The sequence below is a fragment of the Rattus rattus genome, chromosome 5 (genome assembly GCF_011064425.1).
Source record: "Rattus rattus isolate New Zealand chromosome 5, Rrattus_CSIRO_v1, whole genome shotgun sequence".
NCBI classification, from domain to species: Eukaryota; Metazoa; Chordata; class Mammalia; order Rodentia; family Muridae; genus Rattus; species Rattus rattus.
The window spans coordinates 62,689,617-62,761,705 of NC_046158.1; the positions used below are offsets into that span (position 1 = coordinate 62,689,617).

General features: G+C 38.2%; 4 protein-coding genes and 1 pseudogene across 4 annotated transcripts in view; all 5 read right to left on the bottom strand.

The window, feature by feature from the left end:
• Positions 1-7,086: 7,086 nt before the first annotated feature.
• Positions 7,087-8,016, bottom strand: LOC116900234 (putative olfactory receptor 5AK3). The gene has a single exon (XM_032901985.1). It carries the CDS (start codon positions 8,014-8,016, stop codon positions 7,087-7,089), a length of 930 nt encoding a protein of 309 aa, XP_032757876.1.
• Positions 8,017-25,766: 17,750 nt separating this feature from the next.
• Positions 25,767-26,748, bottom strand: LOC116900852 (annotated as a pseudogene).
• A 7,238-nt stretch (positions 26,749-33,986) lies between these two features.
• Positions 33,987-34,916, bottom strand: LOC116900235 (olfactory receptor 5AK2-like). The gene has a single exon (XM_032901986.1). It carries the CDS (start codon positions 34,914-34,916, stop codon positions 33,987-33,989), a length of 930 nt encoding a protein of 309 aa, XP_032757877.1.
• Positions 34,917-51,196: 16,280 nt separating this feature from the next.
• LOC116900237 (putative olfactory receptor 5AK3) lies at positions 51,197-52,144 on the bottom strand. The gene has a single exon (XM_032901987.1). The coding sequence runs from the start codon at positions 52,142-52,144 to the stop codon at positions 51,197-51,199; it is 948 nt and encodes a 315-aa protein (XP_032757878.1).
• A 19,899-nt stretch (positions 52,145-72,043) lies between these two features.
• Positions 72,044-72,089, bottom strand: part of LOC116900238 (putative olfactory receptor 5AK3) — a 945-nt gene continuing 899 nt past the window's right edge. The window contains exon 1 of the mRNA XM_032901988.1: positions 72,044-72,089. This exon is cut by the window's right edge and continues 899 nt beyond it. Within this exon, the coding sequence (XP_032757879.1) occupies positions 72,044-72,089 (46 nt within the window).

Consider the following 72,089-nt stretch of genomic DNA (forward strand, 5'->3'; position numbering starts at 1 on the left):
AGAACAGGACCCCCTTGGGGGGAATTAGAGGAAGGATTGAAAGAGTTGAAGAAGCCTGCAACCCCATAAGAACAACAATGCCAACCAACCAGAGCTTCCAAGGACTAAACCACTACCCAAAGACTATACATGGACTGACCCATGGCTCCAACTGCATATGTAGCAGAGAATAGCCTTGTTGGGGCACCAGTGGAAGGGGAAGCCCTTGGTCCTGCCAAGGTTGGACCCACAGGACAGGGGAAAATGGCGGGGCAGTAAAGGGGATGTATGGGGGGAATACCCATATGGGGGAGGGGGAGGGAGAGGGGAGAGAATGGGGGCTTGTGGACAGGAAACCAGGAAGGGGAATAACATTTGAAATGTAAGTAAAGAAATATATCTAATAAAAAAATTAAAAAAACAAAACAAAACAAAAAGAAAGAGTTGCCTTTGTCAGGGTGTCTCTTCTCAGCAATCTAAACCTAAGACATATGGTTTTAAGGTTCAATATTCTGTATTGGACAACCAGTAAGGGTGTTCATACCTGGGGGAAGCCAATTTCCTTTTATCAGCAATCGATAGATGCCTGTAGTTCTTTTTATAAGGTTGGGATCTCATAGGAATTTCTCTTTTCATGTTAGCATGTTTATTGATATTGCTATTGCTCTGGTCTTGTTTCTGTAGCCATTTCTAGGACAGACTGTTTTACAGCAGACTTTCTGGTGCTCTTGTATTCTTCCTGCTTCTACATTGTTCCTTGAGCCATGGATGCAGGATATGTGATATAAGTATATCTCTGAGGGCTGGGTTCCCCATGATGGGTTGATCTCTGCATTGTGCAAACTTATTATTATTATTTGTGATGATCTCCAATGGCTGTAAAGAAAAGCTTCACTCATGAGGGAGGTAAATACTCTTATCTATTGGCATAAGAATAAGATTTAAATTATAGTAAAGAATTATACTGGTCTAGCTATAGATACAATTTTTAAATACAATGATGAAGTGTTTGCCTATAACCTACCATTTATATATTTTAGTTAATTTCTGGATTGCTTAATAACACAATATACAATGTTTATGCCATAAAAACAGCTGATATAATGTATCATTTCAAGAAAAATGCCAAGAAAAAAGTGTAGATGTTCAGTAGATGTGCAATTGTTTCCAAGATTGAAAATAAAGTTTTTTAATACAACATATTCTTTTTTCCTTTTTTTTTTTTTCCCATTGATTTATTTATTCATTTTACAACCCGATTGCCGCCCCCTTCTCCTGGTTCCCTCCTTCACAAATCCCTCTCCTATATACCCTCTACCTCTTCTCTGAGAGTGTAGGGCCTCTGGTTAACCTCCCACCCTGGCACATCAAGTTTCTGGAGTGTTAGGCCCACCCTCTTGCACTGAGGCCAGACAAGGCAGCTGAGTGAGGGGAATGGATGACCCAGACAGGCAACAGCTTTAGTAATAAAATATATTCTGATCATGGTTTCCTCTCCCTCATCTCCTCAGAGATCTCTACTTTCAACCCATCCATAATATCTGAATAAAAGACCAATAGAGTAAATGGTTTCTCTAACAACTCAGTTGTGTCATGTGATGTTTTCCTGGGAACTATTTTATGAGAAGGCATGTGATGCTTTGCTGAAGCAGACATATGTGAGGATCTTTTGCTGAGAACAGACATGGGGTGTTTTTCTGGAACTGTCTCGTGAGAGGGCATGTGATGCTTTGCTGAAACAAACACTTGAGAGGGCATGTGTGTTTAGAAAGAGTATAAATAAAATCTCACAGACAATGAGGGATGCTCTTGTACTGGCTCACCTTGCAATGCTCTGCTGGTCTTCACTGATCTTCATGAAGTTGTGACTTCACTGAGAAAAAAATCAGCAAGGAACTTCATGTGGTTTTCCAGCTGCTTCTGGCTGCTTCTGAGTATTCACGCAGTTCAGCAGAGACTCATGGTTTTTTTTCTGGATTGAATCGCTGTTACTGATTAGTGCTTGGTGTTGGATGATTGGACTGGAATGCCACTACTGATTCATGGTTGATTTTTTGGACTGGACTGCTGATAGCCTGACAACAAAGATAGAAACAGTTCCAAAGAACTACTTCTAAACAGGCCCACATCCTCCTTGTCCATTAACCATCTTCTGCTACCTCTGCTCAGTGGGCTAGAGGGGAGGTTGAAGCATTTAAGAACCCTAATTATTTCATGTGAATGCACTGTTGATGTCTTCAGACACACCAGAAGAGGACACTAGATCTCATTGCAGAAGGTTTTGAGCCACGGAGGGAGGGGAATAAAATCTGGAGTGTAAAAATAAAAAAATTTAAAAAAAGAACTCCAATTAAAGAAAAAATTGGAGAAGCTAAACCTGCAGTGAAAAGCGTCAAAGCAATGCAATAGGAGACCAAGGTACATCTCTGAGATACCCATGGGCTCATTGTGTGTTGTCTGTCTCCTGCTGGGCTTGGGGCTGCCCTTAGGTGTGGTTTGTATACCCAGTAAGACTTAAAGAAGCTAACTTTTTCCTTTTTGAACAATTGTCAATTAGAAATGGCATCTTGGTTGGGGATAGGAGATTGTGTTTATTTCCTACTTCAGTGAGTTGACTCTATCTGATTTAGACCTGTGCAGGTCCTATTTATGATATTTCAGTCTCTGGATTCAAATGTATGTCAGTGTAGTTGTTTCTAGAAGGCCTTGTTTCTCGGTGTCTTCCATTCTCATTGACTCTTTTTTTTTTTTTTCAGTATGAAAATTTGCTTTTAGTTTTTTTTTCTCCATCTTTATTAAATTGGGTATTTCTTATTTACATTTCAATTGTTATTATTACCTTTCCCAGTTTCCAGGCAAACATCCCCCTAAACCCTCCCCTCCCCTTCTATATGGGTGTTCCCCTCCCCATCCTCCTCCTATTACCGCCCTCCCCCCAACAATCACATTCACTGGGGGTTCAGTCTTGGCAGGACCCAGGGCTTCCCCTTCCACTGGTGCTCTTACTAGGATATTCATTGCTACCTATGCAGTTGGAGCCCAAGGTCAGTCCATGTATAGTCTTTGGGTAGTGGCTTAGTCCTGGAAGTTCTGGTTGGTTGGCATTGTTGTTCATATGGGGTCTCAAGCCCTTCATTGACTCTTAAAATCTTTCTGTTTCGTCTTCTGCAAAGTTCTTTGAGCCCTTAGGGGAGGGATTTGATGAAGAAATTCCTTTTAGGACTGAATGTTCCAAAGTCTCTTTGCAACTGTCTAGCTGTTGGGTCTCTGTATTACTTCCCATGTATTGTAGGAGGAAGCTTCTCTGATGATGGCTGAGTGAGACACTGATGTATGACGGCAGCCTAATGTAATTAGGAATAATTGTATTGCTTTAGTAGAACAATAGTATTTGCTTTTATCTCATGTCCTCAGGTCTCATCTTAAGTTCTTGGCCACTCTAGCAGTGCCAGGCATGGGTTCCATCTCATGAAGTGGGCCTCAACTTCAGTCAGAGTGTGGTTGGCCCCTCCCAGGATGTTTATGCCATTATTGTACCACTGTGGTATGAAGGTAGGTCATCATTGACAGACTGATGTGTAGATGGGCTGGTGTTTACCTTTCTTATGTAGTAGTATGTAGAGTACCATGAACCATAGTTAGTAAAGATGAGGCTCTAATTAGGCTCCAGCTCAACATTTCCATTTTTAATGAAAGTGTTGTCTTCAGTAATAGGGCCTTGCTATCAGGTTTTGGAGAAAGCCAGTGGCTTTGGTTTGTTTGGGGGTTTCCATGGGCACTTTTGGACAACCACTCAATTAGATGTAACCCATTCCTCGCACTTGAGGATTCACTTGGCAAGATATGTCTAGTTAGGGCTTTCTCTTCCCTTATTTGGTGACTCTATTTAGATACCTTTCATGCATGTATATATTTTAAAAAGCTTCTATTTTAGTAGGTTTCTGTAAGACCCCTCAAATGTGAGTCTTTCCCAGGACCTGACCAATACAGATGTGAATGCTAACAGCCAACCATCAGACTGAGCACAGGGACCACAGTGGGGGAGTTAGGGGAAAGATTGAAGGAGCTGAAGGGGTTTGCAACTCCATAGGAAGAACTACAATATCAACTAACTTGATCCCCCAGAGCTCTCAGAGACTAAACCACCAACCAAAGAGTGGACTCATGACTCTAGCTGTATATGTAACAGAGGATTGCCTAATCTGACATCAAGGGGAGGGGAGGCCCTTGGTTCTGTGGAGGTTCAATGCCCTAGCATAGGGGAATGCTAAGGTGGTGAGGCGGGAGTGGGTGGGTGGGTAGGGAAGCACCCTTATAGAAGCAGGGGGAAGGGGAATGGTACAGGGGTTTACAGAGGGGAAACAGGGGAGATAACATTTAAAATGTAAATAAATAAATAAAAAAACAACAGAAAAGACCTCTTACATATCCCTTTGAGTTATCTGTCCATCCCTGAACTACCACTCTTCTGCTCATCTTTCTCTCTCTTCTCATCCAATCCTCCTGTTCTAGTCTGTCTCCTGTGTCCCTCTAACTATTCATCTTATTTTCCCTTCCCTGAGAGATCCTCACCTCCTACCTTGTTCTTTATACCTAACTTTTATGGTTACACTGATAGTAGCATGCCTATTGAAGGCTTAAAAGCTTAGCATTCATGTATAAGAGAATATATGTATATTGATCTTTTTTGGTCTTGGTTACCTCACTAAGGATGATTTTTTTCCCCTAGCATTTCCTTTCCATTTACTTGTGAATTTAATTTAGAAAGGATGTTAATAAAGGTGAATAAAGTAACATTCCATTGTGTAAATGTATTACATTTTCCTGATCTATTTATCTGTTGAGGCCAAATTATTTTTATAATCAAGTCTAGTTATTTTCATCTCCAAAAAGGACCAATTTTGAAGAAACAGTAATACATGGTTTTAAGGCTAGCTAATAGCAGTGCAGTAGTAAATAAAATTGCCTCTCAATAAAACAGAACAGGCATATTTGCTGATGGAAAAATGGCAGGAAAATATGTCAACCATAACAACAAATTGAGTTTTTAACTAAGAATATTCAATTCAGAATATTCAATGATGAAGTGACTATATTTTCAAGACTGTATCCGTAAGACTGGATAGCAATAAAGAAAATATTTGGGAGCTGGGGAGATGGCTCAACAGCTTGCTACTATTCCAGAGGAAAGGAGTTTGGTGGCTCACAACTGCTTGTAACCACAGCCCCAAGGTATCCAACATCTTCTTCTGGTAACTATAGGCACCTGCATAAATGTGCCAATACCCCCCCCTCTCAAATACATAACAGTAATATAAACCTTAGAAAGGAAAGCAGCGAAACTGAACACTTATTCTGGCCTACACACCTATATTAATATACTCCAATTGGGAGAAAATATTCTAAATTGTGTGTATATTGCATGAATATTCTGTGTAATATCTATGTTTATGTCTGAAAACAGCATATTTAAAACACATAAATAATTTCACAGCCACCAGATGGCTGGTGGTAGACTTTTTCCAGTGTGCTCAGTCCTGGGATCAATTCCTAATACTGCTTAGAGAAGAATACTTGTTACAAGGGATCATAAGTGAATAGTAGAAGCTGGTGATGTCTCCCTCCCCCAAGATGTTATGGTTAGGGCAGTCTTGTCTTTTCCCATTTGGAGAAAGATTTATTTGCATGTCAGAGAAGAAACAAGGCTTATGTCAATAGACAGGCAAACAAGTTTCCAGTAATATTATGTAAAACTAGAGTGTCCTAATTTTGGAATTGATTTCCTGGAATGCACTCTGCTTCATTGTCCGGTACCAGCTGATTTATCTGGTTAGTGGTAGGGTTGTGACTGACTTTTCCACATTCCTGCCTCTGCTTATGAGTTTAGACCTTCTGAAAATATTGGGAAATGTAACAAGCCACACCCTATACTCCTCTTGCCACTCCCTGTGATTTTACTTACTACTAAGACCCCAGAAAGGAGTTAGAATAAGTGTTTTCAGTTACTTCATTGAGTTGCTGGGTGGCCTGACGATTGATAACTATTCTTCAAACTCTACTATGTTCCTTTTTCCAAATGCAAGAACACCAGTACATATTTTACTTCCATATTTAATCCTGGTCTCCTATCTATGTTATACTTTTTGGGAGACGATAGTTAAGTGACAGAAAGCATCAGTTTTTGGAAAATACTTCTGCTATGTAGCATCAAATATGTATTTAGTTTTGTTTTCCTACAATGTAGACCCTTCATGGTGTATGTGGGTAGATTGGTGGAGACTTGAACTGTATTCATCAGGAATGAAGTTGATATGCATTTCCTTGATGTTTATGTCAGTTTCCTAATTTCTTACAGGAACTGTTAGGAAATAGGAATATGTTCCTCTAGTATTCCAATATCTGTGAGGACCTATTCTTATATCTCTTTTTCCCCCTTTCCCAATATATATTTACCAAGGACATGATTTCACATTTCACTTTACGATATCAAGCAGAATAGTTGTAGGAAAATGTGAACAGTAACAATGCACTCAAGAGAAGAGCACATGACCCCTTTGAACATCAGTGTCTACATAATAGGAATATTCAGGCAAAATTGATTAAACACTTCTCATAAATTTGCTTTAACTTTATTGTTTGATGGCAGATGCTTAGAAACAGAAAACTCATTGAAATGCACGAAGGTGGGGCTGGAGAGATAGCTTAGCAGTTAAGCAGGCATTTGCAGAACACTCAAGTTCAGTTTTCCAGCACCTACATTAGGTGGCTTACAGCTTCCTTTAACTTGGGCTCCAGAGGATCTGATGCTTTTTCCTGGCACCTTTTGGCATCAGCATACTTGTGGTATACAATTTCCCACACACATACCTACAATTACAATCAAATAAATCTTTTCACAAAGCACAAAAGCAACACTGAACACATTTTTCAGAGAGCATGGATGAACATTATTTTATTTATTTGAGTTTTTTTTTATATCTGTTAAGTACAATTGACATAATGAAATAATGCCTTTGAGCCATGTGCCACTCGACATGTGCCATGATATCTGAAGCTGAGAAATAGGTTGCTTGATAAATTTTGTTGAGTTATAAATAGATGTTCAAATTATAACCATTTCTTACTCATCTTTTTAAAGGCTTCTATTACATCTTGGTTCCTCAGACTATAGATCAAGGGGTTCAACATGGGAATAATTATGCCATAAAATACAGAAGCTGCCTTTTCTTGCTCTTGAGATTCATTGGTATGCGGGTGTAGATACATATAGGAGAGAGTCCCATAAAAAATGGTGACTGCAGTCAGGTGGGAGGCACATGTGGAGAAGGCCTTTTTCCTTCCTGCAGCAGAAGACATCCTTAGGATAGCAGCCAAGATATATATGTAGGAAAAGATGACAACCAGCACAGTGCTCATGAGGTTGAACCCCACAAAGACTGTCAGTAGCAGGATACTGAAGTCAATACTGGAGCACGATAGGGCAAGAATGGGAGGTTCATCACAGAAAAAGTGATTGATGGCATTGGAATTGCAGAAGTTCAGTGAGAATGTAAAACTTGTGTTTACAGAAGCATTTAGGAAGCCCATGGTATATGAACCAACCAGCAGCAGAATGCACAGTCTCTGGGACATGATTATGGGATAGCGCAGTGGGTTACAGATGGCCACATAGCGGTCCACAGCCATAGCAGCCAGGATGAAGCAGTCGATGGTTGCAAAAGTACCATAGGCTAGCAGCTGTAACATACATCCTATGTAGGAGATGGATGCTTTTGTCTCTATGAAGTTTTTTAACATCTTGGGGGTAATAGCTGAGGTATAACAGAGATCGACAAAGGCTAGATGTTGTAGGAAAAAGTACATGGGGGTGTGGAGGGAAGAATCAAATTTGATGAGCAGGATCATGCCAATGTTACCCATGAGTGTGGCAACATAGATCATTAGAAATATTATGAACAGAATGTGCCAAGATTTGTGCTGCCCAGCAAATCCCAGAAGAATAAATTCAGTCACTCTGGTGCCATTACTTTGTTCCATGGTTGGTAAAACTAATATAAAAATCAGCTGAAGAGTTGCAAGAAAGAAGAGTAGAGAAGGCTGAGGACATTATCCCTGAACATATCCCACAATGTTTAGTTTCAAAATAAGATTAAACAACTTTCTGTGATACAACACATGCTGGTTTTAAAGGACAACATGAAGATCTAGGTGTAGTGGCTCAGATCTGCAATCCCAGAGCTAGGGAGGTAGAGGTAGGAAGATTCAGGACCAACTGGGACCCTGAGACCAAACAACAAAGCAAGAACAACAAAACGAAATGACTAATATGTGGTGTGTCAGCTTATACAGTTCCATGTAGAGTCTGGAGAATGGTCACCTAGAACACAGTGTCTGTGTTTTCAGGGGCAGACAAGTGTGCCATAATGACATCAGCAAAGATAGAAAGAATAGCTTATTTAGTTATTTATCTAATAGAGGGTAAGTTATATATGTGGTTGTTGTGCATGTGTGTTCACTCCTGTGGACACATGTGGAGGCCAAATATTGACCTCTGGGGTCTTCTTCCATTGCTATTCTCATTATTATTTATGCTATGTTCTCAATGAACTCAGAGCTTGCCAGTTTACATAGACTGGGAGTAACAATACGCTCCTAGGACCAGCTCCCTAGTGTTAGGATTATAGAGGAATGTTGCTATTCTTGGCTTGACATTTTTTTTAATTAAAAAGTTTAAATTGTGTGTACGTGCATGTGTGCATGTGTGTGTGTGTGTATCTGCATGTCCAAGCTTCTCTGTGTGGATGTGGAGGCCCGAGGTCACTAACAGGTGTTTTCTTGTATTGCTATCCAGCTTATCTTGTGACTCAGGGTCTCTCACTGGATGTAAATCTTGTTAGTTTGGCTACATTACCTGTCTAGGAAGCCCCTAAGATCTTCTTGCCTCCACTCTAGTATCAAGGCGCATCATTGTGCCTGGCTTTCATGTTGGTGCTGGGGATCTGAACTTGAGTCCTCATGCCTGTGCAGCAAGCACTTTAACCAGGTATTCACATCTCCAGCCCCAAAACATGCTTGTATTTAACTACATTTTCTCTTATGTTCTTTATATTTTAACCCAAACACTCTAGTTTACTTATACCTTAACTTTAGATCTGAGAACTCTGACTTCTTAGGGTTCTATGTGGTCTTGATTCTCTATATTCTCTCATCCCCCACTTTCCTTCTGTTATTGTGCTCTGGCAGTCATGACTCATGGCATGTCAAGTAGTTTATGAAAGTCTTTATACATGTCATGTGCTCATATTTTCTCTCATTCTCAATGTACTGTATCCAATATTTTCATAGAGTAATAAAAGGTGGGTTTCAGTGTTGTTAGAAGTCTACCATAGTTTTAAATGGTCTGTTCCAATTCCTTATTCACACCATAGAGGTTTGGAAGCACAGTGGGATGCTGATCCATGGACCAATCTTTGAGTAGCTCTGCCTAATGATGTCTCTCTTTCACAATTACCTATATACTTTCCTAGGGATGGAGAGCCGATCACAAGCCATTCTTTTTCTGAGACATGTTCCCAAAGACAAAGTTAATTGCCTTTGAGTGCAATGTGCTTGCACTGAGCTTGGCTGAGCATCTTCTGATGACTTTTGTTATTGGTGCACAGGTTACCAAGGGGTCTAGGGAGTCTCATGGTCTCACTCTCAGGTGGACATAGGTTTTTGCTGCTTCTATTCTGGGGTTGAAAAATAGGTAAATTAATGTCTCATCTTTCTCACTTTAAATATGAATTAATTTGCCCACTCTCATATTATTCTACTTTTCTACAAATTGGCCGATGACATTTAAGATAATATCTAACCAGAATGTTATCTATAAAAAAATCCTTGATTTGAGTTTCGCATGGATTAAAGATTTTCAGAGATTATATCTTTCAGATCGTGTGTTTAATGTGATTTTTTGTTTCCTTATTTTTTTTTAGTATCTACATGTGTGTGCATGCCTTCATGCCTGTGCACACATATGGAAGCTAGAAGCAGATCTTGGGAATTGTTTATCGGTCGCCATTTACCAATTTCAGAGACAGGTTTTCTTCTCTCGTTGGCCTGAAGCTCTCTGAGTGGTCTAAGTCAACTGACCAGAGAGCTCACGGATCTGTGTGTTTATTTCCCTATCCCTGAATTACAGGTTTGTACCACTATACCTACCTATGTGTTTTTTCTTTTTCCTGAGGGTTGAACTCACATTTTATACTCACATAGCAAGCCCTTTACCTTCTGTGGTGGGCCTTAGCAGCCTCAGTATTTATTTGTTATTTTAAAGAAAGTGGACATTGAAGAGAGGGAATGATAGGAGTTGGTATGTGTGACCTTTTTATTTTCAATTAATTAAATATTTTTAAATGATTTTTTTATGTATAAGTATTTTGCCTGCATGTATGAATTACAAGCACATGTGATGTTCACAGAGTGTTGGATTCCCTGAAACTGGAGTGATGGACAGTTGTGAGCCTTCATGTGGGTACTGGCAACCAAACCTGGGTCACTTGCAAGAGCATTAAGTGTTTTTTTTTAATTGAGTCATCTTGCTGTCATCACTTGAATATGCTCAAAATACTGAAGGATTCGACTTCATATTTAAAAATCTATTCACAAAACATTAATATTACTTATTTCAGTAAAGATATGGAAGAACTAATATTAACATTTTTATGTATATAAGTATCTTTTGTGTTTCTATTGATAATTTAGGTTTTTGGGTAATTATCTCACTATGTCATCTGTAAATTTTTTTCTTGAGATTCATTTTCAGAAATAATTTCTATGTCTTGGATACTAATCCTTTGACATTTATGTATGTCACAAACAAATTTCCAGTTAGAATCCAGTCCTTTGGTAATACACCCCCCCCCACATACATACATACATATATACATACATACATGTCCCTAAAAATCTCAAAGGAAAACCTTTTTAAACTCATTTCATAAGGTGAATTTAACCCTCATAACAATGTAAGAAAATTGAATCACAATTGATTGATATAGTATAGATGCAAATATCTTTAAAGTACACTATTACTCAGAAGATATATCTATGGAGAAAACAAAGTTTCAAAGGAAATAGAGGATGTGTCAGAAAATAGCTGTTTCCTTTCTTTTTCAGTATTTTTTAACCAGAGAAAGAAAATAAACTGTATTTAATGGAGAGTGTAATATAATATAATCTACAGACACCTGGAAAAAAATGTAAACTTTTTAGGTAAGTTAGTTGTTGGCAACAAACACAGAAAGCAGACAGGTTTACCATCTACTCTTGTCAGCAGTGTAATGTCTTTTGGAATTGCAGGACAGCACCTCTGGGGCGCAGAGACTCAGAACTTTAGTAGGACGGGAGCTCCCAGGAAGCTTTGGGTAAAGCAGAGCAAGCTGGGCTGTTTTCAGATTCTGCAGTAAAACATCTCATTCCACTTTTCTAGGAATGAGTGCATAGAATGCATAATAACTTCCATGGTAACATAGTAAAAGGAAGACAGCCATTTGATCTTCTCAGCACATACTAAACATTACTTGGTAACATTCAGTAAACCTTCATGATAGACGACTAGAAAAATGGAAACACAGGCAGGGGCAGGGGGAGGAATTGGGTTAAATTGGTGTAGTGTTTTCTACCACACTGGTGTACTAAATATTATTATTTGAAAGTATGAAATGTAGTGCTTATAACTGAAGGAATATGATGATAATGCCTTCTATCCCTGAAACTATTTAACATTCACCTTAAGTCTTAGCCAGGGCAGAAGGGCATGCAAGGGCCGCAAAGGGAACCTTAAGTATATGGAGAGACCCATAGCGGTTACTACTTTTAATGATGTATTTGTCTTGCATGGAGCATCTTAGAATTAACGTATAAATTCCTAGTGTGGTTAGTGATACCATTAGACATTATTCCAACATATACAGGCTAATTCCATTTGTATTGATAACAGACAATGCTTTTACTAATTACATTTGCACAAATTTATAATACATATAGTGAATTCTGATTGTTCTCACTCTCCATCTTCTCTCGTCTCCCATTCCGTCACTCAACCCTCAGCTCCTCCCTGTAGGTGTCTTTTCCACATTCATGTCTTTTTGTTCTGTATACCTCTGAACTTAGTCAGGCCATATGTGTGAGTTTGGAACTCTACAATGAGCCTGGTAGCCTCCCTCATGGATATACAAGTAGAGAAAATGACTTGCCATTTCCCTAAATCAAGACATATTATTTTTTATTTAGAATATTTAGAGGTGAGAGCACGAATTACTAGTTGAACACTTACCTAATATCCTTGAAGCCTTTGGCTTGATCCTTATCTCTGAAGTAAAAAAACAAACAAAAATGAAACACGAAAAACAAAATACTACAATAACATCAAATATAAACTACAAAAGTAGCAATCTAGCAAAGAGTGTTCATAATACTTACTGAGGAAAAACGTCAAAATTTTTAAGGGAATAAAGAAGACTAGAACTGGGTTGTGGTTAAGAACATCACACTGTAAACATTACAACTCACATTAATTTACTAATTCAATATAATTCCTATCAAATGCTAGATAAAACTTTAAGTATATGTCAATGAGTCTATTCTAAATTTTATATGGAAGAAAGGAGCCAAGGATATCTAAGATAGTTTTAAATGGAAACAAGGTGGGAACTTGTTCTACCAGACTTTAGGCATTCTCATAAAGCAGTTATAATAAAGAATGTCTGGTACAGGTGACGGGGGGGACTATTATATCAGTAGAACTTGTGAATGAAATGATGAGCAGAGCATTAGTCTGGAAAGGTGATATTTGAAAGCAGAACACTTAGGCCCATGAAAAATGATGCAATATATGTGGTTCTGTGAATGCCTATGTATTCACATTCACATAATATTGAGTTCCTGCTTTGAATTTTACACAAGCAGCTGCAGATGAAATAAAGATTTAGATTTTAAAGCTTTGATATCAAGATACAGCAGAATAGATATGACTTACATGCATAGATGAAATTTAAAGGAATCAGAAAACACAAACAAAAAACATTGTAAACATTACCAAAGGACAGGATACTAACTGGAAATTTGTTTGTGACATACTGAAATGTCGAAGGATTAGTAGCCAGGATATAGAAATTATTTCTGAAAGTGAATCTCAAGGAAAATTTCACAAATCACATAAAGCAGATAATTACTATAAAGAAACACTAAATTATCAATAGAAACAAGAAGATACTTGTATTAAAATAGTTAGTTGAAAATATATAACTACATGGCCTCACACATTTCTGCTAGAGAGGTGAATATCTTATCTGGAGACAAACTCAGAAATGTTAGTAAAATGAAAACCCTCCTTTCCTGTGATTTGGAATTTTCAGTATAGGTACATATCTGTAAAAATTGATTACCATGATCAATATGTATGTATGGATATATATATGTACATATATATATATATGTACACATGTTCATTCATATATACACTCATGTATAAGAAGGTTCACATCAGAAATACCATACTAAGCAACTGTGTAAGTCAGAGCAATCATTTGAATTAAATATGCAGCTGGTGCTACTACATCTACACGGATACATCCCTCAAGTTTAAAAGTGAGTAATGAAAGAAGTGAGTTGCTGAATTAGATTGTAATTATGGGGATGTGTATGTATGTATGTATGTATGTATGTATGTATGCATGTATGTATACATGTATGTATGTATAATACGTTCTCATGTAGCTATTACCATAGCCGAGGATGATCTTGAGCTTCTGATCACTCTGCGTCTGCCTCTTCAGTGTTGGAATTATAGGCGTGCACTATGCTGTCCGATTCGTGTGGTTGTGAGGATTGAACCCAGGGCTTTGTGAATGGTGGACATATACTCTATCAACTGAGTTACATGCCTATCTCACATTAATTTAAATATATCCTTGAACATTTTAAAATATGGAAATTTGAGAATAAAAATCCACATCCTGAAGATGTAAGCGTTGGACTTCTTGATCAGGTATCAGTGATGTGTGGTGTTCCAAACATGAGATGACCAGTTTTAGGTAAGGATATACCTTTGGTGATGAGGATATAGTGAATAAACCTGCTATCATTATGGGTTGTCCTGCTTCTTTCCAACATTGTGAGAATTAGCACTGTGTGGTAAACAGTGATGAAATGAGAACAATTCTGCTCTATATGTATTGAAAACTAATGGCTAATCAGCTGCCAAAGTTGCCTTCTCTAGAAAAATCTATGATAAAGTATACAGATACAGGCTTCTTTGGGAGATTTCCATCCCGTGAACAAAAGCATTGATTTGAGGGAGCTACAATAGGTCAGAGTTTATGTAAATTAAAGTTCTGAAAGAATACTGACAATGATTTCATTTGTGTGTACTTTCCAGCAGAGGGCTGGTATTAAAAAGGCAGTTAAAAATTAGTTGCTATCATCTCTAGACATGCTAACACAAATGTGGAAAAGCTCACAAGACCTCTACCCTATACAGGAACAACAGGCATATAAGGAATGCTAAGGGTCATAAGTCTTCCCCAGGGAGAGAACACCAATTGGTTATCCAATAATACCCAATGGTCAGTCCTGAAAACATATATGTACAAATGACATTACATGGACCAAGAGGGCTGTTCTTATGTATTTAGGGATATATTTATGTATGTGTTTATGTAACAAAATTAATGAAAAAAGAGGTCTCAGATTTGAAGGAGAGCAAGGGGGAACAGTATATGGAAGGGCTAGGAAGGAGCAAAGGGAAGGGCGAGATGATGTAATTACATAAAATGATGTAACTATATAAAGAGCTATTTTCTAGGTCTCTCTTCCTTCTGTTTGTTTTGTCTAGTCCTATGTGCTAGTTTTTGTTTTATCTTTTTATATTTTATTATTATCCCTTAAGAAGCCTGTTTGCTTTCTAATGGGGGAAGAAAAGGGGGTGGGTCTGGATGGGAGGGGAAGTGGGAAGGAATTGGGAGAAATAGAGGGAGGGGAAATCATAATGAAGATACAGTATATGATCAACGTCTCTTCCTCTCTCTCTCTCTCTCTCTCTCTCTCTCTCTCTCTCTCTCTCTCTAGTAAAAGAAAAGGCCGAATGTACCAGAAATAATAAAACTGAAGTCGTTAGGTTATTTAACAGTAACTACAATAGAGAGCCAGATGTGTGGAGGGAGCTCTAGGAGGGGTTGGAAAGAAAAAAAATGGGGTGGATATGATCATATTTCATTGTACACTTATATGAAAATAAAAATAAATTGAAAAAATCAAACATAAGCTAAACCAAAATTTACCTTAGTCCAGTTGAAGTTCTGAAATTGTAAGAGAAACAAAGTAGTAAATAACGTTATTAGTCACTGTAACACATACAATAAGGCGTGGAGAAATTCTTGTTTTCCTTCCTTGGTGTCCGCTCACCCACGTGTTTTCACAGGCAACTCTCAGCTTAGCCTATTTCTTCCATTTCTGCTGTATCACCAGAGATAGAATAATTATTCCTGGTCTTGGGTGAAATGTGCTGAAACTTGGTCTCTGACTGTTCCCTATCATCCACAAACACTACAGTAAACACAATGTCACATGTTGTGTCTTAGTTATGCCGACGTTGCTTCGTGATTCACTTTTCGCAGCTGGTAATTGCCTACAATGTCTCTCTATTTTGTTATTTCCCCATGAGTGGTTTATAGCTGGGGACTAAGGGATCATCGTTCCCTCTCTTGAGAACTCAGTTTCCAGGGACTGGGATACAACTGGGAAAACAATGCTCACTGGTTATTTTATGCTGAAAAAAAATGTGAGCTTTCTAGAGGAGAAAGCTTATTTCATGTATTTCATTAGGGACTTCTACTTTTAAAAACATTGCCTTGTTAGATAATAGGCAGTTTTTCCCTTTTAATGAGTGGGTTTTTAAATATTCTGATGTCTAAGAACCCGTGTTTGTGTCTACTTCTACTTCTTTGTCACCATAATCTGCAATAGAATAGCTCTCTTTAAAAACCCAAGTTTTATATAAATGCATAGACATATACTCTCTGGTGTGACATTAAAGATACTGCTGACTTGAAGTGTGAAAGTACTGCTGGTTTTTATATTGTCACAATGATGATCTCTCAGCTGTTCTTTTGATTTATTGTGTTTTCATTTTTTTCTGAATGAACTGTGTAGTTTAAAAATTATCACCCCCAGAAAGACAACTTTTATTCTAGTTGCACATTAAAGTAACAGAATCTTTAGGGAAAAAATTGTAAATTGGAGACTTTGAATTTTATTTTTGTTTAGAAATCTACTAACATTGAAACTTTAATGAGTCAGCAAGAATGTGCATTAGTAGTTATCTGTTGCTGTGGTAGAATATTTTGACAAAGATGCTTAAGGAAATGGGGTGTTTACTTTGTCGACTGTTTCACAGGAGATACAGTCTGTTTTGGCAGAGAGGCATGGCAGCAGGAGCAAAGGGCTAGCCTGGGAGTCAGGAAGCAGACTGATCACAGTTCATCCTCATGTGGGAGGCAGAGAGAGAGAGAGAGACAGAGAGAGAGAGAGAGAGAGAGAGAGAGAGAGAGAGAGAGAGAGAGAGAGAGAGAGAGAGAGAGAGAAAGAGAGAGCCAGGCTATAAAAAGTCAAAGTTTGTCCTCCAGCAAGTCTTGATGTAATTTTTCAAATCATTTCCAAACATTGCCACTGCTGGGGAGCAAAATAGGAACCAGGATTAAATGATTTGGGAGACTGAAACTTTTATACTGTCTTGGTAAGAGGATTCCATCCATCCAGGAATAAAGATGAGAGTGTCCAGCAGAAAGACTAAAGAAGACAGAGAAATGAGATAAAATGAAGGTGCTGTGTCAGATTTCTTAGATGCTTCAGAGCCACACTAGAAAATACTTAGATTTATAGGTGAGATGCTTTCCAAGGCATAGAAAGCCCTCGTAGACAGTTCAGAATTCATCTGGGTTACTTCTCTCACTACAGGTTCAGAATGCCCAGGTTCTGGAGGAATGCTTGTTAAAGTACAAGGTCAAAATACAAACAAACTCTTTATGTATATCATGCTTGCAGTGCTGGAGTAATGGTACAATCTCAGGTCCAACAGAACTGTGCATGGGATGTTGGCTAGTTTTGTGCCAGCTTTACACAAGCCAGAGACATCTGAAAAGGATGGAATGTCTTTTAGGAGGATTCCTCCATAAGATCTGGCTTTAAGTCATTTTCTTAATTAGTGATTCATTGCGGGAGAACCAGTGCATTCTGGGTGGTGATATCCCTGGGGTGGTGGTTTCTAAAGTGCCTTAAACATGTGTAACAATTTTAAAAATTATTTATTTTTGAGTTACATAAATTTGTACAATGTATTGTGATTAAATGTGACCCTATTACTCCTTCTTATCTCTTTCCCACTTCTGACTCACTTCTTTACAGATATTTCCTATCTCCAGTCACATCTTGTTTTGTGTGCAGGCTCTGTGGAATATTACATATATCTCTATTCATCTATGCATCTATCTATCTATCTATCTATCTATCTATCTATCTATCTATCTATCTATCCATCCATCCATATATCTACATATATATTACTGTCTCATAATATACTACCATGTGATTAGAATAAAATCAAATGGCTTTATTTGTTCTTGTGTGTGGCTGCCATGTAAATAAATTTATAGAGCTATTACAAAAGTGTAACTGCTTCCTGCCAGGATTGTACAGGAAAGGAGTTCTGAGTCAGACCCATTCCTGACAGACACAGTACTTCCTTGTTAGTCCATTTTGGCTCTAGGGTTTCTTGGTATCTTTACCAAGTCTTCCTCCTACTTCATGATCAGATAAAATGTTTGCACACAGTCTTTCTCCCTCTCCCTTCCTTCCTCTCTCCCCCTCCCTCTCTCTCCACTCTCTCATTAATTTTATTCTTTCTCTTACATAAAAGAACTTTTACTCTTCCATCTTTTTTGTTTCTTTTATTTTATTTTTTGAGATTCTGTCTCTGTCTCAGTCTCTCTCTCTCTCTCTCTCTGTCTGTCTGTCTGTCTCTCCTTTCCTCCTTCCCCTTTCTTTTCTTTTGAGCTCAGGAATGGAGTGGGCCAGACTTGCATCTTCCCTCATATTTCCTTACATATAGGAAATGCTTCCACATTTGATTCTATGTAGTGGCTGCTTTGAAGGACATTTACTAATGCTTTCTATTAATGAATGTGCGGTTCATTTTTTAATATTTTCTAACACATGATACATGTGCTATAGACTTTATTGTGAATGGTACATGATGCAGCTTTTCAAGATTCTTTGGTCAGTTTCTGTTTCTATGACCACAGACTTCTCATCATTTCCCTCTTCAGGTCCACTCCCTTCTCTGCACCAGAAATGTCTGTGCTGGACTGGAGGTTTTTATCTCCACTCTTCTGAGATGGCTCATCTAGATTTCTGATTTTTGTTTTGTTTTCATTTGTCAATTTCGGTAAATATTTGTTGAGCAATAATACTGTGCTCAGAATATCTAGATGATGTGCAAGATGTTTTCCTTGCCTTTATATGTATGCTTGTGTTGGTGGGAACATTCATGTGTCCTGTTGATATGATGAATCACACCATAATTAAGGAGTCAGTAAAGGAGGAAATTGACCATTAAGTAGTGAGGATGTCACCACATTTGCTGTGTAATTATGCATCTCCTCAACTGTATACTCACCACTTGATGTAGGGTGTGTCTCTTCTATGTTTGATGTGGTGAAGTCAGGGGCACAGATTAGAGTGGTGTTTTCCTATGAGTATTGTTTACTCTGTTGCAGGACTTGATCCTCCTATGTTTCCCATATTTTAAGACATTACCACTTGAGTGAAGTAAAATTCATTGGTTGGAGGCATAAACATATTCCTAATTTTAGAAACATTAAATTGTGGTAGAACAAATGTACTGGATCCTTTGATGTATTGAATTCTAACTTCTGGGTGCAGTCAAGAAGAACTTTCCATCTTTCATTTGTTTCATCTTCCGTTTGTTTGTTTATTTCTTCAGATAGGTTTCGTCTGTGTTAACAGTCCTGCCTGCTCTGAAGACCAGGCTGATCTTGAATTTGCAAGGTCTGCCCATCTTTGCTAGGACTAAAAGCATACACCTACATGCCAGGCTCATGCTTCAGTTCTGTGTTTCTCAAGCCATCGATGAGAGTATTCAACATGGCAATGAAAATGCAATAATACATGGAGATCATTTTCATATTTTTTTTCAGAATGGTCAGAATGAAGCTGTACATATATAAGCAAATGTTCCATGAAAAATAGTGACTGCTGTCAGTTAGGAAGCACACATGGAGAAAGTTTCCTTCTTTCTGATTTGCAGAGAACATATTCTGGATGGTAGCCATGATGCGTATGTAGGAGAAGGTAATAGCAAACATCAGTGAAATCAGTGAACAGCAGGTTAAATCCTACAAACACACTGAGAAGATGATGTTGATGTCATTGGAGCAAGTCTGGGTGAGAATTGGGAGAGAACTTCAGGAAAAGTGATTGAAGATGTTGGACTTAGAAAAGGACTGGGAATGTTTGAAGCCCATGAATAGGTGGGTTCATTAACCACACAAGATATGAACCAGCTGCTAAGTGGATGCATGTTTGTGGAGTCATGAGTGTGTAGTTCTGGTGAGTCTTATGGATGGTGCATAATGACCCACAGCCATAGCTGCCATGGAGTAAAACGACGGGTTTCAAATTGCATTACTCATCCTTTAAATGACAATACATTTGCTGCTGCCATGAAGTTCTGCAGTGTGAAAGTAACTTTTATTCACTCTGGCAATGGGATGAGAGCCATACTCAATCTGGGCAAATATATGAGCTTGGGCTGAGCCTAGAGCATTTCTTTCTCTGTTCTATCTATCTCCAGGCTTAGAAGCTTCTATACTTTGTACAATCAAATCTACTGTAAACCCAGACCTGAAGACTTCATTATCCAGCCTCAGTTTGCTAACCTAGGTCTAGAATGTTTCAGCCTCTGAGATGCACTGCTGAATATGCTCACCCTTGTAGTTCTTTCTGAACTCTGGCTGACTGGTTCAACACAGCTCTTCTGGCTTAAACTCCTTTCCAAGCTGACTGATTCAATATGGTTCCTCTCAACTTCACATGGAATGGTTCTGCATGGCCTTAAGCTAACGCTGACAATTTGTTCTAATCCCCTGGATCATTTTTATTCTCTGGCATCAACTGGCTCACCTTACTGCACTGTACTCACTGCACTGATTGACTCATCTCAACTCAACTCAACTCAACTCAACTCAACTCAACTCAACTCAACTCAACTCAACTCAACTGACTTCTAATTCCCCTCTCTCTTCCGAAACAGCTTTTAAATAGTAGCCCTTTCCTTTTCTGTTCTCTAACTCATTCTGTAAAATCTTTCACTGATTCATCATTTTGTCAGCCCCTCAATTAGATATTACTTTAAAACATGGCTTCCTCCTTCTACAAGATAAGTTTACCAACATTGTTTGGGATTAAAGGTGTGTATTAAAGGCTTGTCTGTATTCCAGCCAGAGTAGCCCTGTTGCTGGATTAAAATTCTTGTTTACTATAGCATCTTAGGAGTGATAGTAGATGTGTAACATCTCAACAGTAGCCAGATGTAAAAAGAAGTATGTAGGAGACTGAAGTCTGGAGTTTGTGTCGATGATGAAGATCATCTACATGGACATCACATGCATGACAAGAAGCACCATGAAGAGGACACATGTGTATCACCTTGGACACTGAATCCCAAGGATAGGAATCAATGACCTCAGTGGTATTTTATTGCTCACCAAGTAACTGGAGAGGACCATAAAAACATCCAAAAAGGGAAGTTTTAATGGTGTTTTGATATGTTACTTGAAAGTTTACCCCTATCTTTCTGAAACTATGTCAGATCATTCTGCCATAGTGTTAGTTAATACATAAGATGTGTTTGTTGTACATAACATAAGGTACATTAAAAAACAAATACATGAACATATTCTCTCTCTCTCAAACACACACACACACACACACACACACACACACACACACACACACACACACACACACACAGACTCACCTTCAAAGATTCTCACATTATATTTGGGGCTGAGACTTTTTCAACAGTAACTACCAAGGAGGCTTTATGCTTTCAGCATATTGTTTTACGTTCTTGATAGAAAGCCTTAAATGTGCATTTGAGCCAGTGATCTATCTGAAAATACTTCATAAAAGAATATTAATTTTCAAGATGTGATTCTAAAAAACATTGATTAATGCTCTTTTCTATGACATTAAGTATGTATTTGTATTTGTATAAGGCAATTTATATTTCTGTCATTTTACCAGCCTCTAGTTTTTTTTTAACCCACTTACAATTTTAGTGTTTTAATCCTGGCTTCTCCTCAAATTAGTACAGTAAGAGTGGGTGAAATTTTTTCTTGCAAGCCCAGAAACTGTACATATAAGTGTTTTTAGGAATTGTATCAAACATCAATTTTGCTCCATATCATATTTATAAAGCCCATTATATTTACACTGACTATTCATTCCATGCTTCAAAAAGTTACTATTTTATTTCATTGCCATTATTGTTTAATTTTAAGTTAAATAATTGAATGATTTCAAATTTATATTTCTACTCTATCCAAGTATTAAATTTCCTGTTTACCACCTCCCAAATATATTGTCATTGTTATTTAATTTAATTAAAATTCTTTTTACTTATTCACTTTACATCCTGCTCACTGACCCCTCCCACAATCCTTTCTCCTTCTTCTCCTCTGGGTAGGTTGGGGCCATTTTTCCTATTATTTTTAACTAGTAGTTATAGAGGTAAAATATTACTAGGACATTATTCAGTATAGGTTAAGTCTTTTACAAAAATGTGGAATATTATTATATGCATGTTCGTAAATTTGGCTTCAATTTTGTCTTTAAACAAAGGGTGGTTTAATGACATCTAGAGTTAGTGCTAGAAACCTAGACATTACCTAATCCACACTCACATTATCTCTAGTTTATCTTACAAAATCTCCTCCTTTACCTGCCCTGTGGAGAGGCCTGCAGGTTCCAAGAAGTATGTGCTATGTTTTGCAGAATCTTTTTGTTTTAATTAATTAATTAATTAATTTTTACACTCCAGATTTTATTCCTCTCCAGGTCCACCTCCTGAGAGTTCTACATTCCATATGTCCTCCCTGCACCCTGACACTCCTCCACCCCCAACCCCTGTCTCCACAAGAATGTCCCCACCCCACCCACCCCACCAGACCTCTAAACTTCCTGGGTCCTCCAGTCCCTTGAGGGTTAGGTGCTTCTTTTTTGACTGAACCCAGACCTGGGAGTCCTTTGCTGTATATGTGTTAGAGGCCTCATCTCAACTGATGTATGCTGCCTGGCTAGTGATCCAGTGTCTAAGAGATCTCAGGAATTTAGGTTAGTTGAGACTGCTGGTCCTCCTACAGGGTTGTCCTCCTCCTTAGCTTCCTCCAGATTTTCTCTAATTCAACCAGAGGGGTCAGCAGCTTCTGTCCATTGGTTGGGTGCACATATCTGCATCGACTCTTTCAGCTGCTTGTTGGGTCTTTTGGAGAGCGATCATGGTAGATCCCTTTTTGTGAACACCCCATAGCTTCAGTAATGGTATCAGGTCTTGGGGCCTGCCCTTGAGCTTGATCCCACTTTGGGCCTGTCACTGGACCTTATCCTCAGGCTCTTCTCCATTTCCATCCCTGCATTTCTTTCATACAGGAAGAAGTATGGCCAGAGCTTTGGCTATGGGATAGCAACCCCATCCCTCACTTGATGCCCTGTCCTGCTGGAGGTGGGTCCCCCCTTTGAGTCTGAGAGTCTTTAACTTCCCAGGTCTCTGGTACATTCTAGAGGGTCCACCCAACCTCCTTCCTCCTGAGGTCGCCTGTTTCAATTTTTTTTTTTTGCTGGCCCTCAAGGCTTCAGTCATTTTCCTCCCTCCCAATACCAGATCATGTCCCCCTCTCTTTCCCCCCCCATCCCCTTTCCCTCCCTTGTTCCTCCCCGGCCTTATGATTGCTTTCTTCTCTCTCCCAAGTGGAACTGAGGTGTCCTCACTTGGGCCCTTCAGCTTGTTGACCTTTTTGAGTTCTGTGGACTGTATCTTGGGTATTCTGTACTTTTTTTTGGGGCTAATATCCACTTATTAGTGAGAACATACTATGCATGTCCTTTTGGGTCTGAGTTACCTCACTCAGGATGACATTTTCTAGTTCCATCCATTTGTCTGCAAAACTCAGGATGTCCTTGTTCTTAATAGCTCTTCCATTGTGCAAGTGAACCACACATTCTGTATCCATTCTTCTGTCGTGGGGCATCTGGGTTGTTTCCAGCTTCTGGCTATCACAAATAAGGCTGCTATGAACATAGTGAAACATGTGCCCCTGCGGCATGGTTGTCTTTGGGGTATATTCCTAAGAGTGATACTTCTGGGCCTTGAGGTAGGTCTATTTTCAAAAAATGAACCACAACTCTTTACTTGTTTTGGCTCAAAGCATGCTTGTTCAGAAGGTATTTAAAATTAATTGTTGCATGTATTAATATTCATTTTGATTTTTTAAAATTAAAATGGCATTTTATTATTTTCCCTTTTCCACCTTCTCTCTTCAATCCTTCCATGTATCTCACTCACTCCATCTCAAATTCATGGCCTCTATTCTCTTTTTTTCTTTAGTTGTTGTTGCATGTATACATGTATATGTATTCCTAAGTATTTACTAAACATATATAAATATAATCTTAGCTCATATAACTAGCTTATCTTATAACCCATCTTATAATCCTTATCAAATAATTCTATAACTAATTTTTTCAATTTTGTCATTCATGTTATTTAGTTATTACTATTGCCACTAATACTGTATTTCTTTTATGTTTTTATATTTATATCTTATATTTTATGAAATTAAAGAGATCTCATTTGGAATACAAATATCCTATGAACCTTTCAGAGTTTTGGACAGTCTACTGTTTATGGACCTTATATTGAATATTAGTTATAAAGAGAAGTATCAGGAGAGTGGAAGGAAAGAGTCCTTCTCAGGAGATAGTCCACAGTGCCAAAGATACAAACTCATCTTTACTTGTAGATAACTTTTGTCTACATTTCAAAGTAGAATTAAGGTTTATTGTAACAGAAGGGAGGATGGACAAGCTTCCCACGTGCCACATAAGACCAGAGTTTTGTAATTTCTTTCCTGTAATGCACCTTGTTCCATGGATTGGATTCCCTTGCAATGCTGTGGTTGCCTGGTGGCTCAATAATTCTTGTATCATCTGTGAACCTTGACCTTTGGAAACATTGCAGAAACAGCAAATTCTACCCTGGTTATCCTTCCTCTAAGTACCATATCCCTTGCAGCTGGTTTCAGAAATGAAGGGGAAGAAGTAGATAAAGTCGTTTTGTTTACAAAAACATGTGTCTTAGCAGGTGCAAAATTATTTTCTGTGTGAAATTATTTTCTTTCACAAGTAAGACATGTGTTTTGCACACAGGGGTTATTTTCTCTTCAAATAAAATACTTGGTATTAATCTTAAATTGATTTCTAGACTTGAGCCTTGATTTTTGTGTTTCTCTTTTTATTTTTATTTGTCAATATTTAAGGATGTCATGAATGAAGTATATGTAAATGAGTATTTTTCCACTAAGTAGTAAACTTTTAATGGTCTTGTCCTAGTTAGTGTTATATTGCTCTGAGGAGACATCATGACCAAGGTAATTCTTATAAAGAATGCACTGGGCCTTGATTTCAGGGGAGGAACATGGTGACACAAAGGTAGGCAGACAGACATAATGTCATAGAAGCTGAGAGCTCACATTGAATCCACAAGTTGGATTTAGAAAGTGAAAGAGAGAAAGAGGAAGGAGGGCTGATGTGGTCTTTGAAAACTTCAAAGCCAACTTCCAGTAAAACACCTGCCCCCAATAAGTCCACACCTTCTAATCCTTTCCAAACAGTTCCACTAAGTGGTGACTATGTAGTCAAATATATAAGTCTATGGGGATAACCTTATTCAATCCATCAGAGTGTATAACTGTATATTCACATTTCCAATAAAACTGATATGTGGCAGATTTTCTCAAATACCACAATAATTTAGTAATTATTGTGAAAATAGGTAAGAAGGATGGATGTTGGTTTCTAATGCTTCTAAAATCTAAGGGGATTTTGCCTATAATTTTTCTGTTCTACTCTACTCTGCTGCATGTATTGCTAAAACAATTCTGAGTTAGAGATTTTTGCACAACAATAACATGGGCAAGCAGAGGAATAAGAGCTATTATCCCCAGAGAATAAAGAAGAGAGGATCAAATGTAATTTTCCCATTGGAGAATCTTCATAGTTGAAGGTACTGACCCATTAACTCTGTTTTCCTTATTGTAAGATTGATTATACATATTTTTAAAGATGCTCAAAATGTACAAAAGAAAAAACAAGCTATCCAGATAGATTCTCTTTCAAAAATACATAAATTAGAATTTTATTTATTCAGGTCAGTGGACTACCTGATTAGTGGACTACCTGAATATGAAAGATCTTGGGTTAATTCTCAACATTGAGAAAGCAAGCTTATTTACTTAACAATTTGATGATTTTTTTCTACTCTTTCAGATGCCATTGATAATGAAGCAATGTGTGATGTGAACATTTGTCAAATCTCCCAAAGCTGACCAAAGGAAGAGCGCTGTTACCTTGCCTCTTGAGCCTCATTGACATGAAGACCACATTTTCCACTACAATAATTTGTTTCCTGTGTGCCTCAAGGCTTCTATCACATCTTGGTTTCTTAGTCTATACAAGAGGAGGTTTAACATGGGGATAATAATAAAATAGAACACAAAAGTCACTTTCCCCTGCTCCTGAGATCTGTTGATCCCATGAAATACATACATGTAGCCGACCATTCCATAGATTACTAATTGTGATCATGTGTGACACATATGGAGAAAGCCTTTATTCTTCCTGCAGCAGAAAACATTCTTAGGATGGCAGTCAAAATACATGTGTAGGAAAAATGACAATGGACACAGAGAAGGTTAAGTTAAAACCCATAAAAATTGTCAACAGCACAATATTGAAGTCAATACTGGAGCAAGATAGTGCTTTGGTGGTACATCAGAGAAAAAAACGACATTGCGTTGGATTCGCAAATGCTTGGGAAGAAAGTAAAACTTGTATTTACAGAGGCATATAGGAAGCCTATAGTATATGCACAAAGAAGCATTAGAATGCAGAGTCTCTGGGACATGATAATTGGATAGCGCTGTGGGTTACAGATGGCCACATAGTGGTCTACAGTCATAGCATCCAGGATGAAGCAGTCACTGGTTATAAAGGTACATAGACATACAGTTGCATTGCACATCCTGTGCAGGAGGTAGATGGTTTTGTGCTCATACAGTTCTGGAACATCCTGGGAATGATGGCAGAGGAATAACAGTGGTCAACAAAAGCCAAATGCTACAGGAAAAATTACATGGGAACATGCAGTGAAAAATGGAGTTTGATGAGCAGGATCATGCTAATGCTCACTGAGGTGACTGCATAAATTACTAGGAATACCACAAAGAGGATGTGCAAAGACTCATTTTGACCAGTGAATCCCACAAAAATAAATTCAGTCACTATGGTGTTATTACTATGTTCTATGGTTAGTAGAAATCTAATATCAGCTGAAATTGGCAAAGGAAAAAATAGCAGAGAAAATAAGTCCATTTTGATGTTTTTAAAATATCGTAATATTTGGTTTTTATAATGATTTCAGAGAATAGTTTCTATGGTTTCTGTATGTATATATTTGGGGGTGGCTGCATATCTGTGCATGTGTGTGCGTGTGCATGTTTATATATGTGTTTTTGTGTGTATATACATGTGAGTGTACACGTATATGTGTGTGCATGTATGTATGCCACAGGTCAACCATAGTTATCATTCCTCATATGCCCTCTACTGGATCCATTAGGCACATTGCTTGTGAACAGCAATCTTCCTGCCTCTCTCTCCAGGCTGTGTTTTCTTTCAAATGTGGATTAGTGTGGATGCGGATCTGAGCCTACTTACTGACTTAGCTATTTCTCAGCTCCTCCAAGGTCACTCTTTATGATTTATTTAATTTAGAATTTGATATGAAAGTATGCTTAGTTCATTTACTGATTGTTCCTCTAAGCTATATATTTTAATGAAAATTCTATTCGCCCTCACTATGAAAACCTCAACTTATAGTTCTATATGACCTTGAACAACTTATGTGCACATACCCCTTTTACCTCTCTCTTCTGTTTGCCAATTCTGCTTGAGGTATTATGTACACTCTTCTGTCAGTGTGTTTACTGAGGGATCTATGAGAAACTTCTTGTTTCCTTTCTATGATTTTCAAAAATTCGTGAAAACCAAGAGAAGACGTTAGCTTTGTCACAATTCTTTCACAGTTTTATATAAGCAAGGTCACGTTCTGCTCTTACGTTATCATGGATCAATTAGGTAGAATCCACGGCCTGATGTTCCACACACCACCCTTCAGTAGCTTTTCCTCAGACCGCTTATCTCTCAGCATTCACCTGCTTTCTCTGCTAGTGATGAGAAGATTGGCCACATCTTATCTGTGGCAAATAACCCACTGTGAAAATTTCTCAGTGACATTTCTCTAGGAACAAAATTACCAGTTTGAAGGTTGCATCTCACAGATTTAATATGACTGAACATCGACAGTACATATTTCTAACAGATACCTCTGTGTTCCTTCCACTGGATTGTGTGATAGTTCACTTATTCTTATTTCCTTATAGAGTTGGTATTTATCATATCTTTTGTACAGGAAAACAGGTATCTGGTAGTATTTTATTTTTCCTTTTATTGCATAATAATCTGATTAATTTAATATTTAGATTTTTGATGTTTGACTTTTCAGTAAATTTCTTGTTTGTGATGTATGACAATGTTTTGAGTAAATAGCACATGTAAATAGATAATGTAATTTTGAATTTATATAAAATTATATGTCACTTTGAGTAACAGTTTTTAAGAGGTAAGGACTGATAAGAAACCACACCATACCCATGTAGAGGATCCATCTATTCTGTGAGGTTTTACTCAGTATGTCATTCCTCCATCTACAATGATGTGTCTGCTAATCGCACAAATGATGAAAAGAGAATGAACAATTGCTTGAGTAACCTGAGCATGAGTAGTTTCTGAAGCCTCATTTAAACTCAAAACTGAACAGGGGTACAAAGACCCACTGACCTGCATTTGAGTTCACACTGCTTCAGGAAAAGGACATCACCCTTTCCAACTCATTTTCTTTCTAGAAGGATGAATCACATAATTACTTAAGACAACATCTTGACTGTAATACCACTTATGAGAATAAACACTTGAAAACAAGTTTAACTAAACTATAGTGGCTTCATCTTAAAGATTGTTACACAGCCCTGCAGAGTGAGATAAACATATGTACGTATGGAAAGGCACCCACTTTATAATATAATGCAAAATTGAGAAAGCATTTCAAAAACTATTTCATATACTTTCACTGAGAAAATTTGTTTCCTCACTCCATTTTTATATGGGTATCATGGAGCAAATGACTTCTGGCCTTGACAAGAGAACATTCTAGAGTTTAAGATGATACCCTTTGCTATATGTGAGCAATGATGCTCAGATGTTGGAAACCTTACTGGCTTGCTTTCTCCACATTACCTTTTTCTCTAGCTTCTCTCTCTGTAGTGGGCACAGGCTATCTGCCCATCAAGGCCCCTGTGAGTGTTTTCTGCTTATGAGAGTGTTCATAGCTAGGGCATAGGGGATCAATATTCCTTGAACTTGAGGTTTCAAGGGCTGAGAACAATTTCATAAATTATTTTTTATAAGTTGTATTTGCAGAATACATTTTAAATTATTAGATAGAACATTTCCTCTGTTATTTTCATTATGGAATTACTTTTGCTTGTTTTTGTACTGCTGCTTTTCTTTAACAATCATTTGTTTGATCCTGTTATAAGTCATGTTGGATATCATTCCAAATACAGGGCTAAGAAACTGTGTTTAGGCCCAGATATTTAAAAAACCTCTGGAGTTCTGACATTATGTGTTCATAGATCTATATTTAAAGGCATTAGGTAGAGTTGGTGTGACATTAAAGAATCAGCTCTGGGAGAAACCTCCACACCAATTTACACAGCAGCTAAAACAGTTTAGACTCCCACCATTAGTCAATAAGGGCTAGCCTTTCCCAGCTCATCAGGGATATGTGGATAGGAACAATGCTGACATCTTCAAGCCATTTAGGAGAGAGTTTGAGTAAAATGTCTTTATGTCTTGTTGTGCAAAAGGTTGGTTATCAATGACATTATATATAGTTCATTAATGTTCTCTGCAGGAATGAGCTCACCTTTCCCAAGGTGTAGCTCAGGGAAGTCATCCATCCATTCTTAGTCTTTTACATCATCTTCCTTTCTTTTTTTCTCCTATTTTCTGTGGTGCTGGATGAATATCTTCAAAAAAGTTCAGTAAACTGTGCACTATGATAGAATATATGGCACAGAATCTATGCTAATCCAGATAGCATCTGGATCAGATGGGCCCTGATGACTATTCTTTTTACATTAATTAGTTGCAAATATAGAGTCCAATAGAATCATTCATAGGTTTAAAATATCAAACAATTATTTTAAAGAAAATGGTGAAGATCTTTCAATATGAAGTAGTGAGATATTTGGGAGAATTGTTGTGATTAGATGAGGTCTTAAGGTTGGGGCTCTTGTGCAAAGGACTTGAATCCATGTGCTACATGATAGTATTTCCCTTTCTTCTCTCTGAAAATTGAAGGAAAGGTGGACAGTTTGCAACCACTTAAAACTCTCTGCCACAACTCTGCAATGATAGCAATTTGTTATCAGACTTCTGTTCTACAGATTCATGAGGCATAATTTTATGTTGTTAGAAACCAAACAACCTACCAATCCACCAACCAACCAACCAACCAACCAACCAACCAACCAACCAACCAACCAACCAATCAACCAACCAACCAATCAACCAACCAACCAACTAACCAACCAACCAACCAACCTACCTACCAATCCACCAACCAACCAACCAACCAACCAACCAACCAACCAACCAACCAACCAACCAACCAACCAACCAACCAACCAATCAACCAACCAACCAAAAAAAAACCCCACAAAATCTAAGGCATTAGGAAAGTGCCACACATTGAAACACAGTTTTATTTTAGCGAGATGATAACATTAGAACTATCTCATGAGATTCTTAAGAGCAGTCTTAAAGGGAGGGGTACTTGAAAACTCCATCCTTTCCTAGAATATGTTTCTTTTCAAATTAGGGCAATACATGAGGAGTATTGCCAAACTTCTGAACTTAACTTGATCTTTGGTGGCCAGAATTATGTTGGGAATTAAAAATTTATGTATAAGATACTGCTAGACCACCAAATAGTATGCCTCTATAGCCAGTGCACTTTGAAATTGGCACAAAATATCCCAAACTTCCACAACAAATCATTTTGTTAGACAATCCATCAGCTAAAGCCTCCAGAGAAATACCTTTTAGTAACCAAGGGCAGAGGAAAGGCCTTTCTTTAGCTTATTGTCTAATGATTTATTGCATACCCCAAATATATAACCTTTACTTGCAACCACATTCAGAAATGAAAAGCAAGATGCATATTACCTTAACCCTGACAGAAACTCCATGCAAACTGTTTACTTATGGTCACATTACCATTCCATTTAATCAAAATTCTTTCCGAAAGGATTAAAAATGAAATTCCTATATTTTGCCATAGCAGTGAAGACACTAATGAAATGGCAAGACATTCCTGGTCTTCCCAAGTAGATAGATATTATCTTCTTCATGCCATTTTTACGCAAACTGTTTGGTAAATGTTGTAATATATCTTTCACCAAAGATAAGCTTATATTTCATAAAGTTACTTCTTTCTTCTTCTTAATTTAAAATCTGGTTCATGATTTAAACCTGTTTATATATAAGAAGTAGAAGTTGAATTTATCAATCAGTCTTTAGGAAACATGAACTTTCAAGAGCGCAGTACTGCATCAGATAGCTGGTAGTATACTTTCTCACTTCATGGACTCATCTGTGTTGTCTGTATGTATTCTTTGTTCACTCTTTAAGAACTACTTTAATGAATACCTTTTTAAGTTCATGACACTTAGTACATGCTAGGAATAAGCTAATGGGTTTCTTGTCCTAAAAGAGATTGAATTTGAGTATTTTTTATACATAAATCAACATTAGGATGAATCATAGCTGATCAGGATTTCAGCAGAACTTTCAGAGAGCTTATCTACAATAATGCCATCCATGAAGTATACCTCAGTGGTTGGAGTTGCTTTGGTGTTTGATAAATACATAATAGATTGGGAGATGGAATTTTAATGGATGTTAAGATTATTTTAGAATGAGAACAGAACTGTCAGCAGAAATGCTTGAGTGCTAGAATGGCACTCCACACAGTGATAGTATAATAAAAATAATGAGGGAAGGATCTGAAGCAATTTTCCTGATCCACTGAAAAGCAGTGGGTTCCCATCTGGAACAAACTGTTTTTTAGAAACTCTAAAGCTGTTTGAACAGAAATATTTTGTAAACTTTCTGTAAATGAACAAACCTTGGTAAAGTTTTAAGATCACTTCTATTTTATCTTCACTGTGATAAAAATGGAAAGTGTTTATAGTGTGGATTTTTCAAAGGAAATATCAGATAAAATAAAGGGCTAAATAATGAAGAAATGTATTTTCAAGTGACATTTAGCATAGCAAACATGAGGTCAACAGGGTAGAAAAAGTAGCTTGAAACAGAAGATAGTCTTAAAATAAATATATTTATTTGACATTTAGATTATTGTAATAATTTGAATTAAATTTATAATTAGATTTAGGGAACTAATTAAAGAAGAAAAATAATGAGATTTTTATTTTTGTTTTTTTGTTTTTTTTTCCATCTATATTAAATTGGGTATTTCTTATTTACATTTCAAATGTTATTCCCTTTCCCGGTTTCCATGCCAACATCCCCCTAACACCTCCTCCTCCCATTCTGTATGGGTGTTCCCCTCCCAATCCTCCCCCTATTACCACCCTCCCCCCAAGAATTCCATTCACTGGGGGTCTAGCCTTGGCAGGACCAAGGGCTTCCCCTTCCACTGGTGCTCTTACTAGGCTATTCATTGCTATCTATGCAGTTGGAGCCCAGGGTCAGTCCATGTATAGTATTTGGGTACTGGCTTAGTCCCTGGAAGCTCTGGTTGGTTGGCATTGTTGTTCATATGGGATCTCAAGCCCTTCAGCTCTTCCAGTCCTTTCTCTGATTCCTTCAACGGGGGTCCCGTTCTCAGTTCAGTGGTTCGCTGCTGGCATTCACCTATGTATTTGCTGTATTCTGGCTGTGTCTCTCAGGAGAGATCTACATCGGGTTCCCTTCTTTGCTTCATCCATGTTATCTAGTTTGGTGGCTGTATATGTATGGGCTAACATGTGGGGCAGGCTCTGAATGGGTGTTCCTTCTGCCTCTGTTCTAAACTTTGCCTCCCTATCCCCTTCCAAGGGTATTCTTGTTCCCTTTTTAAAGAAGGAATGAAACAGCTGCATTTTGGTCATCCTTCTTGAGTTTCATGTGTTCTGTGCACCTAGGGTAATTCAAGCTTTTGGGCTAATATCCACTTATTAATGAGTGGATATCTGTGTCTTTTTCTGTGATTGGGTTACCTCACTCAGGATGATATTTTCCAGTTCCATCCATTTGCCTATGAATTTCATAAAGTCATTATTTTTTGATAGCTGAATAGTACTCCATTGTGTAGATGTACCACATTTTCTGTATCCATTTCTCTGTTGAAGGGCATCTGGGTTCTTTCCAGCTTCTGACTATTATAAATAAGGCTGCTATGAACAGAGTGGAGTATGTGTCTTTGTCATATGTTGGAGCATCCTTTAGGTATATGCCCAAGAGAGGTATAGCTGGTTCCTGAGGTAGCACAATATCCAATTTTCTGAGGAACCTCCAGACTGACTTCCAGGATGGTTGTACCAGTCTGCAATCCCACCAACATTGGAGGAGTGTTCCTCTTTCTCCACATCCTCGCCAGCATTTGCTGTCACCTGAGTTTTTGATCTTAGCCATTCTCACTGGTGTGAGGTGAAATCTCAGGGTTGTTTTGATTTGCATTTCCCTTATGAGTAAAGATGTTGAACCATGCATCCATTTAAACCCTTCATTGAAGAATTTTAATCTTTAATATATATTTCAAAGAAACAGATTCATTATTTTCTAGTAAATTAGGTGCAAACCCATATTTACAAAGAACATTATTCAAACATATTTGTGCCCTTTCAACAGCCTCTAACATTTCTCAGCCACTTATTATTTTTGTCTTTTTGGAAGGTTGTGGACACAATCCTGTTAATCTTCCCACCAACTATTCCTTACCACTTAATTGACTAATGCTGTGTGAAAAATAATCACAAAAGGGGTCAGTCTTAGATTTTTTTTGTCTATATTGTCTGTTTTTCTGATTGCTGGAATTAACAGTGTACACAATCATTATAGACCATTACAGAAGGTTTTATAAAATTACAAAATGAAAATATCATACTTTTATATAATACACATGATTCTCTTTGGAAGGGGGCACATAAAATGTAAAAAATCAATATCAACACTTTATTCATATACCTGGATGAGCATCAATAGTACTTGATGAGATTGTAAGAAATCTTAGGTTTACTTTACAGCACTAATAAAACAAGCTTATTTATTTCATAATTTAATTGTTTTTATGGTATTTCTGGTGTCATCAACAAAGAATGCCTTTATGTCATACAAGTATTTGCCACATCTCAAGCTGACCAAGGAGAGAACCCTGTTGCCTTGTCTGTTGAGCTATGTTGACATGGAGACCACATTTTCCACTAGAAACATTTGTTTCCTATGTTCCTCAGTGCTTCTATCACATCCTGGTTTCTTAGGCTGTAGATAAGAGGGTTTAACATGGGAATCATAATACCATAGAAGACAGAAGCCACTTTCTCCTGCTCTTGAGATTTGTTGGTCCCATGAAGTACATACATATATGAGAGTGTTCCATAGAATATGGTGACAGCAGTCATATGGGAGGCACATGTGGAGAAAGCCTTTCTCCTTCCTGCAGCTGAAGACATCCTTAGGATGGCTGCCAAGATAAATGTGTAGGAAAGAATGACCACAGACACAGTGAATGTCAAGTTAAACCCTACGAAGATCGTCAGTACCATGATATTGAGATCAATACTAGAGCAAGAGAGGGCGAGAATCGGTGGTACATCACAGAAAAAATGATTAATGGTATTGGATTTGCAGAAGTTTGATAAGAAAGTAAAACCTGTATTTACAGTGGCATTTAGGAAGCCCATAGTGTACGAACCAAGCAGGAGCAAAATGCAGAGTCTCTGGGACATGATAATAGGATAGCGCAGTGGGTTACAGATGGCCACATAGCGGTCCACAGCCATAGCTGCCAGGATGAAGCAGTCACTGGTTACAAAGATGCCATAGACTAGTAGCTGAACTATGCATCCTGTGAAGGAGATGGATGGTTTTGAGCTCACGAAATTTTGCAACGTCTTGGGGGTGATGGCAGAGGAATAACAGAGGTCCACAAAAGCCAAATGCTGCAGGAAAAAGTACATGGGAGTGTGCAGTGAAGAATGGAGTTTGATGAGTAGGATCATGCCAATGTTGCCCACTAAGGTGGCTATATAAATTATTAGGAATACCACAAAGAGGATGTGCCAAGACTCATGTTGACCAGCGAATCCCAGGAGAATAAATTCAGTCACTTTGGTGCCATTACCATGTTCCATGGTTAGTAGAAATCCAATATCAGCTGAAATTGGCAAAGGAAAAAAATAGAGAAAATAGTCCATTTTTATTTGTTTTTAGAAATGTTATATTTGTTCTTTTTGTCACTTCAAAAGAATACTTTCCTTTGTGTGTACATGTGCATATTTATGTGTATTTGGGGCACGTGTGTACAGGTAAATGTACAGGCATGTTTCTGTGCGTATTTGAGAGCTGAAGGTTTTTTTTTTTTTTTTTCCACGTGAAGAGGTTTAATGAGAGAAAAAGAGTAGAAGTGGGGAAAAGGAAAGGCGGGCTATGAACACGTGGAGGGGAGGGGGGGGATGGGGCGAGCTGAAGGTTTTACAACAGGATCTTTCACTTTATTTGGAACTTGACGTGCCAGCTAAAGTGGCTATCACGGAACACCAGTCAGACTTGTCTGCCTCAGTTCTGGGTTTAGAATTGTGCACCACCATGCTTGGGTTTTGCTTTAAATGGTTTCTGGAGATCTAAAGTCAAGTTCCCATAGTTGGATGTGAATACCTTACTGACTGGACTAGTTCCCTTTTTATGACATATTTGATGGTGTTTGAAGCTGAACCTTACTACTTAGATTACTTTCACCAATATTTTATTTTTTTCATAAACTGCTTTTGAACAGACCCACTCACAGCAGCTGCTTTATTTATTTATGTATGTTTAACAAAAATGAAAAATATGCTTCTTTTCTGATTGTTCCTTACGCTCTATAGTTTAATGAAATGCATTCATTAATAATTCTGACTGAAAATCTGAATCTAACCTTATATTTCTGTATAACCTTTCTCTAAGTTAATTCCATGCCTCACATTGAACTTTCACCCTTCTTCACTTTACCCACCATGGACTTACTTCCTGTAAGAATGTGGAAATATCATTTTCTTTATAAAATTTAAACATTTTGTGAAAACTGATAAAATATGTCAGCTCTGTCAAAAGTTTTAAATAATTTTTCAGTGATCAAGATTACTTCCTGTGATTTCCTCATCCCAGACAGATTTGGTGGAGTTCGTGGCTCGTTATTGGTCCTACATCGTACAGCAGTGTCTGGGAGTCCTATTGCTCTCCTCTCACTGTTCACTTGCTCTGCTGCTGGTGTTGAGCCAGAGTTGGCTCCATCTCTGTTCTGCTGCAAACAATTCATTATCACAATTTCTCTGGGACACATTTCTAGGAGCAAAATGACTGAATTTGAGCACTGACAGTGAACTTTATATGATGGATGTGCTAGTGTTTATTGCTATTGATGTATATATTCATGTTCCTGTATCCTTCCTTACTCGTGATACTGACGTTTTCTTAAGGAAAATAGGTATCTTGTAGTGTTTTATTTTTTGTAAGAGAAAATTAATCTTTTTGCTTTTTAATTTTCTTAGATTTTGACATTTGTCTTGCCTGTGCCAACATCAGTGTCTCCTTCTCTTGGGTTGATTTGTGAGTGATTTTTGGAATTTTCTTCAGTTGCCAACAATGATTTTTTTTTTCCATATTTCTAGCCTCTGTTCACTTTGTCTATTTCTTCTTTCCTGGAACAGGAATAATCAAATCTGAAATAAGAATTGATTAGTTCTGCCTATGCTCTTATAAAAAAGCTTAATAATTGATAATTTTGAACTCTTGTATTCTGTTGAGGAAATTTAGTGTAGCCCACCACTTTCTCAAACTTACTTTTCTGGCAGAACTAAATGCTGAAATAAAATTATCTTCTCCTTACCTTGCACTAACAGTAGCTAATGTTGGTTACAATTGTACTTTGTATCATGGTTTGATTTTCTCAATTAATCTCATTATTAATTTTTGAACAATGTTGCCTAATTGACTAAACATCTAGGGTGTTATTGTGTGAATGCACATATGTTTATGAACATTTGTGTATGTGTGTATGTGGTTTGGCAAGATTAAAATATTTCAAAGCATTAACTGATTTTGACCTAATATTTTAAAATATCTTAATTCACTCAATTCACATATACTACACATAAAATTTAGCATATATTTATGGAGAAACTATCTCTAATTTTAACGAATATTGGTTTTTATTCTTTGAGAACTTCACATATATCTGATTATATTTACTCCTATTTCTCTTCCTTTCCCTCTATAGTCTCCCCAAATATTCCCCTCCTGACTTCATGTCCTCTTCTTAAAAACAAACAAACAAGCAAACAAAACAAAGCCAAAGAATGTACTAAACCCACTAAGTCTTATGTATGTATTTATAGGAGTTGGGCCACCCACTGGGACACAGAATCCAAGCATTATACACACATTCTAGAGGATTTATTCTCTCTCCCTCCAAATATGTATCAATTAATAACAGCTCCTTCACAAAGGGGTGGAACCTAGGAGAACTCCTCATTCATTAATGAATGATTAAAATATTTACCAACTCATTTCACAAGGTTAATATAACAAAATAATTCAATATGAGAAAGTTAAAACTCCAATTTGGGTCTATAATTGCAAACATCTTAAATCCAGTCATGATTACAGAAGTCAAAGATAACATCAGTAAATGCCTATTCCTTTTCCTTCTAGGTTATCATTTAATTGATAAATTAAAAAACAAAGTATATGTGGGCACTACATTATCACTTTTAGATATTGGATGACAACCCAAAGCAAGTAGATTGGCTTACGGTTCTGGTGAATCTTGGCAGCCGATGGTGGTCATTCACGAGGTACTGTTGCAGACTGGGTCATGGGCTTCAGCAGGCTAGGTTTTCCTTAGATGACAAGGAACAAAGCTTGCAAGGGTGTTTTCAGATTCACAAACCATATATGCCATATTTATTGTGTAGGAATAGGGTAAATAAAACGAAGAGAAGGAAGCCTCCCATAAATTGTCTCTGCAAGGAAAAGAAAAACAGAATAAAGGGAAATAAATTTTTCTAGGTTATCAATATCAAGTTACATCTATCCTTGGCATGAAACATTGAAAAGTTAGTTGATATAAATTTCCATGTGAATAGTAGAAATAGTAGAGCCATATCACTTCAAAAGATAGCAAACATTATTTGTCAAACATTGATAATCTTTGGAAAACATAAATGGGGAAGAATGATGTTAACTCTGGTATATGGGTCCACAACATTTCTGTGAGCATCATCACTACCAATAAGTCATAAGAAATGCTTATAAATGAAGGGATACTGCAAGATTCTTTAAGTAATTGTATATATATACAAATATATATATATTTCCAAATGTTTTTTGAGACCCAAACTGGAGAAAAAGGCATGAAAGGAAACAATTATAAGGGAAGGATCATGATCTTTATTATTTTTAGATCATCCGATTACCCTGAGAGAATACTTTTTAAGTGGAGCTAGTAAAGCCATTTAATACTAGGCTAGTATATGAAAGTATATTTCCTAGAAAAAAGGAAATACTTTTAAAAATCTCTACTATAACTACTATAACTCAGGTCTGGCCCCTGGGTACTACAATATCAACTTGCTAGGCAAAGTCTGTCCAAGAGTGCAATAGTGGAGTGATTGTTCCAAAAGAAATCAACCATTTTATGTCTGAGCCTGAGCCTGCTTTATGGAACAGAATACATGTTGGGTACTGTAGAATTTGTCAAACTTCTATGACTAGGAGAGTCATGATTCTTTGAGGGAAATTTACTGCCGATGTTTTGCTAAATGAACATCTAGTCCCACTGCCATCTAAATAGTATATTTATACTTAGAGACTTCTGTATCTCAGAGCCTTAGTTAAATAAGCCTGTTTTAGCCATGGATGGTGGTCGAAGCAGGGGCTCATCACTCACTAACGCATTGAAAGTAAGGGACTTTCTAGTGCACAGCTCTAACTGGGACATCTAAATCATCCATTCAGAGCCCTGGGAAACATTGTGGGAGAGTGCGTGGAAAGTCTGTAAGGGCCAGAGAACAAGGAAGAGTACCATAAAATGCTGTTTATTTTGGATGTGATGTGGCTGCTGCAATTACAAACATACATTGCTATGACCACTTGAAGAACATTACCGTTACACCAAAACACAGGAAAGTAAGAGAACTAGATAGGAAAATTTCATCAGGTGTGAGCACAAGATTTTGTGTGTAAGTAAGATACTACAAACTGCCACCAAATCAAACTAAACCACAGGAAAACAACAATAAAACAACTAAAACAAAGCAAATAAACATTTCAGTGATATTAAAAATATCTAAACATAAACGTAATAATAGATAGAGTATATTCACGGTTTTTCATTAAGGAGATTACTTTTCCTGATGTCTTGAAGAGTCAAACGGACCGATATCTTGGATAAAAATGCAGAATTGTACCATTACATTTCAGCATATTAATCTATCAATTCTCTGTAGCTACAGTTATATACTTGAGATAAATTTATGTTCGACCCAACAATTCTATATGGAATTTGAAAGGAAAATATGTCGAGAGAACAACTTGTCCTGCCCAACAGCAGAAGTTATTATAAAACAGTAATTATGACGACATCATGCAACTGTCCTGACGGTAGAAGAGCACGTCGGTGAGGCTGAGGAAAACAAACTATGCAAGCTTCTAAAGGAAGGAGGCAACAAACAGCCTCACCCAGCTGACACCTATAAACCACATCCGTAACCAGCATGGTACAGTAGCTCTGAGGTACAGTGGGGCATGCAGACTTTGTCAGTAACCACCAGCTCTATAATTGCACTTAACACTTGCTCAACAAGACAGTAACCATGCCTGGTACTGGAAACCCAGCTATCTCCTCAGTGCTAGTGAAGTCCTGGATCCTGGAGGGGAAGGTATAACCACCACTTTTCTAAGTCGGCATAACAATCTACACATTTGTCCCAATAGCCATCAGTGAGTGTAGCTTTCATCCCTAATCAAGGAAACTTATTTTCATAGAAGTGGGAAATCACTGCAGAGAATGACAACCAATCAAAATGCAAAGTTGTGGAGTTCGGTCCTAGTAGATATGTCTATAAAACACGCCTGTACCTAAGACTCAGGAAACAATGCAAAGGAGGGGGTGGGAAGATTATAAAAGTCAGAGGATCAGGGAGGTTTTTCTTTCTGAGATTGTGTCTCCTAGCTACATCCCTAACGTCTCACCAGCATGACTTTCTAAACATGAGCTGAGCAAGGAGGAGGCCAATATACGTGCCAGGGTGGACAGGGGAAAGCAAGCCGATGGGGCCTCAGTCCTACTCAAGTAACAATAGTCAACTCAAAAATACCGATGGTGGGAGAAATAGTTCTTTCCAGGGAAGAACACATCAGCACCAATTGGTCAGTCTTAAAAACATGCATGCAAGCTATAGTATACAGACCAAGCAGGTTATATTTAGTAGTTTATATGTATATCTAATATGTAAATAGAATAATAACTAATGAAAAAAGAGGCTATGAATTTGGTAGAGAGCGAGGAAGAGTATGGAGGAGGATTTGGAGGGAGAAAAGGGAAGTGTAAAACCACAAAAATATTAAAATACACCGTGGTGCTATAAATACTTAGGAATATGAAGAAATAATATTGAATTCCAATTTTATGTGTTACAAAAGTTGTTTCCTAATGCATTATGGATTTAAACATGTACATTTGTTTTTGCTAAAAAGCAATGTTGACTATTTGTGATAGCAATGCACAAAAAGTTTAGATAAATTATAAAATAATGTAGAATATAGAAATTTTTGAGACTGGAGAGAGAACTCACAGGGTAAGAGAACTTGCTGTGTAATCACTCAGTTTAGATCCTAATATCCATGTAAAAAATTGGACACAGCTGCACAGGTCGGTTGCTTAAATAGAATTATAAGGATCTCTGTGGCTTAATGGCCACCACCCTATGTACAGGTAAATTAGAGTCTGCCTTTCAAAGAAGTAAGGAGCAAGACATTCTACATTGTTCTCTGATGCACATACCCACCCTCGCAGACATAGCTCTTCACCATCTGCACACAAAATAAAAAAAGTAACCCCATTAAAATGCTGAACACTACCAGAAGAAAAAAGATTGGAATGTAGTTATACATATAAATAATAAAGATGCAGTATGTATAATTTTTATAAATTAATCTAATGGAAAATTTCATGAAAGATACAAACGAGGCAGTTGTAGGAAAAAGAAAAACTAAGTGTGTAACAAAAGTATGAAAAGATATATGGCTCACCATTAATCAAGCAGTTATATATGAAAATTTCATTAAAATGGAATTTAATTCATCATTTTAAAGTGCTAAGTTTTGTTGAGAATTGTGGATACACAGGAGTGCATATATTTTTATTAGAAAAGTAAATTGGTTGTTACGTTAGAGACAATTTTGAAACAGCTAAAATAAACCTATGTTTCTACTTGCCAAGTGTCTAAGGTAAATAGTTAAAATAAATGACCACATAAATCAGCCATTCATACTCATGTACATATATGTATGTTTGTACATGATGGTTCACAAACAGGAATGTCTGGTCTCATTTATTAGAGAAAGAAGTAAAGAAAACCATCAAGTCAATTGTTACAGATTTAAATATTCCTATGTAATCCCAAGTTAATAAAGTTTCAGAAATTCTCATGTCAGAAATGCCAGTCAGAGTTATGGGCAGCTCCACAGATGTTATGGTAAATTTTGAATAGGAATGTCTTTTCAGTGGTAGGCATATAACACACTATGTTTGCTGCTACTTTGGGGATCTCTGGCTCTTTGAAATACCATGAGACAAACAGAATAGGGTACATCTGTAAAAAAAATATAACTAGAGGTACCATAATGATTTTGTATTAAAAACAGTACCTTTGGGGGTGAGTAACAACTTTCTAGAGCTGAGTAGATAAAGCACATGAATACACACACACACAAACACACACACACACACACAAATGCACATGCACACACGCACACTCTCTCACACACAGAAACTGAATATATTAGGGCATTTGCTAAACAAATGAATTCTAGCAAGAGAACTGGGAAAAGAATACCTGAATGTTCTGAGCGAGTCAAACCCCTGATGAGTTCATATGCTTCCAAAGCTTCATTTAAAGTCAGAATCGTGCAGGTGTCCGGGGACAGACTGACCTTGGCTTGATTATCAGTCACAGCTTCTGAGTGATAGAGGACTTCACTTTTTCTGCCTCAGTTTTGTCTCCTGTATGGTGGGGTCACAGATTTACTTAAGGTGACATGTTCCTTCTAATGATTTATGAAAGCAAATGATTAGAAACCAGGTTAATAAAACCACAGTAGCTTCATCCTACAGACTAATATGTGGACTCTCAAATTAAGATAAATATATACACTTATGGAAAGGTGCCCACATAATATTGCACACCGAGGAAAGGGTCTTTCAGTTTGATATGGACAGTGTGGAACATTCAAAATACATTGTATACAATTTTGTTTCTTTTCTAATTTTCCTCTTTTCGTCTTTTACTGTTACATTTTAAAATACAACATATTTTCCTAATATTTTTCCCCTCTCTCAACTCCTACTATACTCTTCCCACTTCCCTAGCCACCCAACTTCATGTTTTGTCTTCTCTCTCCAAACAAAAACAAACAAAAAAGAAAATCAAGCAAACAAAAACTTCAGTAAGATGAAAAACCTAGACAAAGCAAACAAAAATGTGTACGTGTGCACACACACACACATAAACACACACACACACACACACACACACACACACACACACTGTACAATCTTTGGCGTCTGTTTTGTGTCTATCAATTATTTGTGAGCACAGGGCCTGCCATAGAGTGTGCTTGATAGACCCAGTGACACTTCATTGGAAAAAACTGATTTTCCCTTTCCTAGCAGGTATAAATTACAAATAGCTTTGTGATTAGAGGGTAGGACTTTGTCTCCATTTCTCCCTTTCCATGCTGGAATTCTGCCTGCTTTGAACCTCTACAGGTCTATGTTTGCTGTCACATCGTCTTTGTGTTTGTATGTGCGTCAGTTCTGTTGTCAGGAAGATGCTGCTTACATTGAGAACTGATAAAGTTTCTGCTTATTATTTTAGTCATGGGGTGGAAGAGAAAGAACAATGATAGCCGCTAGATAGATAGATAGATAGATAGATAGATAGATAGAGATATTAAACCTGCAAACTCAGTTCATAATTTTCATTTCATGGCTGAAAGAAATTCACTCACCACAGGGCCAGTACTGAATGAGTGCTCAACACTCAGTCATACACATGCAAATAAAACACTAAGGGAGTTCAGTCTCCTTCTGCAATTTAGTTATTCGGTCTTTTGTTTACTCTCATCCTCTCTGAACAGTTCAGTATAATTTTCTCCACTCAATTTCCATTATGGGACCAAGGTAGAAGTGGAACATTCTGGAACATAAGCTGAACCCTTTCACATTCCACTACCTGCTCCAATGATGCACAGAAGATATTGGAAACCTCACTGGTTTTGCTTTCTTTAAATCATGGTTGCTTCCAGAGCCTCTGCAGCAGGCCCAGGCTGATCATCAAGGTATCTTGAATGTCTCTTACCCATGAGGGAGTTCATAGTTTGGGGATAAGGGATCAGTATTCACTCCCTTGAGAGCCAGAAGCTTCAGGAGCTGAGAGGAAATTGGATAAACAATATTCTGAAGTTATATGTTGCTGACTAAGTTTAACATTTTTAGAGACCAATTTTCTTTCATTCTTATTATGAACTATTAGCTTTATTTTGTTGTTGTGCTGTCTTATTATTTAAAAATTGTTATTTCTTGTTATAAGCCAGGTTGAACACCTCTTCAAAATGAAGCCAAGGAATTGGGCTTAGCTTTAGATATAAAGCTTTGCTCATAAAAACCTGGGCTTTCTGAAACATGGAAAATATGATTCAAATTTAAGGGTATTCGAGATGTAGCCTTCTGGAGATATCACCACATTAGCCATCATTTATTAACCAAAACAAAATGTTAACTCATGATTATTTCTTCCTTTACTCAATAGATATTTATTTTCCAAACACATCCCTACATAAGGAGAATGTTTATTCTAGTTTCACATTACATAAATTATTTCAACTAGAAATCTCTGGGATGAGAAACTTTGAATTGCGTTTTGCCTACAGTGCTGTCATTAAATCTGAGATAATTGGTCTTCCAGGAACAAACTAACTTTAATGAGCCTGTAGCTTCTAGCTTACCTAGCAACTCTGGAAAAGGGAGATGTCATATATGCTGGCTGATTATCAGACAATGGATGCCTTCTACCTGGCACCCTATGCCCTTTTAAAGTAAGGGTAAGAAAAGAGTTGTAAGAGTGGAACATCAATAATGTAGAAGTATTTAAACATGAAAACAAAGGTTTCATGTCCTTAGAAATTATGTAAATCGTGTTGGCTAGACTTTTAAATATGGAGTGAGAGAAATCTTTTCTTTTTCTTTTTCTTTCTTTCTTTTCTTTTTTCTTTCTTTTCTTTCTTTCTTTCTTTCCTTTCCTTCCTCCTCCCTCCCTCTCTCTGTCTCTCTCTCTTTCTTTCTTTCTTTCTTTCTTTCTTTCTTTCTTTCTTTCTTTCTTTCTTTCTTTCAATTAGATATATTTCTTTACTTACATTTCAAATGTTATTCCCTTTCCCGATTTCCTGTCCATAAGCTCTCTCTCCCTCCCCTCCCCCATACACAGGTATTCCCCATCCATCCCTTTACTGCCCCCCATATTCCCCTGCATTGGTGGGGTCCAACGTTGGCAGGACCAAGGGCTTCTCCTTCCTCTGGTGCCCCAACAAGGCCATTCTCTGCTACACATGCAGTTGGAGCCCTGGGTCAGTCCATGTATAGTCTTTCAGTAGTGGTTTAATCCTTGGAAGCTCTGGTTGGTTAGCATTGTTGTTCTTATGGGGTTGCAAGCTTCTTCAACTCTTTCAATCCTTCCTCTAATTCCCACAAGGGGGTCCTGTTCTCAGTTCAGTGGTTCGCTGCTGGCATTGACCTCTGTATTGGACATGCTCTGGATGTGTCTTTCAGGAGAGATCTATATCCGGTCCCTTTCAGCATGCATTTTTTACTGAACTTGAGTTCGATGCATGTGGAGTAGAGAGATTTTTCTTGTTCTAAAATTGCTCCTTCTTCCATGGCATCTCTTAACTTCTTGCCTCAGGAACATCTCTGCAGCCACAAAGGATGACTTATCTGAGTGAATATATGTACATACACATATATAAACAATATCCATAAGTCTTCAGCCCCTGGAGGGAAGAAGAACAGATATCTCAGTTTTTTTTTTTTTGATATCTCAGTTTTTTATCTTATAGAGGGAAAATTTTGAGGGACATTCTGTACTGTCCATTAAAGACATTGCAGAACAGTTCCAGTTTCACAATTTGTAACCAAGACAAATAATTTACTCCTGCTTGTATTGTCTCTGTTTCACTCTTCTTCCAGTTATTTTCTGTGGTTTAGGACAAAAACCTTCAAAAACATTCCCTTGGGCCTCTATGACAATCCTTACATTTGATATGCTGTACAACTCTTTTGAGCTAAGTGTTGAAATCAATGTTCTCAATTAACCTGGACCAGCAGGTCATTTCTCAGTGATAGGTTCCTCGGAGAAAGGACCGAAAGACCAAGATAAGGAGATAAAAGAAATCTGGGGTTGAGAGGACTTTCATAAGCTATGTCTTATGCCAAAGAAACTTATTAAGAAGTACAACAGAGTTTATAGAAAGCTATCATCCAGTGGGAAGAAGTCAATAGGAGGATAATTAAGCAGTGTTGCACAAAGGGAACACGTGGTATCCCATTACAGACTGACCACATGATGGTCATTGAACTGATAAATCCATCTTCTTCAGAGGGATCAGAGAAGTTTCCAGAAACAAAACCTTAACTCCTTTGAGGCCCTGACATCACACCCAGACTGGGCCTTGACAAGTTTGCCTCTGGGCAAGGACACAGGACTATGCTCTTTTTGTGCTTTCATCAGGGTCTTTGAGAAATCTTTGAATTTATCTGACTCACCAACTTCACCAACATAATAGCATTAAGAGTAACAGCATTGGGATATGATCATGATTAGACTATACCATCCGTCCCAATGATGAGGTTTACATTTATCTGTCACAAAAGGTACTGTTTCCACTCTCTAATGCTGTGCCAGGATGCAATACACCAAGAAGAGAATCTGCACCAGACCTAACTGTGTTGGTACCTTAAATCAGACATCTGGCCTTGGGACATGAATTTCTTTTTTTATGGGCTAGAGAGATAGCTTGTCACTTAGTAGCACTGGTTCTCCTGGACCCATGTCCAATTTCCAGCACTGGTATGGAGACTATCATAGTTAGGATTTCTGTTGCTGTGATGAAATGCTGTGACCAAAAAGCAAACTGGGGAGGAAAGGGTTTATTTGCTTTATACTTCCATATTGCTGTTAGTCATCAAAGGAGGTCAGGACAGGTACTCTAATATGGCAGGAGCCTGGGGGTAGGAACTGATGCAGAGGCTATGGAGGGGTGCTGCTTACTGGCTTGCTTCCCCTGACTTGCTCAGCCTTATTTCTTATAGAAACCAGAATCACTAAAACAGGGAGAGAACCACCAATGATGGGCTGGGTCCTACTCTGTCAATCACTAAAATAATGCCTTATGGAGCCATCTTCCAACTGATGTCCCCTCCTTTCAGATAGCTTAGTCCGTGTGTCAAGCTGACATAAGTCTAGGCAGCACAACTGACCCCTTGTCAACTTGACACTCAAAAGCATCACTATTAAGCAACCCCTTTCCTTTCTTACTCATCCCTAAGCTCTCACATTAAGACATAAATAAAATGATTTATTTATTAATGACAACAGATTCTTTTCTCATACAATACATCCTAACCACAGTTTTCCCTTCCTTCATTCCTCCCAGCTCCCCTATATTTCCTCTTTCTTCCAGACCCACTCTTCCTCTGTTTCCCTTCAGAAAGAAGCAGGCCTCCAAGAGATAACAACCAAACACAACAAAACAAGATACAATAAGACAAAGCAAAAGCCTTTATATTGAGTCTGGACAAGCCAATATACTAGGAGGGAAAGAGCAGGTAAAAGAGTCAGAAACACACATGCTCCCACTAGTAGGAATTCCCCACACACCAAGCTAACAGCCATAACATATGCACAGAGGAACTGGTGTAGACCTATGCATGTCTCAGGCTTCCTGCCTTAGTCAATGTGAACCCATATGAGCCGTTAGTTGATTTGGTTGACCATGTTCTGTGGGAGTCCTCTATTTACCCTGGTTTCTACAATCTCTCCCTCTTATGTGGGAATTTCTTGATCTTCAAGGGGAAGGACCGGATGTAAACCTTCAACATTTGCTAAGGGAGAGAGCCTCTGGCTGTGGATCTCTGTACCCACTCCCATGTGCTCCTGGAGGAAGCCTTTTTGATAATGACTGGGCAAGGCACTGATCTATGAATATAGTAGAGTATCATTAGAAATTATTTCATTGTTTGTTTGTTTGCCAGTCATGCTTGGTTCTCTACTAGGTCTCTGGGCAATCCAGTCTTTGATTCCTGGCCATTCAGAGAGTATCAGATATGGCCTCCTTCTTGTGGCATGGGACACAAGTTAGATCAGTCACTAGTTGGTCATTCTCACAAGTTCTATGTCTCCATTGCTGCAGGACACTCATAGGTGGGATAGATTATAGGTCAAAGGTTTTTAGGCTGGGTCGGTGTTTCAGTCTCACCACTGGAAGTCTTGCCTGGTTACAGTGGATGGCTGGTTTAGCCTTCAAATCCTCCATTGCTAGGAGCAATTCCACTAAAATCAGGAACATGACAAGGTTGCCCACTCTCTATTCATAGTACATGAAGTTTTAGGTAAAACAATAAGGAGATCAAGGGTGATACAAATTGAAAAGAAGTCAAAGTTTGGTTATTTGTGATGAATAACCCAAAAAAATGTCACCAAGTAACTCCTGATGAACACTTTAGGCAAATGGGTTAGAATGGCATCTGTGGTATCTTAGAGTCTGCAGGACATCTGTCTAGGCCCTCCTCCTGGCTTTTAGTGACTCTATTGAGAAGTAAGGCATAATTCTAACAGGGCTGCCTTTATATGTTACTTCATTGTTTTCTTTTCAGCTTTTAATATTCTTTCTTTGTTCTCTATGTCTAGTGTTTTGATTATTATTTGGTGAGGGGACTTTCTCTTCTCATCCAATGTACTTGGTGTTCTGTATGCTTCTTGTACCTTTATAGGTATCTCCTTTTTTTTAGGAAACTTTTCTTCTATGTTTTGGTTGAAAATATTTTCTGGGCCTTTAAGATGGGGTTCTTCTCCTTCCTCTATTCCTATTATTCTTAGATTTAGCCTTTTTTAATGTCACAGATTCCTTACTATTTTGTCTCAAGAAATTTTAGATTTAACATTTTTTGCCTGATTTATCCGTTTTTTGTATTATATCTTCACTCTCTGAAATTCTTTTTTTTCTCTTCCATTTCTTGTATTCTGTTGATGAAATTTGCCTCTCTAGTTCCTGTTCACATTCCTAAATTCTTCATTTCCAGGATTCCTTCAGTTCGTGTTTTCTCCATTGCTTCTATTTCCACTTTGGGAACAGTTATTACTTATTTCACCCAGTTGTGTTTTTCTGGCTTTCTTAGAGGGATTTATTCATCTCTTCCCATTGTTCATTTGTATTTTGCTGACTTTCTTTAAGGTATTTATTAATTTTCTCTTAAAGGACTTTTATTATCTTCATAAAGTTTTAAGGTCTTTTTCTTTTACTTCAGCTATATTGGATTATTCTGGACCTAGTAGGATAGCTGGGCTCTGGTGGGGATATATCACCCTGACTGTTATTTATTGTGCTCTTACGTTGACTTTTAGGCATTTGGATTTGGGATGACTATAAGCTTACGTGTTGATTTCTGGGTTTCTCTTTCTTGTGTGTATATTTTGTTCCTTAATTTCTGTTTCTTCTCTGGATTTTCAAAGTGTGTTGGCTTGTGTTGCCTGTTTTACAGGCCTGGCTCTGTGGTGTGCTCAGCATGAGTATTCGCTAGTTTGGGAGGCTGGAGGAAGAAAGGCCAGCAGGGGACTGATTGTGTGGGACATACAGCAGATGTGGGCTGGTCAGAGGGGAGGCTGCTGCTGGTGGTTTGTTGCAGTGCTGGGGTAATCTTGAGGATTGAGTCTAGGGGAGTAAAGAGTGGAGGTTCATAGATAACAAGTAACTTTAAAAGTTCCACAGTCTTTACAAACTCAAACATGTTAAAATTTCAGTATTTTTAAAATATTGAATTTCTGTAAAATCTAAAATCTCCGTTTAAACTTCAAAATCTTTTAGCTGTGGGCTCTTGTAAAAATCAGAATTAGAGTAAATACCTTCTTCATGAGAGAAAAACCAGGGCACAGTCACAATCTGAACCAAGCAAAATCAAACTCCAACAGTATAAATAAATCAATGTCCAATTATCTGGGGTTCACTCATGCTTTTCTGGGCTCCTCCAAGGAACCTGACTCTCTTTTCTAGCTCTGCCCTCTGTTGCCATCCCACCTCCCCACAGTATCTTCTAGGTTCCAGCTAGCTCCACACTACTGCAGCTGCTGTTCTTGGTGGACATCCCATGGTACTGGCATCTCCAAAATGCTGGAGTCTTCTGCTTAAACTAGGATACATTTCCACAAACTGGTGGGCAGTACGTGTGGAGCATTCTGTTCCTAGGAAACTCTCTTCAGTTTCTGTGTCCAGAATTTCACTGAAGATTGAAAACAGGAATGGATCAGCAAGGAAGCCTGAAAATACTTTCAGTATCTAGCCCGAACTTAGCATAGAATATCCCAAACTCCTATAATAAGTCACTTTGTTGAACTAAGCATGGGATGCTGGGAGAGTAGTTCATTTTACTGATAGTGTACTTTATAACTTCATGGGAAATGAGTGATGCTGTCTGTTTGCATTCTTTGTATAGTCATTTAAAAACTTAAGGATACCTAACAAAGTCAGTCAATCATTTTATGTAAGGCATAAATTAACATGTTTCTCATCATAACACAGGTTCAATTTGAGTATTTTTCATATGTAAATATGAAAGATGAGTCATGTCTGTGAGGTATCAGTAGAGTGAATATAGATTTTATGCAGAATATTGCTATCCATAAAGCTTACCTCAGTCTTTGAAAGTCAGAATTGTATTGGGGCTTCATAACATATAATCAATAGGAAAATCAGTGCGATTTCAATAGATGCTAAGAGCATTTTTCTTTTTCTTTCTTTCTTTCTTTCTTTCTTTCTTTCTTTCTTTCTTTCTTTCTTTCTCTCTTTCTTCCTTTCTTTCTTTTCTTTTTGAATAAGAGAACTGTCAGCAGAGAGAATTGAGTGCCTGGATGGCACTTCACACAGTGACAGTGTAATGAAGATGCTGAAATATCTGAAGCCAGTCTCTTGGCACACAACAAAGCAGTGGGTTTCTGTTTTGTCTGTTCTAAAGCTGTTCGTCTGCATAAAATAATTTGTATATACTTTACAAATGAATGAGTAAGGATACATTTTTAGTGCCATTTCTTTCTAGGTTATCTCACGTGGGATAGAAATAGAAAGTATTTGTGTTGTTACAGTTAACAGGGAAGATTAAGGTAGATTGAAAAGTGAAGAAGTTATTAGCGAAAAAATAAATATAAAGTGCCAGGGAATGTAATAATGATGAGGATGTGAGTTGGAAGGGACAGTTTGAATTGCAAGACATTTAAAAATAAATATATTTATTTCATATTCAGATGATTGTAGTAATTTGAATAGAACTTACAAAAGACCCCATGGTAAGCAACTTATGAAACTCCAGGAGAAAATAATGAAATTAAATGTTAATATTTATTATAACAGCAAAATGTTTTTCTAGTCATTAAAGAAATGGTTCTCTGTGACCCTTTAATACAGTTCCTCATGTTGTAGGGATCCCCAACCATAAAATTATTTTGTTGCTACTTAATAACCGTAATTTTGCTACTGTTATAAATTGAAATATAAGTATCTGATATACAATATCTAAAAGGGTCACTACCTACAGGTTGAGAACCACTACTTTAATGTATTTAAATTATTTTAAATAGTATTTCATGAAGGAAGTTTTTAAAAATATACTTGTCAATATCTATAATAATCTTCATAAATTCCTCTTCATGACAGTGTGAAACATAAATTTCAAACTATGAGTTTTAAATATGTTTCAGGAGAAGTAATTGATTATTTCATATATTATATGATTGAATGCATTAATAGGGGTAGTCATCATTTAGGAACTGGCTGGTTCAAATTTCACAAGTTGTAATTGCACAATTATACTAATTATTTGATATGGTAAATTTTATTTCTGTGGGCCAGATCTAAATAACTTTTTTCTTGTCAATTTTATCGCATCTTTGACCTCCTTATTTCTCAAGCTATAGATCAGAGGGTTCAGCATGGGAATCACAATGCCATAAAATACAGAGGCCACTTTCATGTTCTCCTCAGAATTCTCCGAATGAGGCTGTAAGTACATGTAAGCAAGGGTTCCATAGAAAATGGTGACTGCTGTCAGGTGGGAGGCACACGTGGAGAAGGTTTTCTTCCTCCCTGCAGTAGAGGACATCTTTAGAATAGCAGCCATGATGTATATGTAAGAGAAGATAACAACCAACACAGTGAATATTAGGTTAAATCCAACAAAGAAAATAAGAAGTCTGATATTGGTGTCAATGTTGGAGCAGGAAAGGCTAATAATTGGGGGGACATCACAGAAAAAGTGATTGATGTGATTAGATTTACAGTATGACAATGAAAATGTGAATCCTGTGTGTACTGAAGAATTTATTGATCCAATGAGATAGGAACCAGCTACCATCTGGATGCAGACTTTTCGGGACATGAGTATAGGATAATGAAGTGGTTTGCAGATGGCTACATAGCGGTCTACTGCCATAGCTGCCAGGAGGTAGCAGTCACAAGTAGCAAAGGTTGCATAGATCAGTAGTTGCACTACACACCCTCCAAATGATATGGATCTGTCTTCCACTACAAAGTTTTGTAGCATCTTGGGAGTAATAGCAGATGTATAACAGATATCAACAAAAGCCAGATGTTGTAGGAAGAAGTACATGGGGGTCTGAAGTCTGGAGTCAGTGTTGATGAGGAGGATCATCCCAGTGTTGCCCACCATGGATGTCATGTAGATAACAAGAAACACAATGAAGAGGACATACTGAATATCATGCCGGACTCCAAATCCCAGGAGATAGAAGCCCTTGACTTCAGTCTCATTATATTGTGTCATTGTCACTGAAAATCTGGAGAACACTAAGAAGAGGAGGGACAAAGAAGAAGATCTCAGTAATTTGACTTTTAAATATCAACAGTTTGTTCCATTTTGATTAGTTTTATTCAAGTTGGCTTTTCTTGACAAACACTCATAATATTTGTCAATTTCCAAAGAGTCTTTTATATCTATGATGTGAAGTCACTTTATAAATTAATGTATTTGAGCCATTATTCATCTTAAAATGGAGAACACTTCTTAAAAACAAGTAAAAATATCCCTATTTACAGATAATGTTCTCTATACCTAAAAGACCACACAGACTCTATCAGAAAATTCTTAAATTCACTGATAGTTACTGTGTTGGTCATAAACACTTTCATTAAAGTTGCAGGATACAAAATCAACATATAAAATTAGTAGTTTTTATATATGCACACAGTGAAATTATTAAGATCAAACTTAGGAAAGATAATCATTCACAATAGATTAAAAATGTATCTAGGAATAAATGTAAGCATGAAAATGAAAACTTTGAGACAAGGTGGGAAGAAACTGAAGAATATGCTAGATATAGAATAACCTTCCATGATCCTGGATTGGTGGAATTAATTTGTGAAAAGTCTATATTTCCAAAAGTTTTCTATATATTCAATGCAACACCCACCAAAATTCGAATTCTTCATAGTACCAGGAAAACCACAATTCTTATAAGAACACAAAGGCCAGCTACAGCCAAAGCAATCCTAAGTAGAAAAGACACATCTGGTGGTTTTATCACACCTGACCTCACTATGGAACCATAGTGACAAAAGCCTGGACTAGCACAAATGCAGGAGCATAGACCAATAGAACATAGAGCCGAGAAATAGACAGAAGCATGAACCAATAGAACATCGACCCGAAGAATAAACCCATGCAGTCAGGATCATCTGATGTTTGACAAAGTTGTCAAAACATTTTGGGAAAGAAAGTCCATTCAACAAATTGTGTGGGTGAAACGGAATGCCAACTTGTATAAAAATATAATTAGTTTCTTATATTTCATCCTGATCCATGTCATATAAAGTAGATCAAAGAATGTTGAAGCCTCAAAGTTAGAGAAAATGGACAAAATGTTTCAATATTCAAGTATTCACAAGAACCCTCTGAACATAGTTTCAGAAGACAGGAAGTATCCAGAAGAACTAATGTGGCTACAGGAACTTAAGCTTCTGCACAGCAAAGGAGACTATGAGCAGAGTAAACAGACAGGAAAAATAAGAAACTCTTTAGTTGTTTCTATGTATTGATAAGGGTACCTATGTACTTGCATTGTACCTATGTATTGACAAGGGTCAATATATAGAATATATGAAGAACTTAAAAAGTTAAACATTAAGAACCCCTAAATTTCTAAGTAACAAATGTTTTAATAATTATAACAGATGTTCTTAGAAGAAATAAAAGTGGTCAATACATACATTAAAAAAGTTTTGAATATACATAGCTGTCAAAGAAATACAAATTAAAACTGCTGTGAGATTTCGTCTCAGTCTTGAAAGAATGGGTATCACCAAGAAAAGCGAGATGACAAATAATGCCAAGGATTAGGGAAAGAACTCTTACTTACTGCTTATGTGAGTATAACCAAGCAATGACATTTTGGAAATCATATGGAGAGTTTTGAAAACCATAATGTATCAAAATGGAGTGTGTGGACAGTCACAATGTATACAATCTACAAAACACTGCTGCTCTGAAGGCCCAACTAACAGTGCAGCAGAAGAGGCAGAAAGATTCTAAGAGCCAGAAGAACAGGGACTTTGATGTGAGACTTTGTCTCCTAGTAACATCAGATATGACACCCATCAAGTCTTACAAACATTGCACAAACAGGAACTGAACAAGAATGACACAAATGTACATGCCAAAGTAGAAAAAGCCCATGAAGCCCAAACCCTATGCAAAGAACTAAGGTCTAATGAAGGAAAGCTAGAACTGGTCATCCCCAGCGAAGAACACACTAATTGGTTGTCCAGTGCCAAATGGTCAGCCCTGAAAACATACATATAAATAACAATATATGAACTGTGCAGGCTGTATTTATAGAACTACTATATACATATATACATATGCATTCAATAACAATTAGTAAAAAAAAGAGGTCATAAATTTGATGGATATATGAGGAGGTTTAGAGGGAGGAAATGGAAGAAAGAAATGTTGCAATTATATTATCTCAAAAATAATAAAAAAATAGAATTACTGAACTGTGTATCTAGAGCATTCCTGAGCATACACCTAGAGAACTATATATGTCATCACAGATACACTTACACGTCCAAGTTTATTGTTCTCATATTCATAATAGCAAAAATATGGAACCTGCCTAGATGATCCACAGACAAGGGATTATGGAATTATGGTACATATATTCAATATATATTTATCATAGAAAAAATTGAAAATAAATGGATAAAATCAGAAAAAATACGGATACAAATAGTATGAAAAAGAAACCTACTTCCTAATACATCAGATAATTTTTGAAGATGCTTTTAGCAGAATTCAACACTTGATTATAACTTTAAAAAGTTTAAACTTTATGTTTTTTTTTCCCCCGGAGCTGAGGACTGAACCCAGGGCCGTGCACTTGCTGGGCAAGGGCTCTACCACTGAGCTAAGTCCCCAACCCCTAAGCTTTAGGAATAAAAGGAATATTTTCAATTTGATGAAGAGCATTTACAAATATAAATGTTTGCCTCCTTAGATAAACACACTATCATCAATGCCATTCCTTGTGTTTATGGAAATTCTAGTTAGTAGAATGAGGGCAGAAGAGGAATCAAAATCATACAAGTTAGAGAGGAAGAAATCCACATGTGTGTAGGTGACACAAACAATACAGAAAATTCCAAGGAATCTACCATTATCTAGAGTTCACAAGTCACTTCAGCAAAGTTTCGGAACACAATATGACTATAAAGAAATCAGATTTCCGCATATTAGTAGTGGAAGATGGGAGATTAAATTAAAGTCTCCTTTGTAGTCACTAAAGTAGAATAATTAAGTATAAATGTGGTCATATGTGCATAGGATTAGCGTGATGAATATCGGAAACGCTGATGAAGAAAAACAAAGATCTACATATGTCGACAAACTGTGTGGGCTAAAAATCTGTATAATGAGATGTTAATCTGTCTGAAATCGACACACAATAGACACAATTCCCAGTCTGTCATATTTTTCTCTAGATATAGATTAGAATAGTCTATGATTTATATGGAAGGGAAAAGTTGCTATATTATCTAAGCAAGACTTCCCAAAGAGTAACCTTGCTGTCAGGATTTATCCTGGCTTTGTGTAACTAAACAATGTGATATTGGTAGATGGGCTGACATACAGAAGAAGAGCAGAGAAAGCCCTATGCATAGGTCTAGCCCACTGATTTTTATAAAAATGCAAAAGTCATTTAGTAGGATGCTAGAATGCTTGATCATTTCAGTGGGTGGGTGGATGGGTGGGGGAACGCCCTCACAGAAGCAGGGGGAGGAGGGAATGGAATTTATGGCAGGGAACTGGGAAAGGGGATAACAATTGAAATGTAAATAAAAATATCCAAAAAACGAAAGAACCCATAGTTAAAAAAAATCAACTCAAAATTACATCATAAATCAAAATTAACTCAAAATAGATTATATATTTTAAAGCTAACAAAAGAAACATGATTTTTGATGGGTGGTAGAATACCCTTATGTGGGAGGTGGAGGGGATAGGGGGCTTACGGACAGGAAACTGGGAAAGGGAATAACACTTGAAATGTAAATAAAGAAATATATCCGATAAAAATTAAATTAAATTAAATTAAAGAAACATAATTTAATTAAAGAAACATAAATAAAGAAACATAAGATGTGATTTCTTTGTGTAGCCTTGGAATTCACTCTGTAGACCAGGCTGGTGTCAAACTCAGAGATCTGCCTGCCTCTGCCTCTCAAGTGCTGGGAGGCATGTCCCCCACCACCCAGCTAAGCCATTACTTTTTAATAAAATAATATAAGGTAAAATATTGAAGTCAGAGAACATAGCAGAGAGCTCTTAAGCACCATATACAAAGGTTTTATCATGTTATATAAGATGTAACAATTGAGAAAAATTGGGCAGTATGGGTTAATAGGTATAAATAAGTAAATCAAACCTAATGAAAATTTTCAACTAGCTAAAAACAAGTTTAAGTCTGAAAAAGTATATTACCATGGGAGAAAAGATGTTCGTTACTCATAGTTGAAAAAAGAATCTTACCTAAGGTACATAAAGAACTCTCAAAATATATTAGATGCGTGTAGGTGTAGTATCAATTGGTTTCTAAGTTGGAAGTATTTGCTCTCATGTTCTTAGCATTAACCAGTCAGCATTTAGATTCCAAGCCCTAAGCATTTTGTTACATCACCAGTGACGGAAAACACCCTCTTGGTTCTGTGAGCCATGCTGGACTCTGACCAAAGTACTTCGCTTTGTTGGTTCCTTCACACACGGAAGAGATGTATACTCGGTGGTGAGCGTGGAATTGTCTGCTTTACTTACACCAGAGTTGCTCCAATTCACCGAGTGGAGCCGGAGCAGGCTGATTGCCTACCAGGTTTCTCTTGAGTGTTTTTTTCTTCTATGGGGAGTTTATTACTGGGCCTAAGGGATTGATTCTCTTGAGAATATGAGCTCTCAGGGGCTGAGGTGGCATTGGATAAACAACATTCTCTAGTGATTTTTGGAGGAAGTGATTTAAACTTTCTAGAGATGGTGATACATTAGATGTTATTTCTAGAAAAGATAATCTTTTTTTCATTCTATTTGTTCCTTGCTGATTTGAAACAAATTGAAGTTTATTGACAAAAACTTTACCCTACCCGAACCCACCCCCAGCAATGGGCAAAGTGACACCACGTTGGTGGTCCTGTTCTTATAGCAGTCAGGGACAGAGTAGGTGGCAGTCAGTTGCTTATCTTTGCTTGATGCCTGGCTTGGTGACCAGAGCTGACGTATGCCTGGTACTCATAAAATTCAAATCAAGTCAAATCAAATCAAATCAAATCAAATCAAATCAAACCAACCAAATCTAGGCAGCTGCAGCACAGGAGGAGGAAGACAGACAGAGACCTGTGGACTGCTATGCCACCCACAGACCTGACCTCAAGCACATAGCATCGGTGGGTCATAGACACCTGCTTGTCTCCGTGATTTACAGCGCAGATGGAGGACATTGCCCAGGAGCCTGCCTGCCAGTCATGTGACTAGCCTGTAGAGGGAGCCATCCCAGTGTGGGACTATGTAGTGGTCAGATGGGGTAGAAAGAGAAGTGGAGCAGCTTGAGCATTATGAAGAAAGATGGAACTGAAAACTCAAGGGTCGAGAGGGACATGCTGTCACTGAGGGTCATGTCTAAGTCCATGGCTGTGGAGTGGCAGGGGTCGGTGTCGATGTCCTTGGTTCATATTACCACTAGAGAACATGGGGATGTCCCTGTTTGGGGCAACCTTTGGGAACCACATGGATGTCCAGGGCTTTGTATAAGTGGTTTCATCCCTCACTAAATGCGACACTCTGGAGAACTGGCCCCATCTCTCACCCCTGCAGTATTTGAAAGAGCGAGTCCTGTGCCCTGCGTAGGCAATGCAGTGGAGCTGGTCCTGGCGGTGGGGCAGGAGAGCTGACCCTGCCACTTACCTGCTGTTGGGTGGCAAAAGTGCAGAGATGATACTACCCCTTTCCCCTCACCACCGCTGGCAGACAGCAAAGCTGCTCACAGGGTTATGAGCTTGGGAGAGTTAGCCCTGCCCCTTACCATCTTCAGCACTTGGGAGAACAAGCCCTGGCATCTTGCCTGGACAGCATAACAGAGCCTACTCTCAGAGTAGGGAGCACTGGTGAGCCAGCCTCAAGGGCAAGACTGAGGGAGAGCTGTCCCTGCCACTATTCTGCCGTGAGGTCACATGAGTGCCACAGTGATGCCCTCCCTTTCTTGCCCCTCTTACCACCACTGTCAGAGGGACTGGCCCTGATGTCATGAGAGTAGGTGAACTAATCCTGTCCCTCGCCCAGTGGAACACTTGGAGAGCAGCTCCTGCACCTCACCTGGGCAGCACAGTAGGACTGGCCTTGATGGCAAAAGCACACATGAGCCATCCATGAGAAGGTGAGAGCAGGCTAGCTGTCTCAGCTCCTCTCAGGCTGTAGCACTTGAAAGGCTGGGCCCTGAACCTTGACTGGACAGCACAGTGGAGCTGGCCTGGAGGTGTGGATGCAGGTGAACTGGCCCTGAGGGCATGAAAGCAGGAGCAGTTGCCCTGCCTCCTGCTGAGGCAGGAGTGGGTGGCCTAGCCAGGGCAGTGCTGGAGAGCTTGCCCTGGTTCTGAGGATAAGGGAGCACACTGGACTCACTGGCTCTGTTACCACCTAGGCCCAGATCCAGGGTTCTGAAACAGCCCATTCCAAAATCATATCTATGAATGGTTGGGATGCTTGAAAGGGTTAGTCCTGCTGTTTCAAACCTGTAGGATCTCCATGACACAACAGAATAATTGGGAGAAGTCCCCATAAGGATCCAGTATGGATGGTGTCACTTATACCTCAGCTGTCTCTGAATTCTTGTAGACAGGACAGATTGTGAGTTGAAAGTTTTGTGGTTGGAGTCATGTCTGAATCAGTATTTCTGAAGCAGTATATCTGGGTCTCCAGGTAGAACTATTCCTAATTTTCTGAGAAACCACCAGATTGATTACCAGAGTGGTTGCGTAAGTTTATCCTTCCACCAGCAATGGAGAAGTATTCTCCATGCTCCACATCTTTGCCAATGTGTGCCATCACTTGAGATTTTGATCTTATCCATTCTGATGGGCATAAGATGGTGTCTCAAGGTCGTTTTGCATTTCCCTAATGAATGAGGATATCGAACAGTTCTTTAAGTGCTTCTCAGCCACTCGAGATTCCTCCATTGAGAATTCTTGTTTAGCTCTGTGCATCATTTTTCAATTGGGTTCTTGTTGGTGTTTAACTTCTTGAATTCTTCATATACTTTCAATATTAGCCCTCTATGTAGGGTTAGTGAAGATATTTATTCCAATCTGTAGGCTGTTGTTTTGTCTTATTGATGGTGTCCTTAATTCTTAAAGGTCTGTCTTTATATGTTACTTGGCCTTTTTCCTTTGTGGCTTTTAATATTCTTTCTTTGTTTTTTACAATTAGTGTTTGTTTATTATGTGGTGGCAGAATTTTCTTTTCTGGCTCAATCTATTTGGTGTTCTATAGGCTTCTTATACCTTTGTAGCCATCTCTTCCTTTAGGTTAAGGAAGTTTTCTTCTATGATTTTGTTTAATTTATTTTCTGGGCTTTTGAGCTGATAACCTTTTACTTCTATTCATATTATTCTTAGGTTTGCTCTTTTCATAGAGTCCCAAATTTCCTGGATATTTTGTGTTAGAAACTTTTTAGATTTGGCATTTTCTTTGACCAATGTATTAATTTCTTCTATCCTATCTTCTATGTCTAAGATTCTGTCTTTAATCTCTTGTTTTTTGTTGGTGATATCTGTAGTTCTCATTCTCTTTCCTAGGTTTCTATTTATAGTGTTGTCTCTTATAATGCTTTCTTTATTGCCTCTATTTTCATTTTGAGATTTTCAATGGTTTTATTTATTTCCTCCACCTGTTTGATTGTATTTTCCTGTATTTCTTTGAGGTATTTATTTATTTCCTCTTTAAAGGCCTCTATCAATTTCATAAGATGTGAATTAAAGTCATTGTTTGCTTTTTGGGTGTGTTTGGATACCCAGGGTTTTCTTTAGTAGGAGAGCTGGATTCTAATGGTACCATATTGCACTGTCTTTTGTTGATTGTGTTCTGTGCTTGACTTTAGCCATCGAATTGTCTCTGGTATTTGCTGACCTGGTAGTCTCTGGTAATAGCAGTCCTCTGGGACTGGTTGTCCAGAGTGGCAGCAGGCCTCCTGGGAGACAGCCAGAGCTGTGGTGCATGGAGTTGGGCGTGGAGTGCATATCCTCAATTGCAGGTAAGGGTGTAGACTGGGAGGTGGAGCACAAAAATGATGGGGCAGACATTTGGGCTCCTATGGTAGGGGACCCAGCAGGTAGGAGATCCTTATGAGGGGATGAGGAGATAATCCAGACTGGGATGTGAAACAAACAAACAAACAAATCAATAAAAAGTAAAAAGAAAAAAAGAAAAAAACTTTTAGTATAGATTTAAATATGAACAGTAAGGGAGAGAATGAGAGCAGGACATTGTTCTTTAACTCTGACTTTTTTCCTAATTATGAACACATCTGAGGCCCAGACGTGTGGGCAATCCAGAAACTGCAAGGCAAGAGAGACTGCCACTTCAGCCTACCTTTGCCTGTATCCCTGGCCCAAGAGGAAACTGTATAGGGCATCTGGGCACAGGAAGATAGGGGCAGTCAAGCTACAGGAGACCTGAGGTCCAGACTGCGCCCAGGTCTGAACAGACCTGGTCAAACAGCTCCCTATATCCAAATCCCATGGGAGGGAAAGCTAGACCTTCAGAGGGGCAGACATGCCTGGGAAACCAGAGGAGACTACTCTCTGCCCACATTTCTGACCCTAGAGGAAAACACCTAGCACCATCAGGGTCCTCTGTGCACAGGGACAAGTAGGGGCAGGCCCTTCTGGTTGCTGCCTTCACAGAGAGCAGAAAGCTAGCCCCACGGGGTGACTTCAGGCCCGAGACTAGAGGTAAGACCAACTTTTCTGCTCCAAGTGACCTGCCAGGTGGACTCAGGACACACAAAGGCAAAATTCCTCTGGAACCAGACACTTCCGGTTTCTAGCTGGCACCCGAACCTCGCTGATCCCCGCCCATAGCTCCCTGCTTCCAAACCTGTGGGAGAGAGAGCTCATTGCCAGACATGTGGGCAATCCTGAGTCTGCAGGGCAGGAGAAACCACCACTTCTGCCCACCTTGGCCCACATCCCTGGCCCAAGAAGAAACTGTATAGGGCCTCTGAGCACAGGAAGATAGGGGCAGTCAAGCTGCAGGAGCCCTGCAGTCTGGACTGCTCCTGGATCTGAAGGGACCCAGTCAAACAGCTCCCTACACCCAAGTCCCATGGAAGGGAGAGCTAGATCTTCAGAGGGGCAGACATGCCTGGGAAACCAGAGGAGACTACTCTCTGCCTACATTTCTGACTCTAGAGGAAAATGCCTAGAGCCATCTTCTAGGGGTGGGGGTGGGGGAGGCCCTTCTGGTTGCTGCCCTCACAGAGAGCTGAAACCCAGTCCTGAGGAGTGACTTCAGGCCCGAGACCAGAGATAAGACCAACTTCTCTGCTTCAAGTGACCTGCCTGGTGGACTCAGGACACACACCCTCAGGAACAACTGAAAGACCACTGTCAGGGATGACAGGGACAACTGAAAGCAGAACACTCTGTTCCCATAACTGGCTGAAAGAAAACAGGAAAACAGGTCTATAGCACTACTGACAGACAGGCCTATAGGACGGTCAAGCCTTTGTCAGAAATGGCAAAACAAGGTAACACCAGAGACAAACTGATGGCAAGTGCAGGAACCCAAGCAACAGAAACCAAGACTACATGGCATCATCAGAGCCCAAATCTCCCACCAAAGCAAACAGTGAATATCCAAACACACCAGAAAAACAAGATCTAGATTTAAAATCACATTTGATCATGATGATGGAGGACTTTATGATAGACATAAAGAACTCCCTTAGAGAAATGCAAGAAAACACAAGGAAACAAGTAGAAGTCCTTAGAGAGGAAACACAAAAATCCCTGAAAGAATTGTAGGAAAACACAACCAAACAGGTGAAGGAATTGAAAATGGAAATAGAAGCAATAAAGAAAGCACAAAGGGAGACAACCCTAGATATAGAAAACCAAAGGAAGAGACAAGGCACCGTAGATACAAGCATCACCAACAGAATACAATCTCAGGGGCAGAAGATACCATAGAAAACATCGACACAACTCTCAAAGTAATGTAAAATGAAAAAAGCTACTGGCCCAAAACATACAGGAAATCCAGGACACAATGAAAAGATCAAACCTAAGGATAATAGGTACAGAAGAGAGTGGAGACTCCCAACTCAAAGGACCAGTAAATATCTTCAACAAAATCATAGAAGAAAACTTCCCTAACCTAAAGAAAGAGATGCCCATAAACATACAAGAAGCCCACAGAACTCCAAATAGATTGGACCAGAAGAGAAACTCCTGTCACATAATAGTCAAAACACTAAATGCACAAAACAAAGAAAATTATTAAAAGCAGTAAAGGGAAAAGGTCAAGTAACATCTAAAGGCAGACCTATCAGAATTACACCAGACTTCTCACCAGAGACTATGAAAGCCAGAAGATCCTGGACAGATATCATACAGACCCTAAGAGAACACAAATGCCAGCCCAGGTAACTGTATCCAGCAAAACTCTCAATTAACATAGATGGAGACACCAAGATATTCCATGACAAAACCAAATTTACACACTGTCTTTCTACAGATCCAGCCCCACAAAGGATAATAAATGGTAAAGCCCAACAAAAGGAGGCAAGCTACACCCTAGAAAAAGCAAGAAACTAATCGTTTTGCAACAAAACAAAGAGAAGACAAGCACACAAACATAATCTCACCTCCAAATACGAAGATAACAGGAAGCAACAATCACTATTCCTTAATATCTCTCAACATCAGAGGACTCAATTCCACAGTAAAAAGACACAGATTAACAAACTGGATACGTAATGAGGACTAAGCATTTTGCTGCCTATAGGAAACATACCTCAGAGACAAAGACAGATACTACTTTAGAGTAAAAGGCTGGAAAGCAACTTTCCAAGCAAATGGTCTGAAGAAGCAAGCTGGAGTAGCCATTCCAATATCAAATAAAATCGATTTTCAACCAAAAGTCATCAGAAAAGACAAGGAAGGACACTTGATATTGAAAAATCCACCAAGATGAACTCTCAATCCTAAATATCTATGCTCCAAATACAAGGTCACCTACATACATAAAAGAAACCTTACTAAAGCTCAAAGCACACATTGCACCTCACACAATAATAGTAGGAGATTTCAACACCCCACTCTCATCCATGGACAGATCATGGAAACAGAAATCAAACAGAGACATAGACAGACTAAGAGAAGTCATGAACCAAATGGACTTAACAGATATTTATAGAACATTCTATTCTAAAACAAAAGGATATACCTTCTTTTCACCACCTCATGGTACTTTCTCCAAAATTGACCATATAATCGGTCATAAAACAGACCTCAACAGATATAGAAAGATAGAAATAATCCCATGCGTCTTATCAGACCACCACAGGCTAAAGCTTGTCTTCAATAACAATAAGGGAAGAGCTCTCACATATACATGGAAGTTGAACAATGCTCTACTAAATGATAACCTGGTCAAGGAAGAAATAAAGAAAGAAATTAAAGACTTCTTAGAATTTAATGAAAATGAAGGTACAACATACCCAAACTTATGGGACACAACGAAAGCTGTGCTAAGAGGAAAATTCATAGCTCTGAGTGCCTGCAGAAAGAAACAGAGGAGAGCATATATCAGCAGCTTGACAGCACACCTAAAAGCTCTAGAACAAAAAGAAGCAAATACACCCAGGAGGAGTAGAAGGCAGGAAATAATCAAACTCAGAGCTGAAATCAACCAAGTAGAAACAAAAAGGACTATACAAAGAATCAACAGAACCAAAAGCTGGTTCTTTGAGAAAATCAACAAGATAGATAAACCCTTAGCCAGACTAACGAGAGGACACAGAGAGTGTGTCCAAATTAACAAAGTCAGAAATGAAAAGGAAGACATAACAACAGAACCAGAGGAAATTCAAAAAATTATCAGATCCTACTACAAAAGCCTATATTCAGTAAAACTTGAAAATCTGCAGGAAATGGACAATTTCCTAGACAGATGCCAGGTACTGAAGTTAAATCAGGAACAGATAAACCATTTAAATAACCCCATAACTCCTAACGAAATGAAAGCAGTCATTAAAGGTCTCCCAACCAAAAAGAGCCCAGGTCCAGATGGGTTCAGTGCAGAATTCTATCAGACCTTCATAGAAGACCTCATACCAATACTAGGCAAACTATTCCACAAAATTGAAACAGATGGAGCACTACCGATTTCCTTCCATGAAGCCACAATTACTCTTATACCTAAACCACATAAAGATCCAGCAAAGAAAGAGAACTTTAGACCAACTTCCCTTATGAATATTGACGTCAAATTACTCGATAAAATTCTTGCAAACTGAATCCAAGAACACATCAAAGCAATCATCCATCATGATCAAGTAGGCTTCATCCCAGCTATGCAGGGATGGTTTAATATACAGAAAAGCATCAACGTAATCCACTATATAAACAAACTGAAAGAACAAAACCACATGATCATTTCATTAGATGCTGAGAAAGCATTCGACAAAATTCAATACCTCTTCATGATAAGAGTCCTGGAAAGAACAGTAATTCAAGGCCCATACCTAAACATAGTAAAAGCCATAAACAGCAAACCACTAGCTAACAATAAACTAAATGCAGAGAAACTTGAAGTAATCCCACTAAAATCAGGGACTTGACAAGGCTGCCCACTCTCTCCCTACTTATTCAATATGGTTCTCGAAGTTCTAGCCAGAGCAATCAGACAACAAAAGGAGATCAAGGGATACAGATTTGAAAGGAAGAAGTCAAAATATCACTATTTGCAGATGGTATGATAGTATATTTGAGTGATCCCAAAAGTTCCACCAGAGAACTACTAATCTGATAAACAACTTCAGCAAAGTAGCTGGGTATAAAAATAACTCAAATAAATCAGTAGCCTTCCTCTACACAAAAGAGAAACAAGCCGAGAAAGAAATTAGGGAAATGACACCCTTCATAATATTCTCAAATAATATGAAATACCTCGGTGTGACTTTAACCAAGCAAGTGAAAGATCTGTATGATAAGAAATTGAAGAAGATCTCAGAAGATGGAAAGATCTCCCATGCTCATGGATTGGCAGGATTCATATAGTAAAAATGGCCATTTTACCAAAAGCAATCGACAGATTACCAATCCAATTCTTCAGAGAGTTAGACAGAACAATTTGCAAATTCATCTGGAATAACAAAAACCCAGGATAGCTAAAACTATCCTCAACAATAAAAAAGGCCTTCTGGGGAATCACTATCCCTGAACTCAAGCAGTATTACAGAGCAATAGTGATAAAAACTGCATGGTATTGGTACAGAGACAGACAGATAGACCAGTGGAATAGAATTGAAGACCCAGAAATGAACCCACACACCTATGGTCACTTGATTTTTGACAAAGGAGCCAAAACCATCCAATGGAAAAAGATAGCATTTTCAGCAAATGGTGGTGGTTCAACTGGAGGACAGCATGTAGAAGAATGCAGATCGATCCATGCTTATCACCCTGTACAAAGCTTAAGTCCAAGTGGATCAAGGACCTCCACATCAAACCAGATACACTCAAACTAGTAGAAGAAAAAGTGGGGAAGAATTTCGAACACATGGGCACTGGAAAAAATTTCCTGAACAAAACACCAATGGCTTATGCTCTAAGATCAAGAATCGACAAATGAGATCTCATAAAACTACAAAACTTCTGTAAGGCAAAGGACACTCTTGTTAGGACAAAACAGCAACCAACAGATTGGGAAAAGATCTTTACCAATCCTACAACAGATAGAGGACTTATATCCAAAATATACAAGAACTCAGGAAGTTAGACTTCAGGGAGACCAGTAACCCTCTTAAAAATGGGTTCAGAGCTAAACAAAGAATTCACAACTGAGGAATGTCGAATGGCTGAGAAGCACCTAAAGAAATGTTCAACATCCTTAGTCATAAGGGAAATGCAAATCAAAACAACCCTGAGATTCTACCTCACACCAGTGAGCATGGCTAAGATCAAAAACTTTGGTGACAGCAGATGCTGGAAAGGATGTGGAGAAAGAGGAACACTCCTCCAATGTTGGTGGGATTGCAGACTGGTACAACCATCCTGGAAATCAGTCTGGAGGTTCCTCAGAAAATTGGATATTGCGCTACCTCAGGACCCAACTATACCTCTCTTGGGCATATACCTAAAGGATGCTCCAACATATAACAAAGACACATACTCCACTCTGTTCATAGCAGCCTTATTTATAATAGTCAGAAGCTGGAAAGAACCCAGATGCCCTTCAACAGAGGAATGGATACAGAAAATGTGGTACATCTACACAATGGAGTACTATTCAGCTATCAAAAAATAATGACTTTATGAAATTCATAGGCAAATGGATGGAACTGGAAATTATCATCCTGAGTGAGGTGACCCGATCATAGAAAAACACACATGGTATGCACTCATTGATAAGTGGCTATTAGCCCAAATGCTTGAATTACCCTAGATGCACCTAACACATGATACTCAAGAAGGAAGACCAAAATGCGGATGCTTCACTCCTTCTTTAAAAGGAGAACAAGCATACCCTTAGGATGGGATAAGGAGGCAAAGTTTAGAACAGAGACTGAAGGAACACCCATTCAGAGCCTGCCCCACATGTGGCCCATACATATACAGCCACCAAACTAGATAAGATGGATGAAGCAAAGAAGTGCAGGGATCAGAGAAAGGACTGAAAGAGCTTGAAGGGATTTGAGACCCCATATGAACAACAATACCAACCGCCCAGAGCTTCCAGGGACTAATCCACTACCCAAAAACTGTATACATGGACTGACCCTGGGCTCCAACTGCATAGGTAGCAATGAATATCTTAGTAAGGACTCCAGTGGAAGGGGAAGCCCTTGGTCTTGCCAAGGCTGGACCCCCCAGTGAATGGGACTCTCAGGGGGATCGTGATAATGGGGCAAGGATGGGGAGGGGAACACCCATATAGAAGGGGAGAGGGAGGAGTTGGGGGGGATGTTGGCCTGGAAACCAAGAAAGGGAATAACATTTGAAATGTAAATAAGAAATGCCCAATTTAATAAAGATGGAAAAAAATCTGAACATCTTTGCCTATGCCAAATAACCTCATGCTTAGTTGTTTATAAAATCCATGTTCATATATTGGTAAAAATAAAACATAATCATAAAACAGAAAATCTGAATGCATCCTAAATTTAAAACAGATATAATGTTACATGAATTAATTCTGTAATAACACATTGGTCACTGTTCACTTAAAACTTTACACTTGTTTTTTTGTTTCTCCTAAAACTCAAAAACAGTAAAAATAGTGTCCCTTTATAGAATCATCTATCTATTCAACTAGTATTCTACTAAATTAAAACATTTCATGTAACTTTCTGTGGAATGAGACTGTGAGTTTAATTTACGTTGACCTTTGTTATGATTAAACCTTTAACTTCATGGCCACAGATCAAACTTGCCTTTGTGGGTTTCTGGGTTTCTGCTCAGTTGGTGACTGAGTGGAGAGGAAAAGGCAGAAGAACTCACACTCAGCATTCCTCATTGATGACTACAGTCACAGACAGGCATCCAATTGTTGATAAAAGTGTAAGCTTAGACTTGAATGCAAGGATTCATTTTTTCTTTACAACACATATTGAGAGTCAAGATTAGCAAGTTTGCAATATCCCCACTGATTCTCATATACTTGATGCCTCATAATCCAATGAGCAAATCTGGACATCGCCTTATCCATCAGAGTTTGAAAATAACCCACAAGGAGGATAGATTGACAGGCACATGGTGACCATGGCCCAAGAGACAACAACTCCCCATATCACTCAGTTCCATTGCTTAGGCCTTTATAATGCAGAGCATCAAATCCCTGTCTTGATTCACAGCTGATTGGCACTTGATTTTAGAGCATTTGTTGTTGATAATTTTGTCTGTCCTTCTGTGTGTATGTATTTTATGGCACCTCCCTTCCAGCATTGTGAGTTTCTGTCTCTTATGCCATGGGAGAGGAATATTCATGATTATGATATATGTGTGGAGATTTTAACATCCACAAAATGATCATCTAATAGAGGAGGAGGGTTGATTACACACCTTGTCCAAATGAGGGAGAACGTACCAGAATAGCTTGTAGAATTCATCATAGTAACCAGTTTCTATTCTCATATCTTTCTGTTTACTTTCTAGCTAGCCAGGAAAATCACATTAAAAAAAAGGTCAGTACCGAAATACTATACATGGACTGACCCAGGGCTCCAACTGCATATGTAGCAGAGAATAGCCTTGTTGGGGCACCAGTGAAAGGGGAAGCCCTTGGTCCTGCCAAGGTTGGACCCCAGTGCAGGGAATATAGGGGGGCAGTAAGGGGATGTATGGGGGAATACCCGAATGGGGGAGGGGGAGGGGGAGGGGTGGGGATGGGGCACAGGAAACCGGGAAGGGGAATAACATTTAAAATGTAAGTAAAGAAATATATCTAATAAAAAATTTTAAATAAAAGAAAAAAATCAGTAAAACTGATTATGAACCAGATTATGAACAAACAGTTTCTACAGAGGCCATTTTTCTTCATACATAACCCCCAAAATGGTGGCTTCAATGGACACATTTTATATACTGATTGCAAATTCATTTGAGATTCTCCAGGGCATGTCCAGCTACCCTGAGCTAACTGCATGCTATCCCCTGAGCTTCATTGTCTGACAACTACTCTGCTAGCCTCCACCAGGCCCACATTAAAAGGAACATTCAGGTCTGCTTTACCAAGAACATGCAGTCCAAGGTTGCCCACTGGAGGATTGCTACATGGGGAATATTCACATTAGACTTGCCTTCTGGATACCTGCTATACCAAGGACATCCAAGGACAACCAGATGGCTAAAGACCAACATAAGAACACAAACAGTAAGAGTTAGGGCAATACGACACTAAACCAAAGAGGATGTTGTGGCTGGACCTAGGCCCCAGTAGCCTAGGTGTACATGTGTAGCCGATGTGTTACTTGAACTTCATGTGGGTTCCCTTACAATTGGAGATGGGGCTGTCTCTGGATCTGTTTCCTGCCACTGGATTCCCTTCCCCTAACTGGACTACCTCCTTGGGCTTCAGTGGGAGAGGATGCACTTAGGCCTCCTGCAACTGGATATCGAGGGTGGGGTAGTACCCAAAGGGGGGGAGGACTTTCATTTCTCTGAGGAGAAGGGGAAGGAAAAATGAAAGGAGGAAGAATTTGTAAGGGTGGGACTGGGAGGAGAGGAGAGATGGGGCGAGGCTGTGATCAGGATGTAAAATTAAATAAATAAGTAAATAAATAAATAAATAAATAAATAAATAAATAAGAAAGAAAGTGGAGTTGTTGAATGCACATGAGGTTATAATACTGAGACCCTAATGAATGAGGACTATGTCTTTATAAATTACATAAAAAGCCTCTATTCCCCTCTCTTCCCTTCCTTTGCTGGTGAAGTTACCATGGGAAGTTTTCAGTCTGCATCTCAGAAGTGAACCCTGCCAGAACCTAATCAAGCTGATGTCCTAATTTCAGGCTTTTACTCTCCAGATTTGTGAGGAACAAATTTCTGTTGCTTAGAAACGACCTAGGCTATAGTAGCTTGTTATAGCAGCCCAGACTCTCTGAGACTGAAATTTTTACACAGAGCGAAGGGCATCTGTTTCAAGTGTTTAAAAATAGGAAAGCAGCTTTGGATGTGGGTAGTGAATAGATGCTGGGCAAATTTTGAGGTGCTGCTTGAAAAAGTAAAACGATTCACACCAGGACTGATAGAGAGAGATATGGAAAAATTTTATTTATTCTTGGAGCTTAAGAAACCATGTATTGGCAGAAAAATGATGGTAATGATGTTCATGAAGAAATGCCTCAATGTGAATTTGAAAGGGACAGATTTACCCCCCTAAAGTATTTAGAGGGCAGTGTATGGGGACAAAGGAATTTATTTCCCAGACTTAGGCTACCAGAGCTCACTTCCCTGATTCAATACTTTCTTTGGGTCCATTACCTGTTTCTTATTTCCGTTCCTACTGTTCTAGAGAAGGAATTGCAGTATGAATATCATTCTTACCACTGCAGGTGGTGTGTGTGTGTGTGTGTGTGTGTGTGTGTGTGTGTGTGTGTGTGTGTGTGTGCGTTTTGCTTCCACATGCGTGAATTTATATTTCTGATCTTGTGTAAACCAGCAACTTTATTGGTGTTCTTATTAAGAATGAGTGAAGCATTACTTACAAAAGGAGGACGACTCAAAGGCAGCTTGGATGGTTCAAGAGCCCAAGTAACGCGGTTACGCCTTTTTTACTTTACCCAGAAATTGTTATTTTGAAAGCACACAATTAGAAGTTTGTCAGATTTATAGTTGTAAAAGCTTTTTTAAAAGAATAAATAATTTATTGAAACTCATCTGGATGTCCCAGGGTGGGGTGGTACCTAAGGTGAAGGGGGCGGGCTTCGGATCCTCAAGTGAGTTCTTCAGTTAAAAGTCAGGTTCTTTCGCTTGCAACTCAAGCACTTTATTGAACTATCAATCAATCCCCCCTCTTTCCAATTCTAAATGAAGACTTAAGTGCCTATAGTAATATGCAGGAACTGTTGTTGGAACTCATAATTCATGATCTGCCATCATGAGTTTGTTATAGGTGAGGTCTAGGTACTACATAGTCTAACTCAATGGACACATTCAACTCTCTGTGTACATGCTTTGTTTACTGATTTTGAAACAACTACGTAAAGGGTATAAAAAGATGGCTAAACAGTTTGGAACATTGGTTGCTCTTCCAAGGACCTGGGTTTGCTTTTCAGCACTGTCTTGATAGTTCATAACCATCCACAGTGCTAGTTCCAGAGGATCTGAAGCTCTCTTCTGGCATTATAGGCAACAGATATGCCAATGGTGTACAGTCTCACATTAAGGCACACATAAAATATAAGAATTAGATTAATGCATGACTGGTAAATTCCTGAAAAGAAATAAACATGGAGGGTATAATAATGAGTATTTTGTCTTAACAGACATTAAATGGCTAGAGTTTTGTATATGTGTCTATGGTAGGCATATCATATACATATCATATAATTTCATCAAGATGTCTCCTGAAAAACCATTTACTTCGAGTGACACTCTACTGTTTTGCAGTGGGTTTTTCCTGCAGACATTCAGATCACTGATGTGAGGTCCAATATGGTACTAAAGCTTTTCTGCTAACGGTTGATTTTTGACTCAAGGGGTTCTTTGGTTCTACTGTAATTTCCACCAAGTTTCTGTAGTTTATAATGATTTAGCTAAGAAAAGAGATTCATACGCCTTCAAACTGGATATTTACCAGTAAGTTTTAAGATGACTTCACTTAAAAATTATTGGAGAGAAGTAGGATATGCTCCCAGTAGTTCCTTTCCCAAAGATGGGGATAATTAAGAGGATGATCAATAATAAAAAGGTACTTTCAAGTTTCAGGGAAGATAATACATGTAAATATAGAGCAGAGATGATAGTTTCTGTAAAAATGATGTTTTGTAGATAGGAAGGTTTATTTAACATCAAGATTATTTACAATAATTTGAACAGAACTGGCAATGGATATCATAGTAAATAATTTAGAGAACCGTTTAAAGAATGGGTATATAATGATTATTCATTTTGATAATGGCAGTGTACAAGTAGGAATTTTCGGTGTACTTAAATACATTTGAAATAAGAATTTTTTCAGACAAACATTTACTTCTTGGTATTTGAATAATCTCTGTGAACATACTTCTCATCAGAAGTATGAGATGTTTTCAAATGTTCTAGGGAAGGAAGAGTCTCTGGACAGGATTTCAAAGATCAGTGTTTTCAGTTTCAGCATTACTAAATAAGCTACACTGATGGTTTGTGGACATCCTGGATGAATAGTCGTCTACTGGATAATATGATGTACTGAATTTTAATAATTTAAATCCAATTTAAGGAATTTTTTCCCTGTGGCTTTT

Excerpts from the sequence above, each read along its gene's own strand:
- LOC116900237 (XM_032901987.1), bottom strand. The coding sequence starts at position 52,144 with ATGACACAATATAATGAGACTGAAGTCAAGGGCTTCTATCTCCTGGGA.
- LOC116900234 (XM_032901985.1), bottom strand. The coding sequence starts at position 8,016 with ATGGAACAAAGTAATGGCACCAGAGTGACTGAATTTATTCTTCTGGGA.
- LOC116900235 (XM_032901986.1), bottom strand. The coding sequence starts at position 34,916 with ATGGAACATGGTAATGGCACCAAAGTGACTGAATTTATTCTCCTGGGA.